The sequence below is a fragment of the Capricornis sumatraensis genome, chromosome 7 (assembly GCF_032405125.1).
Source record: "Capricornis sumatraensis isolate serow.1 chromosome 7, serow.2, whole genome shotgun sequence".
Classification (NCBI taxonomy): domain Eukaryota; kingdom Metazoa; phylum Chordata; class Mammalia; order Artiodactyla; family Bovidae; genus Capricornis; species Capricornis sumatraensis.
This window is the reverse complement of record NC_091075.1, coordinates 78,506,770-78,578,858: the sequence shown is the minus strand read 5'-3', so window position 1 is coordinate 78,578,858 and position 72,089 is coordinate 78,506,770.

The following is a 72,089-nucleotide window of genomic DNA, read 5'->3' as shown; positions in this document are numbered from 1 at the left end:
CTAGCTAAAAGGCTTATACTATGCTTAAATTCTGATGGTAATATTGTAACTGTAGGTAAAAATAACTAAGTAATGATTATTGATATAGATGATAAAATATGTTAGAAAAAATATATAATAAACAGGAACTAAGGCATTTTATATTTTGACAATATACTCAGAGATAAAACCAGAAAGCAAAATAATTCTAAATTAAGATTTCATGTTGGAGGGAAATGAAATAGCAAAATGAAAGCCTTCAAAACATTTCATTCTGATGGAAAAGCTGTTGGTAAATAAATCATATGGCTGAGAGCATAATTTGAGACTAAAGAAATATGGCTCTGTTTATTATTGATAAGAAGAAGGGTCAGGCAAAATTAAAAAGCTGAACTGAATTTAAGAACTAGGACAAGTGAAAAGATAAATGAACAAAAATGCATTCAGATAATAGGTATAAATGAGAGGAACACAATCAGATGTCAGTAGTTACAATACATGTGGATTGGCTGACTCTCTTAGCAAAGAAGAGATGTCAGATTGGGTGTCTTGGCAATGGTACTCTTGGCCCTGGGCAAAATTTTAAAGGGCTGCAGTGATGTAGGGCCTGAGAAGAATGCAGACAGGAGTTCCAAGGGAAGTCCCTAACTTTGTATAAGACAAGAGTCATCAAATTGTTCTCTAAATTATTTGAAGCTTAAATGCTTAATAGAAACTGGATATTGTAACTTGATTATCTTGCAATACATCAGCTTGAACTTAGTTTTCAATGCCCTTTTTGAAATGTAAGGGAGAACATAATTCCCTTGGAAATCTATGCAGTTAACTAAATTATCAGCATGGGTTTTAACCACCTGAAGGAAGAGAATATTTAACTCTACTCCATCTTTTGCTATAAAACTTCACCTTCCATTGTTTTATCATATTACATCTATAAATGTTTTCATAACTAGGTACATAGTTATTAATAAGCAATGATAACACTTTAATTAATATATCTAATTGTTTATAGAGATCATTTGATTATCCAGATTTATCATTTTATTTGTTGACTAAAGCATCTTAACTTAAATTCATAAATAGAAAAAGATAATGAAATGAAATGAAAAACCCTAAAATCATGAAAGAATATGACGTGCAATACATAGTACTTGATAAAATCTTGAGAAAATTGATTATTTTCCAGCAAAGTATAAGCTAACAATTTTACACAAGAGAAGTTAAAAAAAATTGAACTGGCAAATACTAATGAAGAGATCACAAGGGCAATTAAAACCTCACTTTTAAAAGAAATATATGGAGCATCAATGTTTTAATAGCTGATTTTTATTTGTCAATTAAAATTTTCTTTATATTATGTTATAAAAATTGCAACTTCACATAAACTTAATATTCTACCAAATATAATCCAAGTTTATAGTCACTTGTAAATATATATAGAAGATGCATAATTCTATATTAAATCAGCAGTTCATAAAAACAGCATAATATAATCACTCAGCTTTAAATCCAGAAAATTCAATGCAAGGGTAAAAAATAAAGAAGGAAAACAAATAATTTAACAATAGATTCTAGAAAACCAAGCCATGAAAAATCAGTCATTCATAGTAAAATTCTAAGTGAAATAGAAACCAGTTCAACAGGATAGAGTTAATTTTCAAGGCATGATAGAAAACGTCAGACAACATGGAGACAATTGAAGTATTTTCTATTAAATTAAGGACTAAAAGAGGAATGTTTTTTCTTTGTATTGGTCATGGTTGGAGGAAATTATACATATTTTGGAAAGAAATGCCAAGATAATGTATTTTTTTAATGATAGGATTATAAACTTGAGTGTCTATTTAAACACTGAAATAACAGAAAAAAAATTAAGATAGTTGGTAAAAAGGTAAACAAGAGTGTTCCTCTAACTCAAGAAAGAGCCATATACAGCTAGAAATAAGCACACATATATAAATATATATTAAAATAGTGGTCAAAATTATAAGAACCAGAGAATAGATATAATAAGGAATGTACAAAATTGATATTAATATGAGGGAAACAACAAAGTTTTTACGGACATTGAAACTGTAAGAAAAATTGAAAAGTTCCATTATGTTCTTAATGAGCAGATTTACTTTCAAGAAAGAAACAATCCTCCAAAAATAATGTATAATGAAATTCCATTGATAATCCCTGAGGATGGTTTTCTAAATTCTAATGCTAATAAAGAAGGCTACATTTCTATTAAATAAGAAAACATAAGGACTAAAAAAGAATTATGAAGGACAGAGTTAACAAGATATTGAATTTTTTTGTGAAACTACTGTAATTATAACATGATATTTTCACAGGAATAGTGAATTAGAACACTGTAATAGAATACATAGTCTATAAAGTTTAGTGTAGAAATGTTTGCATTTCAACTCTGTGGGGAAAGGAGGTTTATTTATGAATGATTTCATCTTAACTGATTACACACCTGAAAGGAAAAACACGTTTTCTAATTTTTCATTTCAGTACTTTAAATAGATAATTTAAACCCAACATATCATAGAGCTAACTTAAAAAAATTAAATGACACAATGAAAATTAGACAAAAGACTAGAAAAATGCTTGATAAAACTTGAAATATAGATCTTCCAAGCCAAAAAGAAAACCTATGTTAATAAAGGAAAGATGCACATATTATCAATATGAAAAAAAATTAAAATATGGTAAAATATGTAGCATCAAAATGCAAATGACTATTAAATATTTTTAAGATTTATGAAGTAATAATTCTGATTTTTAAAACAAAGAAGTATGGTAAGAAAAATCTGAAATTTGATATGAATAGAAAATTCACCATGAAAGTTAAAAGGTGCTAATCTTAATATCAATAAAGATACAAGTATGAAAAAAAATACAAATTTACAGAGCATATCAACCAACAAAGGGAATGCCTTCCATTGCTAAAGAGAATGTTGGCACTGTCATATATTGCTGAGCCATTCTTTACTGCCATGGTAGGGTGTCATATTAATTGGAAAAATATATCTACCAAAGTTTTAAAATATGCATAATTTTAAATTTCATTACACAAAAACTTGAAATAGCCTATAAACATAAATTTGCTTTGGTTAAAATACATGCATATATGTATATTTGTGCAAACATATGTGTATATATATATATATATATATATATATATATATATATATATACACACACATTTTAAAACTGGAAAAGACATTAAAACATATCTCTTTTGAATCTACTACATATGTATTGGAAAACTCAGCAATTGTCACAGGACTGGAAAAGGTCAACTTTCATTCCACTCCTAAAGAAAGGAAATGCCAAAGAATGTTCAAACTACCACACAATTGGACTCATCTCACATGCTAGCAGAATAATGCTCAAAATTCTCCAGGCCAGGCTTCCACATTATGTTAACTATGAACTTCCAGATGTTCAAGCTGGATTTAGAAAAGCCAGAGGAACCAGAAGTCAAATTTCCAATATCCACTGAATCTTCAAAGAAGCAAGAGAATTTCACAAAAACATCTATTTCTGTTTTACTGATTATGTCAAAGCCTTTGACTTTGTAGATCATAACTAACTGTGAAATTTTTTTCAAGAGATAGGAATACCAGACCACCTTACTTGCCTCCTGAGAAATCTGAACTCAGGTCAAGATTTTCTGAGATTCAAATTTTAGCTATATATTTTTTAAGGTGATTACTATGAATTTACCATATTAACTAGTTTAGTTGTTTGCTGTTGTTTTTCAGTTGCTAAGTCATGTCTGACTCTTTGCAACTGGATGGACTACAGCCAGCCAGGCTCCTCTGTCCATGGGATCTTCCTGACCCAGGGATCAAACTTTCATCTCCTGTGGCTTCTGCATTGGAAGGTGGATTCTTTACTACTGGAGCAACCTGGAAAGCCCTACTATCTCCCAGAGTTAACTTAAATTCATGTCCATTGAGTTGGTGATGCTATCTAGTCATTTCATCCTCTGCAGTTCCCTTCTTCTTTTGTCTTCAATCATTCCCAGGATCAGGGTCTTTTCCAATGAGCTGGCTTTTCACAGCAGGTGGCCAAAGTATTGGAGCTTCAGCTTCAGCGACAGTCCTTCCAATGAATATTCAGGGTTGATTTCCTTTATCCAGGTTGCCTCACAACTAACTTGGCAAAGTCAAATACATATATTTTAATTCCATTGATACTGCTATGCCATTCTGCTAAAACAAAATCTCACTCTGAGTGTGACTCATGTAATCATAGCTGTATTTCATTTGATTAGGTTAATAGAGTATCTGAAATTGTGTATATCAGAAAACTAGTGAGATAACCTCAATGTACTTAAACTTCTGCTAATGTATCTCTTTCATCTCAGCATTTTCTAATTAAGCTATGCCCCCACAAATCTCTTGAAAATAATGAAGACAAATAAACAAGCAAAAAAAATGGTAGCAGTTTTATGACATCAACATTTTAAAACAGGAAAATACATTGGAACATATATCTTTTGAATATATTACTTTACAAAACAAAATACTCAACTGTAGTACCAGGCAAAAAGTCCTCTCTAAATATAATAGACACATTAAAATTCTGCTAAGGTTAATTTAAAAAATGTTTATGTGTGAAGTCAAATAAAAATAGGAGAGCTCAGAATCTAAATTATATTTTTCTATTCTGAAGTCCAGTTTTTCTGTGTTCCTCAAAACTGAATGATTGCCTTGTGTGTTTGTTAAAATGCATAGTCCTGAACTCCTTTACTGGAGATCGCAAGTGTGTGTACCCGTCTATTAAATTAATCAAGGATATTTGGAAAGGGCTGTGCAATAGGTTTCCTGTCATTAGACTAGCATATTATCGAACCTTAAATTTAACATAATTATGTATAAAGGGGCTTCCCTGGTGGTTCAGTGGTAAAAAATCTTCCTGCCAATGCAGAAGACATGGGTTTGATCACTGGTTTGGGAAGATACCCTGGAGTAGAAAATGGCAACCCACTCCAGCATTCTTGCCTGGAAAATTCCATGGGCAGACTAGCTTGGTGGGCTACAATCCATGGGGGTGCAAAAAAGTTGGATAAGATTTAGCGTGTAAACAACAACAACACGCATGAAAATAATTTACATTGCTGACTCAATCTTTCCCACCATCAGGCATCACTGACTTGATGTACATGGGTTTGAGAAGGCTCTGGGAGTTGGTGATGGACAGGGAAGCCTGGTATGCTGCAGTCCATGGGGTCACAAAGAGTCAGATACAACTGAGAGACTGAACTGAACTGAATTGAACTGAATTGTAGTCTTTTATCCACCACTCATTCTTTCTCTGTAAAGAATATTGTAATAAGATATTCCTGATTCTTCCTTTCTGTTCCTTTCCTTTCCATTTCTTTTTCTTTCTTTTATTTTCTTAAAGAAGTCAGGGAACACTGTGAACAAGTTTTCCCTTCTGACTCTAGTCAAAGTTAATGTCCAAATCTCCTCCTTTAGGATTCTTAAAGCTCCAGTTAAACAAAAAACTTGCTTCTTCTGCTTAGTGGTTTGGATAATTAGGTAGTTACTTTAATAGCCTTGTATGAGCATTGTAGGGCTTCTCAGTAGGCACATTGGTAAAAATCTGCCTGCTGATGCAGAAGACAGAAGAGATGCAAGATTTGATCCCTTGGTGGAAGATTCCCTGGGATAGGAAATGGCAACCCACTCCAGTTTTCTTGCCTGGAAAATTCCAAGGACAGAGGAGCCTGACAGGCTCAGTCTACGGGATCTCAAAGAGCTGGACACTACTGAGTAAATGAACATGCATGCAGTGAACATTGCATCTGATATATAAGAAATCTTTATTGACCCACAGACATACTGAAACTTTGAGTCTATTAAAGTCATAAAACCTATCAACAAATAATTAAGAAAATATCCAATAAATATACATTAACTTATGCATAATTAATCTTTATATAGAAATTATAACTTTATTAACTTTTATTAGCCAGACTTTTATCATCCACCTACCAAAGCAGGGCAGTAACCCTATGCTGTTATTGATATTTATTTTCATTTTTTAGTACAATATCAATGTAGGATAAGAAAATGTTGCATCCAGAGTGAATTCAAATTTTGCAGCAATGGTAAATTGATTGAACTGAATAATCAAGACAGGCAAGAATCAGAGACAACTGAAGTCACCACACTAATGCATATTAGGATATATATTCATAAGGAATACTTACTGAATGTTTACATGAGCCACTGTTAGTAAGAGTGTTATATGAACCCACCTCTGCTGGGTGCAAGAGACAGAGAATACAGTAGTTAATACAGATAATTGCAATTCAGAGAGAAATTGGTATTAGCATTATAAACACTTAGGATCAATCTTCTTCTACTCATTATTTCTAAGAAATTTTGTTAAAGATAATTATTTTCTGCATGTTCCCACTGTCTAACTATAAGCAAGGTGAAAAGACATTTGTTTTGAAGATATTCTATGAAAATGAAACAAAATTTATCTTCTGAGCTAGAGGACCATAATTGAAGCTCAAGCTCCAAATGTCTACACAACTCAATATCAAGGTACAACTGTTCATACATTCTTTCAGAGTCTCAGATTCAACCATATCAAACTATTGAATCTATTATAATATTTTTAATAGAGTATCTGCCATAGCTATTAAAACTAATTATCAAAAAGATAGAATTATTACAAATAATAACAGACCACACAAAATGGGGGTGACTAATTAAATATGTTTAGGGACAGTTTCAAAGAGAAAATATACAAGTTTAACTACGACAATAGATAATTGTTAGGGATTGAGCAGAAACTAATTCTGGTAGGATAGAGGCAAATGGCAATACAAGCTTCCCCAATTATACTGAAGGTTTTCTGTGTCCTATTCTTGGTTGTATTTATAGATCTTATCATATTGACTAAAAGTTTTTTTTTTTTTTAATAATGTTATTCATGTCCATGTGTATGTGTATGAGAGAGACAGAGGGAGACAGAGAAAGATAGACACAGAGGAAACAATTTAACACTATTCCTCAATGAGTAGTCCCCAAATTATTGCTAATTTTTCCTCCTTTTCTTATTTCTCTTTTCAGTGTTTTTCATTCCCTAATTAATTTATTTCCTTATTTTGACATTCAATATCCCTCTTTTTTTCTTTTTAACCTCAGTAGCTTCCCTCTCCTTTTTTTTTTTTTAATGATTGCTTCCATAATTGTTTTTATTTTTATTTTTTTTTTTACAATACTGTATTGGCTTTGCCATACATTGACATGAATCTGCCATGGGTGTACATGAGTTCCCAAATATGAACTCCCCTCCCACCTCCCACCTCATATCATCTCTCTGGATCATCCCCATGCACCAGCCACAAACATCCTGTATCCTGCATCAGACATAGACTGGCGATTCGTTTCTTACATGATAGTATACATGTTTCAATGCCATTCTCCCAAATCATCCCAACCTCTCCCTCAGAGTCAAAAAGTCCGCTCTACACATCTGGGTCTTTTTTGCTGTCTCGCATACAGGGTTATCATTGCCATCTTTCTAAATTCCATATATATGTGTTAGTATACTGTATGGGTGTTTTTCTTTCTGGCTTACTTCACTCTGTATAATCAGCTCCAGTTTCATCCATCTCATTAGAACTGATTCAAATGTATTCTTTTTAATAGCTGAGTAATACTCCATTGTGTATATGTACCAAGGCTTTCTTATCCATTCATCTGCTGATGGACATCTAGGTTGTTTCCATGTCTTGGCTATTATAAACAATGCTGCGATGAACATTGGGGTACATGTGTCTCTTTCAATTCTGGTTTCCTCAGTGTGTATGCCCAGCAGTGGGATTGCTGGATCATAAGGCAGTTCTATTTGCAATTTCTTAAGGAATCTCCACACTGTTCTCCATAGTGGCTGTACTAGTTTGTATTCCCACCAACAATGTAAGAGGGCTCCCTTTTCTCCACACGCTCACCAGCATTTATTGCTTGCAGACTTTTGGATTGCAGCCATTCTGACTGGTGTGAAGTGGTACCTCATTGTGGTTTTAATTTGCATTTCTCTAATAATGAGTGATGTTGAGCATCTTTTCATGTGTTTGTTAGCCATCCATAAGTTTTCTTTAGAGAAATGTCTATTTAGTTCTTTGGCCCATTTTTGGATTGGGTTGTTTATTTTTCTGGAATTGAGCTGCAGGAGTTTCTTGTATATTTTTGAGATTAGTTGTTTGTTAGTTGCTTCATTTGCTATTATTTTCTCCCATTCTGAAGACTGTCTTTGCACCTTGCTTATATTTTCCTTTGTTGTGCAGAAGCTTTTAATTTTAATTAGATCCCATTTGTTTATTTTTGCTTTTATTTCCAGAATTCTGGGAGGTGGATCATAGAGGATCCTGCTGTGATTTATGTCGGAGAGTGTTTTGCCTATGTTCTCCTCTAGGAGTTTTATAGGTTCTGGTCTTACATTTATATCTTTAATCCATTTTGAGTGTATTTTTGTGTGTGGTGTTAGAAGTGATCTAGTTTCATTCTTTTACAAGTGGTTGACCAGTTTTCCCAGCACCACTTGTTAAAGAGATTGTCTTTACTCCATTGTATATTCTTGCCTCCTTTGTCAAAGATAAGGTATCCATATGTGTGTGGATTTATCTCTGGGCTTTCTATTTTGTTCCATTGATCTATATTTCTGTTTTTGTGCCAGTACCATACTGTCTTGATGACTGTGGCTTTGTAGTAGAGCCTGAAGTCAGGCAAGTTGATTCCTCTAGTTCCATTCTTCTTTCTCAAGATTGTTTTGGCTATTCGAGGTGTGTTGTATTTCCATACAAATCTTGAAATTATTTGTTCTTGTTCTGTGAAATATACCACTGGTGGCTTGATAGGGATTGCATTGAATCTATAGATTGCTTTGGGTATATACTCATTTTCACTATATTGATTCTTCCAACCCATGAACCTGGTATATTTCTCCATCTATTAGTGTCCTCTTTGATTTCTTTCATCAGTGTTTTATAGTTTTCTATATATAGGTCTTTAGTTTCTTTAGGTAGATATATTCCTAAGTATTTTATTCTTTTCGTTGCAATAGTGAATGGAATTGTTTCCTTAATTTCTTTTTCTACTTTCTCATTATTAGTGTATAGGAATGCAAGGGATTTCTGTGTGTTGATTTTATATCTTGCAACTTTACTATATGCATTGATTAGCTCTAGTAATTTTCTGGTGGAGTCTTTAGGGTTTTCTATGTAGAGGATCATGTCATCTGCAAACAGTGAGAGTTTTACTTCTTCTTTTCCAATTTGGATTCCTTTTATTTCTTTTTCTGCTCTGATTGTTGTGGCCAAAACTTCCAGAACTTTGTTGAATAGTAGCGGTGAAAGTGGGCACCCTTGTCTTGTTCCTGACTTTAGGGGAAATGCTTTCAATTTTTCACCATTGAGGATAATGTTTGCTGTGGGTTTGTCATATATAGCTTTTATTATGTTGAGGTATGTTCCTTCTATTCCTGCTTTCTGGAGAGTTTTTATCATAAAAGGATGTTGAGTTTTGTCAAAGGCCTTCTCTGCATCTTTTGAGATAATCATAGGCTTTTAGTTTTCAATTTGTTAATGTGGTGAATTACATTGATTGATTTGCGGATATTGAAGAATCCTTGCATCCCTGGGATAAAGCCCACTTGGTCATGGTGTATGATCTTTTTAATGTGTTGTTGGACTCTGATTTCTAGAACTTTGTTGAGGATTTTTGTATCTATGTTCATCAGTGATATTGGCCTGTAGTTTTTTTTGGTTTTTTTTTTTTTTTTTTGGTAGCATCTTTATCAGGTTTTGGTATTAGGTGATGGTGGCTTCATAGAATGAGTTTGGAATTTTACCTTCCTCTGCAATTTTCTGAAAGAGTTTGAGTAGGATAGGTGTTAGCTCTTCTTGAAATTTTTGGTAGAATTCAGCTGTGAAGCCATCTGGACCTGGGCTTTAGTTTGCTGGAAGGTTTCTGATTACAGTTTCAATTTCCGTGCTTGTGATGGGTCTGTTAAGATTTTCTACTTCTTCCTGGTTCAGTTTTGGAAAGTTGTACTTTTCTAGGAATTTGTCCATTTCTTCCACGTTGTCTGTTTTATTGGCATGTAATTGCTGATAGTAGTCTCTTATGATCCTTTGTATTTCTGTGTTGTCTGTTGTGATCTCTCCATTTTCATTTCTAATTTTATTGATTTGATTTTTCTCTCTTTGTTTCTTGATGAGTCTGGCTAATGGTTTGTCAATTTTATTTATCCTTTCAATGAACCAGCTTTTAGCTTTGTTGATTTTTGCTATGGTTTCTTCTTCTTCTTTTTTTTTTTTGCATTTATTTCTGCCCTAATTTTTAAGATTTCTTCCCTTCTACTAACTCTGGGGTTCTCCATTTCTCCCTTTTCTAGTTGCTTTAGGTGTAGAGTTAGGTTTTAAGTCACTCCTACAATCACTAGTGGATGTATGCCCTAGGAGTAACATGTTCATTTCAGTTCAGTTCAGTTAAGTTGGGTCCAACTCTTTGCGACCCCATGAATTGCAGCACTCCAGGCCTCCCTGTCCATCACCAACTCCAGGGGTTCACTCAAACTCACATCCATCGAGTAGGTGATGCCATCCAGCAATCTCATCCTCTGTTATTTTGTTCTTCTCCTGCCCCCAATCCCTCCCAGCATCAGAGCCTTTTCCAATGAGACAACTCTTTGCATGAGGTAGCAAAAGTATTGGAGTTTCAGCTTTAGCATCATTTCTTCTAAAGAACACCCAGGACTGGTCTCCTTTAGAATAGACTGGTTGGATCTCCTTGCAGTCCAAGGGACCCTCAAGAGTCTTCTCCAACACCACAGTTCAAAAGCATCAATTCTTTGGTGCTCAGCTTTCTTCACAGTCCAACTCTCGCACCATACATGACTACTGGAAAAACCATAGCCTTGACTAGACAGACCTTTGTTGGCAAAGTAATGTCTCTGTTTTTAATATGCTATCTAAGTTGATCATAACTTTCCTTCCAAGGAGTAAGCATCTTTTCATTTCATGGCTGCAATCACCATCTGCAGTGATTTGGGAGCCCCCAAAAATAAAATCTAACACTGTTTCCACTGTTTCCGCATCTATTTCCCAAATGCCATGATCTTGGTTTTCTGAATGTTGAGCTTTAAGCCAACTTTTTCACTCTCCTGTTTCACTTTCATGAAGAGCCTTTTTCGTTCCTCTTCACTTTCTGCCATAAATGTGGTGTCATGTGCATATCTGAGGTTATGGATATTTCTCCCAGCAATCTTGATTTCAGCTTTTGCTTCTTCCAGCCCAGTGTTTCTCATGGTATACTCTGCATGTTAGAGTATAAATTATGACTTCATATTGACTCTCCTGGAGGACATCCTATGTTAAATTCCCAAGGATCCGTTTTGAACAGAGAATGCCATTTAGATAAACGAAGTATTTATATATTGCAAAGTTATTTATCCATCTCTACACTTGATTGATTAATAGCCCATTTGTTGCATTATTCAAAGAAACATTTAATATGGCCCTAAACGCATGATTTAAATCAGTATTCTTACAGCAGTTCATGTCTACTATAAACATTGAGTTAAAATGAGATATTTCACAATATAGCACATGATCCTCTGAATTGAAAGTAAGAAAATACAAAATTAATAAACATATATACTTATAAATGCATGGGATTGATATTGACAAATTTTAAGGTGGCCTCCCCAAATTAAAAATATGTATGTCCTCGAAAGACAAATGATTGATTAATCTCATCATAATATTAGATTTTCCCTTTTTTTCCCTTAAATTAAAGATAAAAAGGGAATACAAGCTCTTAAATGTAAAGAAAACAGAGAATTTCGATCAGTAACAAGAAATACTTTATTTCATAAAGAGGGTTGAAAGGTGGTTGGGCTCTCAGGACTCCAGTTCAATCATGTGAGTAAATGTTAGCAGCTCAATTGTGTCCAACTCTTTGCAACTCCTTAGGAGAAGGCAATGGCAACCCACTCCAGTACTCTTGCCTGGAAAATCCCATGGATGGAGAAGCCTGGTAGGCTGCAGTCCATGGGTCGCTAAGAGTTGGGCAAAACTGAAGTGACTTAACAGGAGCAGCAGACAGTAGCACACTAGGCTCATCCATCCATGGAACTCTCCAGGTAGGAATACTGGAGTAGGTTGCCATTTCCTTGTCCAGGGAATTTTCCTCAGGACCTCCTTCATTGCAGGCAGATTTTTTACCAACTGAGCTACCAAGGGTTTGCTAATTCAAACATGCCTACTGTTAATTTCAGCTTAGAGACTCTGAAATATTATGGCTGATGGTATTGACATATATCTTCACCTATACGAGACAGCAAAAGAGACACAGATGTAAAGAACAGACTTTTGCACTCTGTGGGAGAGGGAGAGGGTGGGATGATCTGGGAGAATGACATTGAAACATGTATACTATCATGTAAGAAACGAATCGCTAGTCTAGGTTCAATACAGGATACAGGATGCTTGGGGCTGGTGCACTGGGATGACCCAGAGAGATGATATGGGGAGAGTGGTGGGAGGGGTGTTCAGGGTTAGGAACTCATGTACACCTGTGGTGGATTCATGTCAATGTATGGCAAAACCAATATAGTATTGTAAAGTAAAATAAAATAAAATAAAATAAAAAAGAAATAAAAGTGGTACCAAACAAACAAGAAAAGAATAGCTTATTCAAAATTGTATGTACCTCTTTTTCTGTATCTATATCCTCTATTTCTGAAAGTATGAAGGGACTGTTTGATCATACATAATTTTTACTGTTTTTTTTCTCTTTTCTTCTGGCTTATTCCAATTGTGAGCATCAGCTGACCTCGTCTAGATTGGACAGATGGTTCAGTCTAAGAAGATGTCCCCACAACCTGAGACAGCCTGTGAACATCCTTTGGAAGTCTTTTTTATGCCTTCCCAGTTTATTTATATAATGATTTATGTTACTTTTCTCATTTTATTTTCTGCAGTAAAACTTATATTGGTTCTTTTCACTCCGTCAATTTAGCTAAGCTGGAGCCAACTTTCATGGATTTTCTTCACTGCATGGTGTCAAGTTTGATTGACCAAAAATAAAGTAAAAATAAAAAATAAAATAAAAAAATAAAATGGTATATTTAAAAAAAGAAAAAAAAAAAAGAAAAGAAATCTGTGTGGGAGAAGTGGTCTTATATTTTAATGCTCTGAAGCATAGCGCAAGGCCAGGTCCTATTCCTGCTTCCACATATCCACACTCATATGTGGGCTCAATAGTTGTCTGGGGCAGTAGTCAGACCTGCTGTCTGTTCCATTCCCACTGGATCTTTTTCAAATTCGGATCTTGGGCCAGGGTGGGTGAAGATCCACAGTGAAGCACTATAGGCTGTCCTACATCTGGTCCTTATCACAAATGGTGGATGTAATAAGTGATTGATACAGCTGCCAGTTAGTCTCACTCTCCCCTCTATGAATATTTCCTTTGTAAACTGTAGACCTGAATTCAGTCGTAAAACTAGATGCAGAGGCAATAGCCACTAGACTACTAAACTGGCTCCAACAAACACACATGGTCTAATTCTTGTAATGTATTTCTGTTTAAATATCAGTGAGTGCTTCTTCTCTTATCAAATCTTAGCTAAAAACTTTTCTATCAGGCTGTTTGGCTACCAGTCACAAAAGACATTTGTTTTTTCTCTTGTCCATATTAAAATATAGAATATTTCATGATCCAGCTTTATGTTACATTACAGCTAGATGCATAAACAAACTGACAGTTGAGGCAGATACTGACAGGATGTGAATTTGTGTGTGTGCTGAGGGATACAGTCTCAAAACTGTATAAACAGGATTATCCTTTCTTGGAGAAGCAATCCAGATACACAGCAGGATCACACCTTTGGAAAAGCTTAGCAAGAAACATTCTCCACAGAACAAGGCAGGGTATTGCTTTGTTTTTGCAGAAGGTAAATCTCATCAGATCATAGTGCTCTATATTATTAAAGTGACCATTTTTACTTTCATGGGAGAAAATGTAGTTATTCAGGGTCTCAGAGTCTTTTGACAGCAAAAGGGACAGAACATTGGGCTGACATTTTGTCAGCACTTTGGTTGTTGGTTATCCTAGGCTGAGTCATGAAACTGCTATTCTCTAGATGACTCTCTCTTCCCTTACTCCACTGACAGATCCATCAAGTAGCTCAAAGATTTGTCACTTACACAGAGCAGCTGCTAATTCATGAGTACTGTTGCAAGAATTAGGAATGACATCCCTCCAGGCCAGACAACACCTACATGATGGCTTTGCACCTCTATTTGTTTAAGGTTTAGTGATACTCTTCCTTGAAGCTTATCTTCCACGTCAAGGAAGATCTTTGTTGGGCTTCAGAGTGTCCATCATTTGGAAACATTTTCTTATATTAGTGTACCTTGCTTCTCTAAATCTCGCTTATAGTTATTACATGTTTCTATAATTATTTATCCAAAATAGTGACAAAGTTTAATGTTGGCCTATCCTACTATCTTCATATTTATTATTTTTTCTCATTTATAAAATATGTCAAAGTGGTCATTGTCACAGAAATAGAAGGCTATCAGCCTCAAATACAGGTTCAGTATTTAAAACAAAATTTACTGACAGAAGTCCAATAGAATAGTAATTGCTTCCTCCCTCTTTTCCTTCCTACTTCCTCTTCTTCATTTCTTCCCTCCCTCCTTCATTCGTGTCCTTTCCTGCCTATTTCCTTCCCTCTTTCCTTCTCTCTCTTCCTCTCTTTATTCCTTCTGTCTGCTTGTAACTGATTTTGTCCCTCTTCATGAATAAAAAGAAGGTTAGCCACGATGGATTCTTAAAAATTCATTTGGCTGCACTGGGTCTTAGTTGCTTTTAGTTTTAGCATGTGGGCTTTTGTGTATGGCATGTGGGTTCTAATTCTTTGGGATCAAACCTAGGTCCCCTGCACTGGGAGCATAGAGTTTTAACCACTGGACAACCAAAGAAGTCCCCTAGCCATGAGGGATTTTTTTAATTTGTATTTTTTAATGAAAAATTCCTGTTATTTCTAATTCTACACTCAGAGTCTCCTGTTTAAACTTTCCATATTGGTAATTTCCTGGTTCCATCCAAATTCCTTACATATGCAATTGGATTCCTATTGAAAAAGAAGATTGTTTAAATCCTCAAGATAAAGAAATATAGGTGTTATAGATCTAATAGAGAATATGAGTTTATAATTTATATGACAATTAATATCTTTCTTATCAGCAAACTTGTTTATTAGTTTCCTCACTTACACAATGGAGATAAAATTTGAAGATGCATTTAAAAAGATACCCAGGAAATTGTCATTACATAGCTTGTGAATTGAAAAGATACAGTGTAATTATATTATGGCCTAAAGATAACAGCTTAACTTCAAATTTATTTTAGGAATTTATTGATATGGTGTATATTGGTAATCTAGTGAAACAAATGAGTTACTTAAATTAGAAATAACAGATTTTTCAGGATCTCCAAATCTAATTCTCAGTTTATAATAGTGGAAAAAATATATGAAAAATTTTACAAATAAATTTTGGAAGTAATTCTAATTTGCCTTTGTAACTAAAATCTACTGGAAATCAGCAATCTACTCTGATACTGAATTAATCTTTCTATTATTGTAAAACTCATTTAATTAATATAGAAAGGAAATATATCCTGACTCTACTTTCTATTTAGATAGGGTAATGTAATGATGATATCATTCTGAGAAAGATATACTTTCTTTACTTTCCATCATTTTTTTCTTTAAGCAACTAAAATTCAGCCTATAAGCAGAGAGACTGAACTGATTTTTCTCATAGTTAACCCAGGAATATCATATTCTCTTAACTCCACTGTCAGTAGTTCTCATTCATTACTGTTTAAAAAGGCATTGACTCAGAAACCAATTATTTTATTGGAGAAACATTTTTCCACAGAAAGTAATTTCTCATTTGAGATTTATTCTTCATGTCATGATCATTATCAAAACACTGGTATTCCTTAAAACTGCTGTGTTAATTTGGTTATATAAAGATTTACCATGTTTTGGAGTGATGAATTTTTCTTCTTTGCATGCTTTTATCCCCCCAAATTAAATGATCTTTTTCTATACTTTTATTTTCTAGATATTTCACTCATATTTATGAATTTTGTTTAGATTAACATTTATGTAATAGAATATCTTTAGAATGTGTCTTACCCTGAATAAATTAGTTTATACATATCAAAATAAACAATTTTCTTTTACCACTTAGCTTCTGGAGAAAGCAGACTTTTTCACTATCATTTCTGACTTGTATTTATGAAAAGTATGTATGCTGAGCTTTCTGTTTATTCATATATAAGCCCAAAACTGTTGCCAACATTTCCAGCTCTATGCTTTTGATATGCTATTTTTGCCTCTTGTGTTACCCAAAAGCATGTAAGGTATTGAAGAATTCATTGATCATAAGTTTCACATCATAAATAATTAGACCTATAAATAGCTAAAAGGGTGATAAGAATAATATCAAGAATCATGTACCCATTTTGTCCCAAAAAGAGTAGTATCAAAACAGTATGAAAAGTGTGGCAGTGAATTTTTTTACTTTTAGTATCTTCACTGAGTTTGAAATAAGAAGTAGCTACAGATGACAGGATGATATGTGAGGTGCAAGAAGACATTCTGTCCTAAATCAGTATCTTCTTACACATGATATAATACTAGCTACAGTTACTCGACTTTACAGTTCTCATTTTCATGTTAGCGACATTTCTGAAAAAACCACTCAGTTTACTTTTGTCTTTGTAATGGTCCTTTTACTTTTGTAATGGTCCTTTGTGAATTACTTTTACTTCATTTTCCTTAAAACCCTACCAATCTCCAGCACCAATGATAATGATAAAAACATTTGGATGAGTACATTTTGTGATGTCTGTTTTTTTTTTTTAATCATCAGATTCTGGAAGAAAACAGAAATTTTCTTCCCTGGAATCTTTTTTATTAAGAAATAGGCTCGCAGAAGTAGATTGTCTTGCCCAGAGCTATGCAGGGTTGATCAACAGAGGTAGGTTCAGAACACAACTGGTCCTCTTTCAATTACAACACTGCTACTCAATTTCCCATAATTACTAGAGGGTGCTCCTCTCCCCTGCCAGAATTCTCTTTGGCATGGTGCTTTGCCTGATTAGCTTTCAGTTAACTGTCAGGGTTCAGCAACCATCTCAAAATGTATTTGTCTCATCATTTTTGTGCTTGTCAGCAGCTACATTTTCCCTTTTACTCTGTCATCATTTTTCAGGTCCTTTTACAGTATTCTATCAAGGGTGACACACAGAGATAGCCTCATACTGTGTGAGAGATCCTGAGAGGAAAAGTTCATGGTTTAGTATTGACCCAAAGAGAGATTTGTCCCAAACAGTCAAACAAACAGCCTTACTTGGATCTAAGGCACAGGGACTAAAAGTGAGCTTAGTTGAATAGGTAAGTAACTTGGCTTTCTAGAAAAGAGTTGTGACACTCCAGGCTGGAGATATTTGTGGAAAGGTATGAGCCTTTGTCAGGAAACTATTTTTTGTTTGCTCTGAACCGTACTAATCACCTCTGATGTGGGCCGCCCATTGACTTCAAAGCATCTTCAGCCTGCGTAGATAGGAAGGGTGCTGAGAAAAAGGTAAAAGAAATCCATGGTGGTTCAAAGTCACATTAATCCTCCTTGATGATTCAGGTAGCCAGGAAAAAGGACAAAAAACAAGTAGAGATGCTTTAAAATAAATGTGGGAATAAAAGAGAGACATGAAAAGAAAGTCTCTTTGGTCAGTGGTTTCTATTTTGTAAATTCTTGTCCTATTTTCAGTGTGTCTCATTTCTAAAACTTAGTAAGAGGCCTTTATTTGAGCTTCACATAATATGGAAAGAGCAAAAAGGTTTGCCCAGTATAATACCCATGTGTATTAACTGTCACCTACTCTAATTAGTTATATGATATTGGAAAAAAGTGTTATTTTGTTCTTCAATAATTTGATTAAACAATTCTCCCTATGTAGTTAATTTTAGCTCACTTTCCTTATGAATGCCTTAGGTTAATTACAGTAATAGATACTAACTGCATAAATCTACTGAAAGCACAAATAATGTTATACCTTTTATTTTCATTACTCTACTCTAGATTCTATTTTCAAATTTCTAAAAGAAATTTCCTTTGTCAATAAAATGATTCGCATGTTTGGTACATAGGAGATAGAATTTATATACACAGAATTGTGCTTTGGCAGGTGGGTTCTTTACCACTAGTGCCACCTGGGAAGCCTGGATTCTATACTATAATTTGTCTTTAATATTATGGGCTTTCCTGGTGGCTCAGATGGTAAAGCGTCTGTCTGCAATGCAGGAGACCCGGGTTTGATCCCTGGGTTGGGAAGATCCCCTAGAGAAGGAAATGGTAGCCCACTCCAGTATTCTTGCCTGGAAAATTCCATGGATGGCAGAGTCTCTGAGCGACTTCACTTTCAGGCTTCTTTCATACTGCCTTTAGCATTGTGTGTAATATGTATTTTGAATTTAGATTGTAAGGAATCAGTATCCTATGATACATGGTAAATTACTTAATCATACCGTAATTTTCCTGAGCAAAAATTTCCATTATCTTCCCATGTGTCTCTCCCATTAAACTTTTCTAAACAAACTATTTCAGTAAAGACCCATTCCGAAAAAAAGAAAGATGGTACAATATTAATTACCATTTCTTCCCAATTTAGTTACCATGTTATCAATATAAGCTTAGTGGTCAGAGTACATAAAAATAAATTTAAAAACTGTTTGATATAAGACAAAATATATGTGATGAAATGTGTATTGCTGTTCTTCAAAACTATGCTATTGTAAGAAAAATCATCAGCACTTGATTACAATCTTCAATTTGCTAAAGCCTCCCTCTTTATTTCTTTATTAAAATTATCCTGCAGCAAAATATTAATTTTTGTTTTTATCAATGAAGTAAAAAGATAATCTTTTATTTTTCCCCAAATTATTAAGATATTGTATTATGTAATTATAAAGTATATGTGTGACTTGGTGCATATATATATATATATATATATATATATATATAGCAAAACAATTACCACACCAAGGTTAGTTATTATTTCCATCACCTTACATAATTACTGCCCATGTGCATAGTGAGAATATTTAAAATCTAATTTATTAGGAACTTTTATATATAAAATAAAGTATTATTAACCATAGTCACCATGCTGTACATTAGATCCTCTGAACTTATTCATCTTATAACTGAAAGTTTACCCTTTGATAACATCTCCCCATCTCCCCAAACCTCAACCTCTGTCAAAAACCATTCTTTTCTGTTTCCGTGACGTAAGCTATTTTAGACTCCACATATAAGTGAGATTATAGAGTATTTTTCTTTATTTGGCTTATTTCACTTAGCATAATGCCCTAAAGGTCCATTTGAGTTATCATAAGTGGAAAATTTTCATCAGTTCTCAAGCTGAAAATATTCCATTGTATATATTTTATACTGCACATTTTCTTTATCCATTCATCTGTAAATAGATACTTATATTGTTATATCTTAGATACTGTGACTAAGGCTGCGATGAATATGGAGTAAAGATATCTTTTTGTGATAGTGCTTTCATTTCCTTTAAATATTTACACAAAAGTGGGATTGCTGAATCATATGGTAGCTCTATTTTTCAATTTTTAGGAACTTCCATATTGCTTTGCAGAGTGACTATATTAATTTAGATTATCACCAGTAGTACACAAATGTTTCTTCCTCTCTAGATCCTTCAATATTTATTTATTGTCTTTTTGATAATAGCTGTTCTAACAGGTATAAAGTGATATCTAATTTTGATTTTAATTTATATTTACATGATGATTAGTGATGTAAAGCACCTTTTCATGTACTTTCTGTTGTTTGTGTGTCTTCCTGGGAAAAAATGTCTATTCAGATCCTCTGCCCATTGTTAGTTGGAATTTTTGGTTTTTACTGAGTTTTGTGAATTTCTTATATATTTCAGGCATTAACCTTGATCAGAAAGATGTTTTGCAAGAAAAATTTTCCCATTTGTTGGTTTCCTTGTTTTCTTTTTATATTGTTGATTATTACTTTATTTCTTGTGCAGAAGCTTTTTAGTTTGATGTTGTCTCACTTGTTTATTTTTGATGTGTTTCTTTGGTGTCATATAAAAAATGTATAATTATCAAGACTAAAGTCAAAGCTCAAGATCTCTTGAAAACACTAATCTTATTTCTGCAATTTTGTCATTTCAAGGATGCTACATAAATTTTGCATTAGTAACCTGGGATTTTTCATTTAGCAAATTATCTGGAGATTCATCCATATAAACACATATAAATAGTTTATCCCTCTCACTGACATTATTAAAGACTCCACCTGCAATGCATGAGACCCCAGTTGGATTCCTGGGTTGGGAAGATCCGCTGGAGAAGGGATAGGTTACCCATTCCAGCATTCTTGGGCTTCCCTGGTGGCTCAGTGGTTAAGAATCCGACTGCAATGTATGAGACCTGAGTTTGATCCCTAAGTTGGGAATATCCAATGGAGAAGGGAATGGCTACCCACTCCAGTACTCTTGCCTAGAAAATCACCATGGACAAAGGTGGGGTCACAGAAAGTCAGACATGACTGAGCAACTAAGTACACAGCACATTGTTGTGCCATAGTTTGCTCAACCATTCATATTTAATTTTTAAAAATTGCAAACATTTCTAATTTCAGTGTCCACATCTGCATTGCTGGTATATAAAACTACAATATATTTTTGAATGTTTACCTTTTACCCTGTGACCTTTCTGAACTGATTTAGTTCTAGGATTTTTTTTTTTTTCTGGGTGTGTACTATTTGAAATGGCCTAAGTAAAAGTTTTACTTCTTTTTCCAATGTCTATATCTTTTATTTTCCTATCTTAACTTATTGCACTGGCTAGAACTTCCAGCAACATGTTGAGAAAGAGTAGAGATAATGAAGATCCTTGCCTTGTTCTTGGCATTCAGTTCAGTTCAGTCGCTCAGTCATGTCCAACTCTTGCGACCCCATGAACAGCAGCACGCCAGGCCTCCCTGTTCATCATCAACTCCCGGAGTACACTCAGACTCGACGTCCATCGAGTCAGTGATGCCATCCAGCGATCTCATCCTCGCTCGCCACTTCTCCTCCTGCCCCCAATCCCTCCCAGCATCAGAGTCTTTTCCAATGAGTCAACTGTTTGCATGAGGTGGCCAAAGTACTGGAGTTTCAGCTTTAGCATCATTCCTTCCAAAGAAATACCAGGGTTGATCTCCTTCAGAATGGACTGGTAAGAAGTCCTTGCAGTCCAAGGGACTCCCAAGAGTCTTCTCCAACAACACAGTTCAAAAGCATCAATTCTTCGGCGCTCAGCCTTCTTCACAGTCCAAATCTCACATCCATACATGACCACAGGAAAAACCATAGCCTTGACTAAACGGACCTTAGTTGGCAAAGTAATGTGTCTGCTTTTGAATATACTATCCTGGTTAGTCATAACTTTTCTTCCAAGGAGTAAGCATCTTTTAATTTCATGGCTGCAATCACCATCTGCAGTGATTTTGGAGCCCACAAAAATAAAGTCAGCCACTGTTTCTACTGTTTCCCCATCTATTTCCCATGAAGTGATGGGACCGGATGCCATGATCTTCGTTTTTGGACGTTGAGCTTTAAGCCAACTTTTTCACTCTCCTCTTTCACTTTCATCAAGAGGCTTTTTACCTCCTCTTCACTTTCTGCCATAAAGATGGTGTCATCTGCATATCTGAGGTTATTGATATTTCTCCCGGCAATCTTGACTCCATCTTGTGCTTCTTCCAGTCCAGCATTTCTCATGATGTACTCTGCATATAAGTTAAATAATCAGGGTGACAATATACAGCCTTGACCTACTCCTTTTCCTATTTGGAACCAGTCTGTTGTTCCATGTGCAGTTCTAACTGTTGCTTCCTGACCTGCATTTATTCACCATTAACAGTAATGTTTTTATTTTCTTCCTTCTGCTTGTTTTGGACTTACTTTACTGATCTTTTGCTAATTTCTCAAGGAGTTACCGAAGATTATTGACTTTTATTTTTCCTATTTTCCAATGTATGTGTTTTCATTCCAATCTGAAAGAAAGGCAATGCCAAAGAATGCTCAAACTACTGTACAATTGCACTCATCTCACATGCTAGTAAAGAAATGCTCAAAATTCTTCAAGCCAGGCTTCAGCAATACGTGAACTGTGAACTTCCTGATGTTCAAGCTGGTTTTAGAAAAGGCACAGGAACCAGAGATCAAATGGCCCACATCCACTGGATCATCAAAAAAGCAAGAGAGTTCCAGAAAAACATCTATTTCTGCTTTACTGACTATGCCAAAGCCTTTGACTGTGTGGATCACAATCAACTGTGGAAAATTCTGAAAGAGATGGGAATACCAGACCACCTGACCTGCCTCTTGAGAAATCTGTATGAAGGTCAGGAAGCAACAATTAGAACTGGACATGGAACAACAGACTGGTTCCAAATAGGAAAAGGAGTAGGTCAAGGCTGTATATTGTCACTCTCTTATTTAACTTATATGCAGAGTACATCATGAGAAATGCTGGACTGGAAGAAACACAAGCTGGAATCAAGATTGCCGGGAGAAATATCAATAACCTCAGATATGCAGATGACACCACCCTTATGGCAGAAAGTGAAGAGGAACTAAAAAGCCTGTTGATGAAAGTGAAAGAGGAGAGTGGAAAAGTTGGCTTAAAGCTCAACATTCAGAAAACGAAGATCATGGCATCTGGTCCCATCACTTCATGGGATATAGGTGAGGAAACAGTGGAAACAGTGTCAGATTTTATTTCTTTGGGGCTCCCAAATCACTGCAGATGATGATTGCAGCCATGAAATTAAAAGACACTTACTCCTTGGAAGAAAAGTTATGACCAACCTAGATAGTATATTCAAAAGCAGAGACATTACTTTGCCGACTAAGGTCCGTTTAGTCAAGGCTATGGTTTTTCCAGTAGCCATGTATGAATGTAAGAGTTGGACTGTGAAGAAGGCAGAGCACCGAAAATTGATGCTTTTGAACTGTGTTGTTGGAGAAGACTCCTGAGAGTCCCTTCGACTGCAAGGAGATCTAACCAGTCCTTTCTGAGGGTGATCAACCCTGGGGTTTCTTTGGAAGGAATGATGCTAGAGCTGAAACTCCAGTACTTTGGCCACCTCATGCAAAGAGTTGATTCATTGGAAAAGACTCTGATGCTGGGAGGGATTGGGGGCAGGAGGAGAAGGGGACGACAGAGGATGAGATGGCTGGATGGCATCACTGACTCGATGGACGTGAGTCTGAGTGAACTCTGGGAGTTGATGATGGACAGGGAAGCCTGAAGTGCTGCAATTCATGGGGTCATAAAGAGTCGGACACCACTGAGCGACTGAACTGAACTGAATGTATGTGCTAGTATTCTAATTTCTCAGTACTGATTAACTGTGTTCTACAATTTTTAATTGTACTATTTTCATTTTAATTCAGTATGTGTATGTTTAAAAATTTATCTTGATACTTCCTCTCTTACCAATGAATTATTTATAATCTAAGTTTGCTGAATTATATATAATCCATATGTGATATTTAATTTCAGAGTGTTTGGAAATGTTCTTGTTAGTAATAATGTGGTTGATTTCTAGTTTGATTACAAAGTGGTCAGAAAGCATCTTATGTTTGATTTTGTTTGAAATTTTATGACTCATGTTATTGTCCCTTTCAGTATATTTTTCATAGACACTGGAAAAGTATGTGTATTTGCTCTTATTAAAGTGGAGTGTTCTATAAATGTCAATTATGCTGACTGATATTGCTTTAAAATGTATTTCTTTGATATTTCCCAGCTTATCAATTGTTGAGAAAAGGTTGTTAAATAGTTTTTGATTAATCTTTGCTTACATGTTTTCAGTGCTGTTGTTTTATGTATACACATGTAAGATTGCTGTATCTTCCCTGTGGATTTATACTTTTATGTTTATATACTATTTCACTCTCTCTGATAATTTTTTTCTTTGTATTCTACTGTTTATTATAGTATGGCCATTCTTGGTTTATTTTAATTCATGATTAATAGCATGCTGTTCTCTCTCTTTCGACCTTCAATATGCTAATAATATTACATTTGAGTTAAGTTTTTTATAGACAGCATATTGTTGAGTGATATTTTTTTTAATCTACATGGTCAATCTCTGTATCTAAATGGCATATTTTTTAAAAGTTCATTTACTCTAATTAAATGATATATTTGGGATTCCCAGGTGGTGCTAGTGGTAAAGAACCCACCTGCCAATGCAGGTTATATCACTGGGTCAGAAACACCCCATGGAAGAGGGCATGGAAACCCGCTCCAGTATATTTGCCTGGGGAATTCCATAGACAGAGGAGCCTGGCGGGCTACAGTCCATAGGGTCACAAAGAGTCAGACACAACTGAAGTGACTCAGCACACATGCATAGTACAAGTAATATAATTCTTGCTATGTTAGAGATTATGTCTGCCATTTTGTTTGTTCTCTGATTTTTGATTATTTGTTTATTTTTTCCTGCCTTTCTGTAGAGTACTGGAACACTTTTTAGAGTTCTATTTTGATTTATCTGTAGTGATTCCACTATAAGATATAGTGTATCTGTCAATATAACTTGCTTAGTCGTTACTCCAACTACTATATTGTATAAAGATAACATCACTGTCTAGTGGGATCATTATTTTTCCAGTTCAAGTCAGGTGTACAACACTTACCTTCTTTTATGTCTCCTTAAATTATGTTTATTATACATGTGATTTAATTTTTTAACATACATTTAAAATGAAATCAGATAATGTCATAATTTTTGCTTCAACCATTAGACATAATTTAGAAGATTCAATATAAGGAAAGCCTACTGCATTTACCCATAGTTTTGCTTATTGTATTCTTCCTTTCTTCTTGATATTTCCAAGTTTCTTCTTTGTTTTGTTTCTGTTTAGGGAACTTTCTTTAGCCATTCTATTAGGGCAGGTCTGTTGGCAACATATTCTCTTAGTTTTAGTTCATCTGAGAATCTTTGATTTCCATTTTATTCTTGAAGAAACTTTATGCTAAATATTGGATACTGGTTAGTAGTTCTTTCTCTTTTGCACAGCAAACATCATTTGTCACTTCCTGTTGACCTTCGTGGTTTCTGATAAAAATCCATTTTCGTTTGAAAAAAAATTTTTTTTTAATATAGGTAAAGTGATTCTCTTTTTTTCTTGATTCTTTCTTTCAACATTTTTTCCTTAGTCTGTAGTTTTCAGAAATTTGACCATGGCTATGATACTGTCTTGATTTAGATTTCTTCTAGTTATTGTGTGGTCTTCACTCTGCTTCTTGCTTCTACAGGTTAATGTCACTTGTCAATTAAGTTCTTTGTCAACCTCACCTTCTTTCTTCTCTTCCAAGATTCTAATAACATGAAGTTTTGATATTTTATTACAGTTCCACAAGTTCCAGAGGCTCTGTTCATTTATTTTTGTCTTTTATCTTTCCATTCACAAGATAGTATAATTTTTATCAATCTTCATCCAATTTCATTGCTCCTTTCTTGTTTCCTTTATTATGTTCTTGAGCCATGCACTGAGTGTTTTTAATCTCAAATATTATACTTTTCTGTTCTAACATTTCCATTTTATTCTTTATGTTTTTTATATATTTGTGAAGCTTTTTAAAATTTTTAAAGATGTTCTGTATTTCTTTTGTCTCAGGTATGTTTAAAATTGCTCTTTGAAGCTTTTTTAAATGTCAAGTGCTTTAAAATCTTTATCAGGTAACTCTAGCAATTTTGTCATCTTGGTTTTGACATCTATTCACTGTTTCTTTCATTCAGTTTTAGATCTTGCTGGTTCATGATAAGACAAGTGATTTTTTGTTGAAACTTGGACACTTTAAATACCATATTATGAGGCTAGAGCTCTTACTTACGCCTTTGTTTTACTTTGACAACACTCTGACACAAGAAGGAGAGAGCACTGCCTCATTACTGCCAGAAAGATGTGGAAGTCTTGGTTCCTCTATCAAGATCCACTGTCACCCAAAGAGAAGGTTTCTCATTACTACTGTTTGGGAGTTAACTGGCTCTCACTAGGCCTACAGTACTATCTCTCTGGCTAGGGTGGACCTCTTCCCAGACCCCCATGTAGTTGTCACTGACACCACAGTATGTTAGTGGCCTTGTTACTGAGTGGTAGTGGAAGTCCTGACTTTCCATGAGACTTTCTCTGACAGTACCTCAGAGTAGAGCAGAAGGTGAAGCTTGCTATTACCAAGTAGCAGTGGGGTCCAGGCTTTCCTTGCCATCTGCACTGACACCATAAGAGAGGGGCTGCTTAATACCTTGTGGGGATGAAAGTCCTGGCTCCCTCAGTGACCTTTTCTGCAACCTCCCTGGAACAGGAAGGAGGGCTTGGGGTGCACGTTAGTCAGGAATCTCCAGAGAAGAATAACTACTAGGCTATGTGTGTATTTTTATGTATGTAGATATCTATATAGCTGTATGTGTTAGTTGCTCAGTCTGTCCAACTCTACGTAGTAGCCCACCAGGCTCCTCTCTCCATGGAATTCTCCAGGCAAAAATGCTGGAGAAGGTAGACATTCCTTTCTCCAGAAGATCTTCCTAACCTAGGAATTAAAACCAGGTCTCCCACACTGCAGGTGATTTCTTTACCATCTGAGACATCAGGGAAGCCCATTATATATATATATATATATATATATATATATATATATATATATATATATATATATATATATATATATATATATATATATATATATATGTGTGTGTGTGTGTGTGTGTGTGTGTTTATATACATGTATATGTCCTTGAGAAATATCTATCTATATATATAAAGAGATCTATTATAAGGTGTTGGTTAACATAATGGTGGAGATTTAAATGTTTCAAGATTTATAGTCAGCAATCTGGAGAACCAGGAGATCCAGTGGTGCAGTTCCAATCAGCCTGAGAATGTGAGGATCAACAGTTAACAGAATAAGCCTATGTTAAAGTTTAAGTCTGAAGGCATGAGAAAACTGATGCACCTGTTCAAATTCAGACAATCAGAAGATGTTCCCTCTTACTCAAGTGGCAGTAAACCTATTTGTTCTATGCATGTTTTCAACTGACAGTATGAGGCCCATTCACATTGGGGAGGGCAATATGCTTTACACAGTCTACCAAGGCAAATGTTAACATCATCCAAAACACCCTCACAGACCAGACACACCCAGAAAATGTTGAACTAAGTATCTAAGCATTTCATGTCCCAGTTCAAGTTGACAAATAAAATTAGCTTTCAAAGGTGCCTTGTTATAATCCAAAGGGTTTTAAGCTTAGATTCCCACTTCACCTTTGATAACATGAAAAAAAGAAAAAATGTAGTATTTGGCTATAGAAAAGCAGTTATTATCTAAAACGTTTTCGTCCTTCTAGGCTAACCACTTCCATTGTTTTGTCCAGAGAGAAAAGGCTTTTCTTGGGCTTTTATTGTCTGTGCCTGTTAGTGTTTCTGGGGTGAACGTCTTCAGGTCTACATCTGAGATGTAGGAACAAAACAGAAACCTGAGGGAATGTACTACTGCATCGTTTTGGGGGTGTAGAGTTTCCTATCCAGTCTGCCTTTTTTTCCTTTACCTTTGAAAATCTATGTTTGCCTTGTACTTAATGCTGAGGTTTTAAAGTTTACTTAGTTAAAAGAAATAAGGAAAAGGAAATCTGCTCCATCTTCCTGAAAGCAGAACCCATGAGAAATAAAATTTTAAATGCCTTGGTCTGTGATCTGATCTATATATCACAAGGTCAAGAAACAGCTTGGCAGTCATCACACACAAGCTTCTGAGTTGATCTTATAGCCTAAATTGTGACTTTACTTTTGATTATGTTAACTAGACAGTTGCCAACTTATTAATTCATGCTGTACTTTGTAGACACATTCCTTGAAATAACTTTTAATACCTAAATGCAAGTCTCCAGTATTCACAGCCTATTGCAATTTTTTTCCTCATCTTTGTTCCTATGAAGCATACAGAAAGATATTTGAAGTCAATTGCAGAAGGTTGTTCTGCTTACATGTAAAAGCCATTCAAGAAATAGACCTTATGGGAATTGAATGATCCAGGCTATGCCATTTAAATAAAGCCTTAGGGGGGATGTGTTTCTATGCTTTCATTTAAAAACCTTAAAATAAATGAAAGTGTTTCAAGCATGATTTTTTCTAGATATATTCACTTCTTTGGGGATGTTTCTGTGCTTTTCAGTGCATTGTCTCTTAGCTACAATTTTCTCTGTGCCAGCACCAACTATATTTTTTAAAAGGGTAGAAGAATATAGTTATCAAATGAATAGTTTAACTTAGCCTGGAGATTTAGAACTCCATTCACAAATATTTAACTTTTATATCCAGTTGTAGTTTAAATTAGGATGCACTTTATGTCCACGTTATGTTTCAGTATACTTCAAAAGGGTGAATTCAGAATAAATTACTTTAAATAAAGCACTTTACAATGTAATACATAGGACTTTTATAATATATTATGAGAGGGTGATTTTAAAATATATACATGCTCTATCATTTTATTTTAATGTTCATATTTCATTGAACTATATAATCAAGATCTTGTAAAATGCTAAATTAAATTTTAATAAATAAGAAAGTATCAGAAGATTAACTTACTGTTCTGGATATGTCCAGATATTACTTCCTCTTAAATGCCTACTGCTAGTGATATGAATCATGGAATATAAACTTCTGATTAAATTTATCACTGAGACATGCCTAAAATACCATTTGGTAAATATCATTAAAAGCCATTTGGATTTTAGAAATTTCTTTCTAGCATTTGGGAAGGGAATCAGTTTTATAATTCCTTTGAGTTTGTAATTTCCCTTCATTTCAGTTCAGTCCAGTTCAGTTCAGTTGCTCAGTCGTGTCTGACTCTTTGTGACCCCGTGAACCACAGCACGCCAGGCCTCCCTGTCCATCACCAACTCCTGGAGTTTACCCAAACTCATGTCCATTGAGTCGGTGATGCTATCCAACCATCTCATCCTCCATTGTCCCCTTCTCCTCCTGCCTTCAATCTTTCCCAACATCAGGGTCTTTTCAAATGAGTCAGCTTTTTGCATCAAGTGGCCAAAGTATTGGAGTTTCATTGAGAATTTACTCAGTTATATATATTATGCCATTTTATACTTATAATGCCCAAATAAATGTATGATTTGTATATAAACTTTGAATTAAGACTTTTTCCTTTTGAAAATCTCCCATGTCATGGCTCATAGTCATGTTGATTAGCTTTTATTAGCATTTTACTGTGAATTTTTTATTCTAAATATTTTCTTAAATTGTCTGAGTTGAAATAACTAAAACTCTTTTGAACACAAAGCTTCACTTCTCTTTTTATATTGCAAATATTCTTATGTTAGTTTCATTTTTAAAAATCCTTACTAGTTTTCATGTATTCAATTTATTCTTTCCTCCTCAATTCTCATAAAATAGTACATGACTAGTTTATGAATTTTCCACATTGTAGAGAAGTATTTGTATAACTATATTAGCTATATTATAGTTAAATAATTGTAAACTATAGTTATACAGTTGATTGTATATATTAATATATGCAAACACATTACATTTTTAAACAGTAGGATAGAAAATAAAGAATTTGTTTTAGAAAATCTTTAGAGGTATTATGTGGAGAATTTATTGTAATAGCAGTGGCTGATATCAGACGAGAAAATCTCATTCTGAATTCAGATTAGGTATTATTAATCTGGAACGCAGGGAGAATCACAGACTCTTACTATATGAAAATAGCTAAGTGTTTATTTATGTCGTTCATTCCCTTCAAGCTTGATTTTGAATTAATCTTCCTACGTTTCTTGATTTGTCTGAAGTGTAGAAATACTTCTCATTTTCTTTGTAAGAAGACTTAGTAAGTGAGTAACTTTTCTCAGATGGGACAAATACATTTCTTTCATTTGCCTACAATGTCTTTATTTACTTTGCCCTTTGCAATTAATGACTTCCTTGTTGGCTCAGATAGTAAAGCGTCTGCCTACAATGTGGGAGCCTTGGGTTCGATCCCCAGGTTGGGAAGAGCCTCTGGAGAAAGAAATGGCAACCCACTCCAGTACTCTTGCCTGGAAAATCCCATGGATAGAGGAGCCTGGTGGGCTACAGTCCATGGGGTCGCAAAGAGTCAGACACGACTGAGCAACTATACTAAAAAACTTGCAATTTATGGCTATGTTTAGATTGTCAGACTTTTAAATTATATAAATTATTAATAAGCACATAGGGCTTTATAATTCATCCAATGAACTTCTTTCTCATCATTAAAGTCAGGTGGTTTCCATAGATTTTGTTCTTCAATCCATTTTATTTTCATTTTATTTTGACAGGATGTAAATCAACACCATGACTTTCTGTGATAGAGATTTTCTGACTTTATATCACTGCTTATGTTTTTCCTTTGTGAAAGGATAGCATCTGGAGATTCTAATATTACTGGACATTCCATTTCAATTGTATTAAAAACTTCCTTAAAAAAAAAAAAAATTGGTTTTCCCGCATAGAGTGTATACTTAGAAGCCATTGAGCAGTAATTTCTTGGCAAGTTTTTAAAATAGAGAGGACATTGGGGATTATATTTTTTTCTCTAGTGTTTTTATATTTTTTATTTTCCCATTTGATACTCTAATCTTTCTTCTTTTGTATTTAATTATAATAAAGCTATAGGTTTTAATTCTTTTGATTCACAGCTGCCTACAAGATAAAGTGCAAGTAATTTTATACTTGTTTTAGAGTAATAATCCTTAATAATTTTCCACAACTTGATATTGAAACTATAACTACAAAGTAACAACACTGTGATATTACGAATATCCAAATATTTTCTAAAATCCAAAAAAATTGAAAAATGAAAAAATTTGTTATCAGAGAAGAGCAATCTTAGGGCTTACTGTCAAGAAATGGTACTGGAGGGAAACTGGGAAATGTATAATACTTTCTATTTACTTCTAAACTTCTATATCAAGTAAGAAATGAGACAGTGGCCAAGCTTATAATGGTAAATAATTGGAAAAAATGGCATAGATATGCAGTAAGATATTCCCTAATATAAATCACCCTCACCTTTTGCTCTCTTGTATTACATTATTCCACCTAGTGAGAGAGGCATCCTCAGAGGAACGGAAAACTTAGAGGAACAATAGGAAGTAAATGAGTGTATCCTGAGCACACATGCTTCTGAAAGATTTAGAGAGAAAGCTCAGGAGGGTTGATACACATATGTGCAATTATTTCCCCATGTTTAATTATTTGCCTCGGTTCTTGAACAGGGATCAGTGAAGCTCCAAAAGCATTCTTTCCATGCTTTCCTTCTAGGGAACTTTAGCCACTGTTTTTCCCTTCTGTGAGAATGGAGGCATAAGCAATGATATATTCTAGTAAATAGCATTTTACGAATGAAATTAAAGTTTAAAGGGACATTGATTCTGTATAACTTCAGACATATGTGTTATCTCTTCCTAGCTAATGTAATTTGCATTTTAAGACAGCGTTTTTGACAATGACTTCTTAACCGTAGGCAGCAGGGTGCTATGGTACTGCTGTATATTTACTTGCACAGTACAAAGGCATCTAGCCAAGAGGACAATAAAGAGGCAAAATCTCGCACTTCCCATGCTTGTCAAACCCTTTGCTCTCTTTTGATCTGGGCTAGCCTGTTGAGAGGGCTGTCTTGTATTAATATGCCCCAAAGTGCTGCTTGCTTTGCAGTTTTCACAAAGACTCTTTGTAGAAAGTAGTAGAGGCCCTTTTTGACAAAAAGGGTTTAGATTTAGATGACCATCTAAGAAACTGTTTTAAATATATGGCTTTCATTTTGAAGCAGATGGGACTTTTAAAGACCTGTAAATCATATCTCACAGGGCACTATGTTACTACTTAATGGTGGCCTTGACTTAAAGAATGGTGCAGCATTTTAAGATCAAACTTTTTTTTTTTTTTTTTTTCCCTATTTGAGGCCTTGGGTTGTAAACAATCTTGAATGCAGTTGCTATATGTTTTAATATTGGAACATTTTATGAATACATGTGTTGTGATAGGTATAGAAGAGACAGCTTCCTACTAGTAAAGCATGTTTCTTTCTGAGACATCTCTACTTGGTCCATGTGGCATAATGATACAGATTAGAAAGAAACTCAGAAAGAAAATAACAGATATCAGCTATCACTTTTCTGTAACTATCCAGGTAGTCTTATGTATAACATTAAAAATTGGCTTTCTTTATTGTAGACTTCTGTTTCTTTTTTAATTGCTTCAATTCTTCTTGAGTTCATTAATATTCAAAAATTCAGTCATTGTACTTCATTTCCTTTTGGAGATCCTTAGATGAAAGACTTCATAAAGCTATAAAATATAAAGAATTATTTCTATATTGGAATAGATTTTAAAGCAGGATTCTGAAGTCTTGCTTTACAAGGAATAAGCCTGGACTCTTTTGATATCTAACAGCTAAGAAATTACTTTTGAGAAAATGTTCTTAAGTTCAAGGACTTTTGTCTTCTCTGATAATTGCTCAAATGCCCATATTTTACTTCATGTTTTGTTCTCTGGAAATTTTTCTTTTATTATAATCACATGCAAAACTCTGAATACAGAAAATATGTTTTAAATTTGGAAATTTATTTCAGAAACACTGGCCTTTCTTTCTTTAGAGGGCAGTGTTGGAAGTGCTATTTTGCATTTGTCAGTTTTTATATATTTTGCTATTTTGCTCTGTGAGCCACTGCAATTTAAAATACTTCAGTTTCATCTTTACAATAATAGGGATTCACTTATTTACAAGTTCTGGGAATAAAGGTATTGTTGGAGATATTTTAAAATTTAAACACTTATGTTAGAATGAATAATATGTTTTTCCAACATTTTTGAGTTATATCTAGAATAGCGGTTATGCAAATCCAGGTCAGTAAATTTTTCCAAAGTTATATATTACCATAAATTTAAACATTTCCCTCTACCCCTTTTTCTTTAAACAAAATCTAGGTAATGTATTAAGAATATCATTACTCTCATTTCTACTTATTTTCTCATCATTAATATTGTCAAATATTGTTAAATCTTCAAAATTAATACTGGAGTGGATTACCATTCCCTTTTCCAGGGGATCTTTCCAACCCAGTGACTCCAAATCCAGGTCTCATATCTCCTGCGTTGGTAAGCAGATTCTTTAACACTAGAGCCACCTGGTAAGTGCCGGTTGGCAGGTTATCAGGAATTAATGATTGCATCTGCCTTAATGATTTTGCATTCTTAAATTTCTTCACAGCTACTATAAAGAAAGGTCTATGTCTTACAGAGAATCTGTACACATGTATTTACTGCAGCAATTGCCGTTTATTTAATCCCTACCACATGGAAGGTGTGCACCAGATGTTACTTCAAGTCCTTACAGCAACTATATAAACTGCTACTATTTTCAGCAGTATTAAAATGCAGATGAGGAAATAGGGTGAGATTGGTGAGTGACAGCACAGGCAGAAGCCTGCAGAATGGGATTCAAAGCAGAGGATGCTGCGTTCCCCTCCCTCATTCCAGGGGAATTTCTTTGTATTTAGGACAGTCGCATGGTCACATTGGAGAAGGAAATGGCAACCCACTCCAGTATTCTTGCCTGGAAAGTTCCATTGACAGAGAAGCCAGGTGTGCTATGGTCCGTGGGGTTGCAAGGAGTCAGCCACAACTGAGCGACTGAGCACATGTCTTACTCTAACAAACCAATAAAACATTCTGTAAATTTATTATAATTATTTACATATCAACATAATGAAAAAAATAACATTTCAATGATAAGATTGAAAAGGAGGCCAAATTAACAGTGGACAATGAAAGTGAGTGGCAGTTTTACATTTTCCCCAAAGTCAGGAACAAGACAAGGGTGCCCACTTTCACCACTACTATTCAATATAGTTTTGTAAATTTTGGCCACAGCAACCAGAGCAGAAAAAGAAATAAAAAGGAATCCAAATTGGAAAAGAAGAAGTAAAACTCTTACTGTTTGCAGAAGACATGATCCTCTACATAGAAAACCCTAAAGACTCCACCAGAAAATTACTAAGGCTAATCAATGAATATAGTAAAGTTGCTGAATATAAAATCAAAACACAGAAATCCCTTGCATTCCTACACACTAATAATGAAAAAAAGGGGAAGAGAAACTAAGGAAACAATGCCATTCACCATTGCAACAAAAAGAATAAAATACTTAGGAATATATCTACCTAAAGAAACTAAAGACCTATATATAGAAAACTATAAAACACTGGTGAAAGAAATCAAAGAGGACACTAAGAGATGGAGAAATATACCATGTTCATGGATCAGAAGAATCATTATAGTGAAAATGAGTATACTGCCTAAAGCAATCTATAGATTCAATGCAATCCCTATCAAGCTACCAACGGTATTATTCACAGAGGTAGAACAAATAATTTCAAAATTTGTATGGAAACACAAAAAACCTTGAGAGCCAAAGCAATCTTGAGAAAGAAGAATGGAACTGGAGGAATCAACCTGCCTGACTTCAGGCTCTACTACAAAGCCACAGTCATCAAGACAGTATGGTACTGGCACAAAGACAGAAATATAGATCAATGGAAAAAAAGAGAAAGCCCAGAGATAAATCCACACACCTATAGAGAAGGAAATGGCAACCCACTCCAGTGTTCTTGCCTGGAGAATCCCAGGGATGGGGAGCCTGGTGGGCTGCTGTCTATGGGGTCGCACAGAGTCGGACACGACTGAAGCAAATTAGTGGTGGTAGTAGTAGTAGTAGTAGTAGTAGTAGTAGTAGTAGTAGTATGGACACCTTATCTTTGATAAAGGAGGCAAGAACATACAATGGATTAAAGACAATCTCTTTAACAAGTGGTGCTGGGAAAACTGGTCAACCACTTGTAAAAGAATGAAACTAAAATACTTTCCAACAAAATACACAAAAATAAACTCAAAATGGATTAAAGATCTAAATGTAAAACAAGAAACTATAAAACTCCTAGAGGAAAACATAGGCAAAACACGCTCCAACATAAATCACAGCAGGATCCTCTATGACTCACCTCCCAGAATACTGGAAATAAAAGCAAAAATAAACAAATGGGACCTAATTAAAATTAAAAGCTTCTGCACAGCAAAGGAAACTATAAGCAAGGTGAAAAGACACCTTCGGAATGGGAGAAAATAATAGCAAATGAAGCAAATGACAAAGAACTAATCTCAAAAATATACAAGCAACTTATGCAGCTCAATGCCAGAAAAATAAATGACCCAATCAAAAAATGGACCAAAGAACTAAATAGACGTTTCTCAAAAGAAGACATACAGATGTCGAACAAACACATGTAAAGATGCTCAACAGCACTCATTATCAGAGAAATGCAAATCAAAATCACAATGAGGTACCATTTCCCTCCAGTCAGAATGGCTGCAATCCCAAAGCCTACAAGCAATAAATGCTGGAGAGGGTGTGGACAAAAAGGAATCCTCTTACACTGTTGGTGGGAATGCAAACTAGAACAGCCACTATGGAGAACAGTGTGGAGATTCCTTAAAAAAACTGGAAATAGAACTGCCTTATGACCCAGCAATCCCACTGCTGGGCATACACACCGAGGAAACCAGAAAAGAAAGAGACATGTGTACCCCAATGTTCATCCGAGCACTGTTTATAATAGCCAGGACATGGAAGCAACCTAGATGTTCATCAGCAGGTGAATGGATAAGAAAGCTGTGGTACATATACACAATGGAGTATTATTCAGCCATTAAAAAGAATACATTTGAATCAGTTCTAATGAGGTGGATGAAACTGGAGCCTATTATACAGAGTAAAGTAAGCCAGAAAGAAAAACACCAATACAGTATACTAATGCATATATATGGAATTTAGAAAGATGGTAATGATAACCCTGTATGCGAGACAGAAAAAAGACACAGATGTATAGAACAGTCTTTTGGACTCTGTGGGAGAGGGCAATGGTGGGATGATTTGGGAGAATGGCATTGAAACATGTATAACATCAAATATGAAACTAATCACCACTCCAGGTTCTATGAAGGATACAGGATGCTTGGGGCTGGTGCACTGGGATGACCCAGAGGGATGGTACGGAGAGGGAGATGGGAGGGAGGTTCAGATGGGGAGCACATGTACACCCATGGTAGATTCATGTTGATGTATGGCAAAACCAATATAATATTGTAAAGTAATTAGCCTCTATTAAAATAAATACATTTAAATTTTAAAAAGAGTTTATTCACTTAATCTCCAGTATAGTGGTCTGCTTTCTATAAGGTACACTTTTATACAAGTGTAAATCTCTATTAGAATCTCAATCTTCTCAAGTCACAATAACAAAAATGTCACAGGTTGTCTGACTTCGTTTTGTTGTTCAGTTGTTCAGTTCAGTTCAGTCGCTCAGTCGTGTCCAACTCTGCAACCCAATGGACTGCAGCACGCCAGGCCTCCCTGTTCATCACCTGCTCCCAGAGCCTACTCAAACTCATGTCCATTGAGTCAATGATGCCACCCAACCATCTCATCCTGTGTTGTCCCCTTCTCCTCCTGCCTTCAATATTTCTCAGCATCAATGTCTTCTCCAATGAGTCAGTTCTTCACATCAAGTGGCCGAAGTATTGGAATTTCAGCTTCAACATGAGTTCCTCCAATGAATATTCAGGACTGATCTCCTTTAGAATGGACTGGTTGAATCTCCTTGCAGTCCAAGGGACTCTTAAGAGTCTTCTCCAACACCACAGTTCAAAACCATCAATTATTCGGCACTCAGCTATCTTTGTAGTCCAAATCTCACATTTGTACATGACTACTGGAAAAATCATAGCTTTGACTAAATGGAACTTTGTTGGTAAAGTAATGTCTCTGCTTTTTAGTATGCTGTCTAGGTTGGCCATAACTTTTCTTCAAAGGAGCAAGTGTCTTTTAATTTCATTGCTACAGTCGCCATCTGCAGTGATTTTGGAGCCCCCCAAAATATAGTCTCTCACTGTTTTCATTTTTTCTCCATCTATTTGTCATGAAGTGATGGGACCAGATGCCATGTATTCATTTTCTGAATGTTGAGCTTTAAGCCAACTTTTTCATTCTCCTCTTTCACTTTCATCAAGTGGTTCTTTAGTTCTTCACTTTCTGCCATAAAGGTGGTGTCATCTGTATATCTGAGGTTATGGATATTTCTCCCGGCAGTCTTGACTCCAGCTTGTGCTTCTTTCAGACCAGTGTTTCTCATGAGGTACTCTGCATAGATGTTAAATAAGCAGGGTGACAATATACAGCTTTGCTGTACTCCTTTTCCTATTTGGAACCAGTTGGTTGTCCCATGTCCAGTTCTAACTGTTGCTTCCTGACCTGCATATAGGTTTCTCAAGAGGCAGGTCAGGTGGTCTGCTATTCCCATCTCTTTCAGAATTTTCCACAGTTGATTATGATCTACACAGTCAAAGGCTTTGTCATAGTCAATAAAGCAAAAGTAGATGTTTTTCTGGAACTCTCTCACTTTTTCCATGATCCAGTGGATGTTGGCAATTTGATCTCTGGTTCCTCTGCCTTTTCTAAAACCAGCTTGAACATCCGGAAGTTCACAGTTCATGTACTGTTGAAGCCTGGCTTAGAGAATTTTGTTCAGTTGCTCAATCATCTCATACTCTCTTTGATCCCATGAACAGCAGCATGCCAGGCTTTCCTGTCCTTCACTATCTCCTGGAGTTTGTTCAAACTCATGACCATGGAGCCAGTGATTCACAACAGAAATTTGTTTTCTCACAGTACTGGATGCTGGAGATTTCAAGATCAATCTCCAGCAGGGTTCAGCTTCTGGTGAGGGCTCTCTTCCTGGCTTGCAGATTGTCACATTCTTTGTTTTCACATGGCTTTTCCTCAGTGAAAGAGAGTGAGAACACAAGAGTGAACTCTCTGGTGTCTTTTCTTATAAATACACCAATGCAAGTCAAAGAACGTAATTACCTTCTTAAAGCCCTATTTCCAAATACAGTCATATTGGGAGTTAGAAATTTAACAACACTTGGGGGGAATTCAGTTCATAGCTAGCAAGTGCTACTATTGTTGACTTGAGAATGGGCTAAATATTTCAGTCACATTTCTAAATTTAGGGGTTATCTATATCCAATTAGATAAATCAAATCCTTTATCATATACAGTGGAAGTGAGAAATAGATTTAAGGGACTAGATCTGATAGATAGAGTGCCTGATGAACTATGGACTGAGGTTCGTGACATTGTACAGGAGACAGGGATCAAGACCATTCCCATGGAAAAGAAATGCAAAAAAGCAAAATGGCTGTCCTGGGAGGCCTTACAAATAGCTGTGAAAAGAAGAGAAGCAAAAAGCAAAGGAGAGGAGGAAAGTTATAAGCATCTGAATGCAGAGTTCCAGAGAATAGCAAGAAGAGATAAGAAAGCCTTCTTCAGTGATCAATGCAAACAAATAGAGGAAAACAACAGAATGGGAGAGACTAGAGATGTCTTCAAGAAAATTAGAGATACCAAGGGAACATTTCATGCAAAGGTGGGCTTGATAAAGGACAGAAATGTTATGGACCTAACAGAAGCAGAAGATATTAAGAAGAGGTGGCAGGAATACACAGAAAAACTGTACAAAAAATATCTTCACAATCCAGATAATCACAATGGTGTGATCACTCACCTAGAGCAAGACACCCTGGAATGTGAAGTCAAGTGGGCCTTAGAAAGCATCACTACGAACAAAGATAGTGGAGGTGATGGAATTCCAGTAGAGCTATTTCAAATCCTGAAAGATGATGCTGTGAAAGTGCTGCACTCAAAATGTATGCAAATTTGGAAAACTCAGCAGTGGCCACAAGACTGGAAAATGTCAGTTTTCATTCCAATTCAAAAGAAAGGCAATGCCAAAAAATGTTCAAACTAGTGCACAATTGGACTCATCTCACATGCTAGTATAGTAATGCTCAAAATTCTCCAAAACTGGCTTCACCAATACATGAACCATGAACTTCCTGATGTTCAAGCTAGTTTTAGAAAAGGCAGAGGAACCAGAGATCAAATTGCCAACATCTGCTGGATCATGGACAAAGCAAGAGAGTTACAGAAAAACATCTATGTCTGCTTTATTGACTATGCTAAAGTCTTTGACTCTGTGAATCACAATCAACTGTGGAAAATTCTGAAAGAAGTGGGAATACCAGACCACCTGACCTGCCTCTTGAGAAACCAATATGCAGGACAGGAAGCAACAGTTCAAAATGGGCATGGAACAACAGACTAGTTCCAAATGGGAAAAGGAGTATGCCAAGCTGTATATTGTCACCCTGCTCATTTAGCTTCTATGCAGAGTACATCATGAGAAATGCTGGGCTGGAAGAAGCAAAAGCTGGAGTTAAGATTTTGGGGAGAAATATGCATAACCTCAGATATGCAGATGATATCACCCTTATGGCAGAAAATGAAGAGGAACTAAAAAACCTCTTGATGAAAGTAAAAGAGGAGAGTGAAAAAGTTGGCTTAAAGTTCAATATTCAGAAAGCAAAGATCATGGCATCTGGTCCCATCACTTCATGGGAAATAGATGGGGAAACAGTGAAAACAGTGTTAGACTTTATTTTGAAGGGTGCCAAAACCACTGCAGATGGTGATTGCAGCCATGAAATTAAAAGACACTTACTCCTTGGAAGAAAGGTTATGCCCAACCTAGATAGCATATTCAAAAGCAGAGATATTACTTTGCCAACAAAGGTCCATCTAGTCAAGGCTATGGGTTTTCCAGTGGTCATGTATGGATGTGAGAGTTGGACTGTGAAGAAAGCTGAGACCTGAAGAATTGATGCTTTTGAACTGTGTTGTTGGAGAAGACTCTTGAGAGTCCCTTGGACTGCAAGGAGATCCAACCAGTCCATTCTGAAGGAGATCAGCCCTGGGATTTCTTTGGAAGGAATGATGCTGAAGCTGAAACTCCAGTACTTTGGCCACCTCATGCAAAGAGTTGACTCATTGGAGAAGACTCTGATGCTGGGAGGGATCTGGGGCAGGAGGAGAAGGGTGAGGATGAGATGGCTGGATGGCATCACTGATTCGATGGAGGTGAGTTTGAGTGAACTCCAGGAGTTGGTGATGGACAGGGAGGCCTGGCGTGCTGTGATTCATGGGGTAGCAAAGAGTCAGATAGGACTGAGTGACTGAACTGAACGGAACTGATATCCAATTAGCTCCGGAAATCATTCTGAATTTTACCTCACACATTTTTCTTCCCGTTTTTGTCAGACTTTTCCTCTAAGGTCCATTCTATTTGTTTATACATGGATATCATCTTTTTGCCTCCTAATCCCATAATTTCTGGAATTCTAATTATTTAATTAAATAATTAAATTATCTAATTATTCTAGCAGTGCATTTGACTGTTTCCCTGATTTTTTTTTTTTAATTTTGAAACTAGATAATGCATTTTGGGATACCTATTTAATGATGGTGTACTGCAAGTCATTAATAAAATCTAGATTATCCCCATAATCAACCAATGATTCTAGGCCCCCTTACTTAAGTCTCGATCAAATACTAGGGAAAGTTTCAAATCTGCAAAGGAGAATAATAAAAGAAAATGTTAGTTGTTTATGTAACCTCTCTATAGGTTTCTTAACTACTTTCTATTTGCCCTTTTGAACTTACTTTTACACTACTTCATATTTCCCCATCTCCTAACCAGATTACTGTTCTCTTTCTCACCTCATAGTCCACATTAAAAATAAAATTATCTCTATTCTTTTTTTCACTCTCTCACTTTCTATGGGCATCTCAAATCATTGCTAATTCATCCGATGAAACTGCTCCTTCCATGTTTAATTCTTGCTATTATACACAACTAATAAATATTTTTGCCTTTTTCTTGTAAGAACTTACTTTTGATTGATTTTCAAATTCATTTATTTATATTATTATTATCACTATTACTATTACTTGACATTTATCTGCTTTCCTCTTACTTTCTGGCCCTTTTCAGAATTCTTGACTGAATTGTTATCTCAACTATTGTCATTTCTTCACATTCTGATTTTCAGTTCAGTTCAGTTCAGTTCAGTTCAGTTCAGGGTCTTTTCCAATGAATCAACTGTTCGCATGAGGTGGCCAATGCATTTGAGTTTCAGCTTCACCATCAGCCCCTCCAATGAACACCGAGGACTGATCTCCTTTAGGATGGCCTGGTTGGATCTCCTTGCAGTCCAAGGGGCTCTCAAGAGTCTTCTCCAACACCACAGTTCAACAGCATCAATTCTTCGGTGCTCAGATTTCTTCACATTTCAACTCTCACATCCATACATGACTACATAGCCTTGACAAGACGGACCTTTGTTGGCAAAGTAATATTTTGGGTTTTCAATATCCTATATAGTTTGGTCATAACTTTTCTTCCAAAGTGTAAGCGTCTTTTAATTTCACAGCTGCAATCACCATCTGCAGTTGTTTTGGAGCCCCCCCAAATAAAGTCTGACACTGTTTCCACTGTTTCTCCATCTACTTCCCATGAAGTGATGGGACCAGATGCCATGATCTTCGTTTTCTGAATGTTGAGCTTTAAGCCAACTTTTTCACTCTCCACTTTCACTTTCATCAAGAGGCTTTTGAGTTCTTCACTTTCTGCCATAAGGGTGATATCATCTGCACATCTGAGATTATGCATATTTCTCCCCGCAATCTTGACTCCAACTTGTGCTTCTTCCAGCCCAGCGTTTTTCATGATGTACTCTGCATATAAGTTAAATAAGCAGGGTGACAATATACAGCCTTGACATACTCCTTTTCCTATTTGAAATCAATCTGTTGTTCTATGTCCATTTTGAACTGTTGCTTCCTGACCTGCATATAGGTTTCTCAAGGAGCAGGTCAGGTGGTCTGGTATTCACATCTCTTTCAGAATTTTCCACAGATTATTGTGATCTACAGTGAAAGGCTTTGGCATAATCAATAAAGCAGCAATAGATTGTATTCCTGTGCTATTCTCAAGCCGCTTACTCTTCCCAGAAAACTTCATTACATCCACTTTTTTAATCTGTCATGTATAAACTGATAGAAACTAATCCCTAAAATAAGCCACTTGTACCATATTCACAAATGACTAAGCTTGTCACAAGACCCCAATCCTTCCATCTACTCTATTTATCATTTTACACAAAAGGAACAGCACTGGCCTGGTATTCAGTCAAAAATCCAAAAATGCTAGTCATGAGCATTGATCTGCTACATTTTGAACGTTTGCCTCACTTCATAAGTCATGTTGAAATCCTACCTTCCAATGGTGATGATATACATAGATGTGGTCTTTGGGAGGTACTTTAGCCATGAGGGTGGCATCCTCACATATTGGATATATTTATAAAAGAGGTTCCAGAGAGATCCCTAGCCACTTCCACCATGTGGAGATACAATGAAAAGTCTCTGACTCAGAAGACAGCCCTCACCTAGCTGTGTGAACACTCTTGTCTTGCACCCCAGAACACTGAACAACGACTTTATGTTGTTTAAAAGCTACATAGTTTGTGGTATTTTGCTTCGAAGGCCCCCCAAAATAAATACGCTCTCCCTTAGTTCCCAAGTCCAATAAACCACTTTGTTATAACAATTCTACTTCCCACATAAACTGGTCCATTCATCTTTCTGTTTCTTTTCTTGCCTCCCTTCATTGCATTCTCTACTGTGTTATTCAGCTGATCTTATAAATCTGACTCCTCTGATTACAAGCCATCTCATGATTCCAATCTGCCTCACGGAAAGTTTCCTTATTATAGCACCCAGAGTGCTTTATGGTATGGTCTTCCAGTCTTAATTCCTATTATTATATTCTCATATTCTAAGCTCCTGCCATTCTGAACTAGTTGTCATCTCCCAACTGGATCATATTGTCAGGTTTTCATAATTTTTGACCTATACTTCTTCTGGGTGAAACATTTTCTAACCTGTTCTTCTTATTTCTTAGCACATTTCTATTAATCATTTAAGATTTCTCATCATCTTCCCCATACCTAACATCTTCCTGTATATTCAACTATTTTGATTTGTATATATCTTCAACTAGTAATTACTGTAATTGCTTATTTACTCATTCATAAGAATGAAGGTGTATGCTGCTTGTCTTTAAATTTCAACTTCCAGTACAATGCTAGGGCAATATGGGTTGTGTATGCTCAGTTTACTCAAATTCATGTCCATTGAATCGATGATGCTATCTAAGTATCTCATCCTCTGCCACTCCTTTCTCCTTTGACCTTCAGTCTCCCAGCATCAGGGTCTTTTCCAATGAGTTGGCTCTTTGCATCAGGTGGCCAAAGTATTTGTCTGACTCTCTGTGACCCTGTGGACTGTATCCTGCTAGGCTCCTCTGCAAATAAGATTGTACAGCAAAGATACTGAAGTGGGTTTCCATTTCCTCCTCCAGTGGGTCTTCCCAACCCATGGATTGAAACTGCGTCTTATGCGTCTCCTGCATTGACAGGCAGATTATTTACCACTAAGCCACCTGGGAACACCTGCCAGATACACGTCTGTTAGCAAAACAGAGAGTTAGCTACAAAAATCCAAGTGGATTCAAAAGCTGAATGTCAGGTTTTATTTTCCCAAAGTTAGTTACAACAATATCTCCCATTCCACACACTGTTCTAAAATGTGACTGTGGAATTTCTCCTATCAAGAACTGTGGTCTCTGTTCCCTCACTGTACAGCCTCAGCTTTGCTTCCTGGAATGCTCATGCTTGGAGGATTGAACTGATATATGTGACATATGCACTTATACTATGGCCACAACAATCTGAAAGCCATATGGAGGAGCCAGATCCACAGACTTCTAGTTCTGCCTGCTAGAGAAGTGAATGAGTGATTCTTTAGATGATTTTTACTGCTAGACATCATTATTTTCAGTATGTGAGTTTTCCTAGCTAAGGAATCAGACTTTGTTGACCACAGGCAAGTAGTTCCTGGCTGTACCCTATCTGAATTTCTGACACACAGAAACTGTGAGCATAATAAACAGTTGTTGCACACCACTTATTTGGGAGTGGAATGTTATACATGAATGTAAAATGGAACAAGAAATATCACCAGTAAAAAGAAATAGGTCAAGATTAAAAAATATACCAGCTTATTAGGTTAGACCCAAAGGGTGAGTAAAAGTGAGCATAACTTTCTTCATATCTTGGGGAATTAGAGATTATGTAAGAAAGTACTGCTTCATCTTTCATATTTCCTGCTATTTTCAAGGAGTTTTATTTTTTTAGGTTTTGCCTTCCAAAGAAATGTTATATTAAAACTAATAGAAATTTGGATTACTAGATAATCTTATATATATGTATGTATATGTCTATATGTAAAATAACCTAACATGTTCACAGAGCAGCTTATACTTTTACGGACTCTAGCCAAAAATCATTCTGCTAAACTGGAGAAACTTTGTGTTTTATTCCCCCTTTTTTCCTTCTCCTTTTTGGTGTCATCAAAACTTCTAAATTTGTTTCCTAGAAACATTTCAAATATATCCTTCTATAGGAATGGCAATCACGTTGAATTTTCTTTTAATTTTTTTCAGTTCATATTCCCAGAAATGTATGGAGCCATTTTACTATTAACAGAAGATGAATTCAGTCAACACTTACTTATGTTGAATTTTGGGGCTGAAGTCAGAATTTATTTTGTTTATAAACAGGGAGAAAAAATTGTCAAACTATTTCAGTTTTTCAAGTATTTGGCAAAGAAAAAGAAAAAATATTATATCTTATTTGACCTGCAGTCCTTACAAAGATATTTTTACTTTAGAAATTCAACTATATACCATTATATAGCAAATATAATTGTGCATATTATAATAAGAATCCTTAAATCAAAAAATGATTTGGAAATTATTGTGCTAAAAAATATGGATTAGCCATCATACTTTCAAGTACGTATATTAAGATATGCTTCTGCCCTTTAGATGAAAAAAAAAAATTCTTTGAAAATGTTAAGCTTTTAAACATAACTTTAAGAAAATGTTTATTTATTTGAAACAAAAGTGAGAGAAAAATTGACTCATTATCCTTCTAGTCCAACAAATGAAATGTTTTTATTTTTATATACATTTCCAGTAATTGCCTATAAATATTCATCAATTATAAGCAACTGAAATTCTGAGTTAATTTTAATTACATATATTTATTGCATGATATTCTTATGTTACATATATTTATTTATTTATATAATTATATTTTTAATTATTTAAAATTATACCATTTTCCAGACAGATTAATGAAAATTAATAACAATTCACATAATACTATTGGATATTTAGGGCATTTTCATTATTTTGAAAATAATACTAAAACATCTTTACACATATGCTTTTTGACTATTCCTTGTTATTTTCTTAAAGTTGTTTCTGGAAGTCACCTTGTAGTGTGTCATAAATGTAAAAACTCTTCATAACTCTTATATATTATGTTTTATAGGATGACTGAACTTTTGCAATCTTAAGAACGCATTTTTAAGAAACATTGCTATTTTAATATAAGTGAAATTATATTTATTCTCATTTAGTTGAAAACACTGTTCATAATTTTTAAATCTTAGTACTCTTTTAAAAGTTGACTTTTTATAGTATTCATGTGGAATCTCAATGGTTCCATGAATCATATAGTTAAAAGTTCTAGTTGTGTAATCAATGAGAACATTATTTGAATCCTAGCTTTTCCTGCAATAGCTATGTAACATTGGGCAAATAACTAGATCTCATTAAATTTAATATCATTATCTGTAATGGGAATAAAAATGTTAACCTTTCTCTTAGTGTCAAGATTGTTGTTGTTCATTTGCTATGTGTGTCCAACTCTGAGACCTCATGGACTGCAACGTGCCAGGCTTCTCTGTCCTCCACTATCTCCTGGAGTTTGCTCAGATTCATGTCCATTGAGTCGGCGATGCTGTCTAATCACCTCATCCTCTGCTTCCCCATAATTGTTTTGCCTTTCAATCTTTCCTAGCATCAGGGTCTTTACCAGTGAGTTTGGTCTTTACATCAGGTGCCCAAAGTGTTTGTCCAACTCTTTGTGACTCCATGAACTATAGCCCACCAGACTTCTATCCATGGAATTTTCCAGGCAAGAATACTGCCTAGAACAGAACAATTCCTGAGTAGACTGCACTCAGTAAATACTATTTATTGTTTTTATTAGTATCAGTATTGTAATATGTTTGCTTGTCAAACAATCTGAATTAAAATATATTAACAAATGAACAATATAGCATGTGTCACTGTAACCTTGGTGGCTAACACTGTACTTGGCATGTAGTAAACTCTCTGTACATAATTCTCTGTTAAATAATTAAAAAGTGAATGCATATATATAAGCTAGACTTCACCTATACCTATTAAAGTATATTTTAATCAAACATTTTTCAGAACTAACTGTTTAATTTACTAGAGGTAAAATTGATATTTATATTAGAAAACAGTTTTATGGAAATTATATAATTCTCATTTTAATCTACAAAATCAATCTATGCTTATTAGGGATAAAACTATTATGGAGGCTTTATTAACACAGGTTGTATACATCTCTGAATATTAACTCTGTATAAAAACTCTATATATGGTATTTTTGAACATCATTTTCCAACCTGAAAATTAAATTTCTGCAAAAACTATACTAAAACAAAAATTGGAAGTTATAAAATTCCACAATTTCTGAGGAGAACTTGTATAATTTTTATGTTAGCTTTTTTATGGAAGATAGTTTAGCATTTATGGTTATCAAAAACATAATGGTGATAGCTGCTTTATTTGGAATAGATTTTGGACTCAGTCCAGTCTATCTACAATTTCTATAAAAGCAGTTAAAATTGCTACCATTGCAATCACTTGACTATAGTCCCATTATAATGAGATTAACATAAAATGTCTTGAGAAACATTTCAAAGTAATACATTTTACAGAGTAATACTATTTGTAGCTGTCAGTCACTAAAGAAATACTATGCCAACCAGCAGCATTAGAATTGGGTTTTCTCCATTAAAGCTAAAGGAGTTGTTAATTAAATATGCTAGTTTTATCTCATTTAATGTGTAAATGCAAACCTGAAACTTATTTGACAATATCAATAATTCAGAAAACAATGCAGTAATATATTTAGAAGATGTGTTACTTTAGATTTAAGTTTTTTTTTTATTTTCAAGTAAAAATATTTAGATATAGAATATGTTAGATTAAAACTGTACGATTTTAAATGCAAAGCCATTCATGTGGAGGGGAAGAGGCAAACAAGAGAGATGAGAAGATTAGAAAAAAGAAAATAAGACTACTGGAAACAGAAGGCTAGTCATAGGCTTTGGAAGGGAAATAGCAGAAATCAGACCAAGAAGAGTTAGTTGCCTTGTTATCCTTGCCTAATATTTTATGTGGAAGAAGGAAAAAAAAAAAAAGTCAAGAGATAAACTAAGGGTCGATGAATATAAACATAGATTGGAAAAGGCTTTGCTACAATTTGAAGACTGTTTCAGATAAACAGGTAGAAAAAAAAGACTAACGAAAGATTAGGTGATAAGGTGGAGTGAGAAAAACCAAAGGCCTGTTCAAAATACACATAACAGTGCCAAAGTACTGTCTCTTCTATTAAGTGGAACTTAATTAACTGGGAAAGAAACATGAAGTTGGCTGTTGCTAAATATCTTAGAAAATAAAGGGAATTCTTTAAAACTATAGCTAGTGTTATATAATTGCAAAAGAAGAATCTGTGTATTTTGAAAAATATTCATATTTATTAAGATTTTATTTCCCAAAGACTAGAGATCTCATCAAGAAAATTAAAGATACCAAGTGAACATTTCATGCAAAGATGGGCTCGATAAAGGACAGAAATGGTATGGACCTAAAAGAAGTAGAAGATATTAAGAAGAGGTGGCAAGAATACAGAGAAGAACTGTACAAAAAAAGATCTTCACGACCCAGATAATCATGATGGTGTGATCACTAATCTAGAGCCAGACATCTTGGAATGTGAAGTCAAGTGGGCCTTAGAAAGCATCATTACAAACAAAGCTAGTGGAGGTGATCAAATTCCAGTTGAGCTGTTTCAAATCCTGAAAAATAATGCTGTGAAAGTACTCCACTCAATATGCCAGCAAATTTGGAAAAATCAGCAGTGGCCACAGGAATGGAAAATGTCAGTTTTCATTCCAATTCCAAAGAAAGGCAATGCCAAAGAATGCTCAAAATATCAGACAATTGCACTCATCTCACATGCTAGTAAAGTAATGCTCAAAATTCTCCAAGCCAGGCTTCAGCAATACATGAACCGCGAACTCCCTGATGTTCAAGCTGGCTTTAGAAAAGGCAGAGGAACCAGAGATCAAATTACCAACATCCACTGGATCATCGAAAAAGCAAGAGACATCCAGAAAAACATCTTTTTCTGCTTTATTGACTATGCCAAAGCCTTTGACTGTGTGGATCACAATCAACTGTGGAAAATTCTGAAAGAGATGGGAATACCAGACCACCAAATCTGCCTCTTGAGAAATCTGTATACAGGTCAGGAAGCAACAGTTCGAACTGGACATGGAACAACAGACTGGTTCCAAATAGGAAAAGGAGTAGGTCAAGGCTGTATATTGTCACCCTGCTTATTTAACTTCTATGCAGAGTACATCCTGAGAAACGCTGGACTGGAAGAAACACAAGCTGGAATCAAGATTGCCGGGAGAAATATCAATAGCCTCAGATATGCAGATGACACCACCTTTATGGCAGAAAGTGAAGAGGAGCTAAAAAGCCTCTTGATGAAAGTGAAAGTGGAGAGTGAAAAAGTTGGCTTAAAGCTGAACATTCAGAAAACGAAGATCATGGCATCCAGTCCCATCACTTCATGGGAAATAGATGGGGAAAAAGTGGAAACAGTGTCAGACTTTATTTTTTTGGGCTCCAAAATCACTTCAGATGGTGATTGCAGCCATGAAATTAAAAGATGCTTACTCCTTGGAAGAAAAGTTATGACCAACCTAGATAGTATATTCAAAAGCAGAGACATTACTTTGCCGACTAAGGTCCTTCTAGTAAAGGCTATGGTTTTTCCTGTGGTCATGTATGGATGTGAGAGTTAGACTGTGAAGAAGGCTGAGTGCCAAAGAATTGATGCTTTTTAACTGTGTTGTTGGAGAAAACTCTTGAGAGTCCCTTGGACTGCAAGGAGATCTAACCAGTCCATTCTGAAGGAGATCAGCCCTGGGATTTCTTTGGAATGAATGATGCTAAAGCTGAAACTCCAGTACTTTGGCCATCTTATGCAAAGAGTTGACCCATTGGAAAAGACTCTGATGCTGGGAGGGATTGGGGGCAGGAGAAGAAGGGGAGGACAGAGGATGAGATGGCTGGATGCCATCACTGACTCGATGGACGTGAGTCTGAGTGAACTCCAGGAGTTGGTGATGGACAGGGCGGCCTGGCATGCTGCGATTCATGGGGTCGCACAGAGTCGGACATGACTGAGCAACTGAACTGAACTAAACTGAACTAAGATTTGATTAAGCCTGGGAGTATGAGTGGTTCAATTGAAAATGATTTTAATAATTGAAAAATTATAAGGAATTCTTATTTTAAAATATTATTAACAGTAGATAACTTGAAAAAAAAAGAGCAAGTTAGAACATTACTTACAGCATGCTGTGCTCAGTATCTTCATTTATGTCTTGACTCTTTGTGACCCCATGGACTGTACCCTGCCAAGCTCCTCTGTCCATGGGATTTTTCCAGGCAAGAATACTGGAGTGAGTAGCCATTCCTTCCTCCAGGGGATCTTCCTGACCCAGGGATCAAACCCGAGTCTCCTGTGCCTCCTGCATTACAGGTGGATTATTTACCACTGAGCCACCAGGGAAGCCCTCTTCACTGGGGAAGCCATCTACTTACAGTAGAAATTAAAGTAATTTTGTACTTAAAAAATATTAGCAACAAATATAGATGAATATTTATCCAGGTTGGAACGGAATTTTCTGAGCACAAAAACTCTGGTAAATACTGAAAGGAAATTTTGGTAAATATATACTAAAAAATTCTAATGATACATATTTCTCAATGACTGAACTGATACTGATTTTATTGAACATTAAACACTTTTCTTGTGGTTTAGCTGCTATGTCGTATCCAACTCTTGGCTCTTTTGTCCACAGGATTCTCCAGGCAAGAATACTGGAGTGAGTTGCCATTTCCTTCTCCAGGGGATATTCCTGAACCAGGGATTGAACCTATGTCTCTTGTGTCTCCTGCACTGCAGGCAGATTCTGTACTGCTGAGTCACTGGAGAAGCCCAGATATTTTTATTTCATATTTTATAAAGAGTTGGAACATCATGTAAATTGTTGGAATGTGTTGAGGATAACTGACCAATTTTGAAATCACCCTGGGCAAATTATAGCCTGTTTTCTTTATCAATAATAATATTATGAGAATACCTCAAAAATGATTTCCAGACAAAAATTAAAGAGGAAATAAAAATCTAAAAAAGGAAGAAATTTCTTTGTTGATGTTGTCGTTGAGTCACTAAGTCATGTCTGATGCTGAAACCCTATGAACTGCATCATGCTGTTCATGGGGCCAGGTTCCTCTGTCCTCCATTATCTTGCAAAGTTTGCTCAGATTCATGTCCATTGTGTCGGTGATGCCATCCAACTATCTCATCCTCTGCCACCCCCTTCTCCTTTTGCCTTTCCCAGCATCAAGGACTGATCTTTCCCAGCCTCAAGGGCTTTTGCAATGAGTCAGGTCTTCACAACAGATGGCCAAATATTGGAACTTCACCTTCAGCATCAGTCCTTCCAATGAATATTTAGGATTGAATTTCATTAGGATTGACTAGTCTGATCTGCATGGGACCCTCAAGAGTCGTTTTCAGCACCACAATTCAAAAGCATCAGTTCTTCATCCCTCAGTCTTCTTCATCTCAGTCAAATATGTCAATGTTAAATGTGATAGACGGAAATTGTCAGCACCCATATGTAACCTTATGGCCTTCAATTTTAGTGCGCTCTAGGTAATTTCTAACTGTGCATATTTGTATCTTTGTGGATGATGTTCTCTGTTTCTAAAGAGGTTTCTCTTCTTACACATGAAGCAGACCAGAAGTACAATGGAATTAACAACTAACAGTCTTCAAAATATGAAATATGAAAATTAATGTTAATGGTCCAGGTCCCTTGACCCTTAAGAGGAATAACACAATTTTATACCATGCTCTCAACTGTTTTCTGTAGGACATAGTTTCAGTTGCCCATGGCAGTAATGGGCTTAATGATACATTGTTGTTTATTTTCCTTTTTATACATTAATTTCCATTCCCTTGCTGGGTTCACCTTGGATATTATCTCTGCCTCTGAATCTATGGAAAATCACATGAAAAGAGTTTGTGCCAGAACTTCTCCTAAAAGTAAATTTTCAGGATAGAAATTTGAGTTGGATTCTGGGCTGGCCAGATGGGAAAGCCATTTAAGTTATTGGTAAGTGAAGTGATGATACTGTACTTGCCCTGGCATATTTTAGCAGCACAATTACTGAGACCTCCATCTGTAGAGATTTGGCATATGATACATGTAGGAGAGGAGAAGGCAATGCCACCCCACTCCAGTACTCTTGCCTGGAAAATCCCATGGATGGAAGAGCCTGGTAGGCTGCAGTCCATGGGGTCGTTAAGAGTCAGACACGACTGAGCAACTTCACTTTCACTTTTCACTTTCATGCGTTAGAGAAGGAAATGGCAACCCACTCCAGTGTTCTTGCCTGGAGAACCCCAGGGACGGGGGAGCCTGGTGGGCTGCCATCTATGGGGCCACACAGAGTCGGACATGGATTGAAGTGATTTAGCAGCAGTAGCAGCAGCAACATGTAGGAGATACACTGGTTTACTTAATGTTTCTAGAATTTAAGAGATTAGGTGGCAATAGTAATGATAAGGTCTGAAGAGTTGGTTCGTTGCCTGCTGTTGACACTATAAATGTGCTGAATGAAGGAAATTCCAGGCTTCTGTTACTCATTCTTCAGTTGGACATCATGGTGAGAACATTCTAAAAGACCTTTATTTGCAAAAGTAGAGATCAGATTGGCCGGAAAACAAAATCCAATATACGAACTATGACAGTATCAAGAAACTGCTTAATTCACAGTTTCAGCATGCCTTTAAAACTAAAATCAGAGCATTATCAGGGAAAAAGCAGGGTCTAGAATTTGAGGTGGGGACATTTAGGTGCATGCACTTGAAGACTTTAAATGCTGAGGCCTCCTCGATATATTGGCCTCTCAGAAGTGGCTCTCTCTTTGCTTGAAGAGATAGTCTCCTCTAGCCTGCAGATTATGCAAACTCTTACTTGAAGAAGATTTCCTAAAAAGTATCCATACTTTCTCTCATGGCTTCTAGGTCTACAAAGCAGCGAGGAGTAAACAAAAGCAAGTTGTAGAAGTACTCCTTCTGCTTTGGTAGAAAATATATTCATGGAAAGAACTGAAAGACCTAAGGCATATATGGCAGGAGCACAGGCGGCTGCAAGCTGGCTCACTAAGCACAGCGGTGAGGAGCTTCCCCACGTCCGAGGTCAGGGGCAGCAGCCTAGAGTGCCAGGCTGCGTCCGCGCAGGAACGGCAAGAGGAGCTACCCTGCGTCCGAGGTCAGTGGCGGTCGGGAGGAGATACCCCGCGTCCGAGGCCAGTGGTGGCCAGGAAAAGACCCCCCGCGTCCTAGGTCAGGGGCAGCCAGGAGAAGTCACCTTGCACCCGAGGCCAGGGGCGTTGACCTTGAGGAGCCACCCCGAGCCCGAGGCAGCTGGGAAGAGCAACCCATGGAGTGGTGGCTGCACAGGCATAGGAGGGCCTATAGGAGCTATTCCATGTTGAAGGTCAGGAATTGTGGTGGTAAGGAGATATCCCTTGTCCAAGGTAAGGAACAGTGGCTGTGAGTTGCTGGAGAAACCATGAAGAGATACCCCACGCCCAAGGTAAGAGAAACCCAAGTAAGATGATAGGTGTTGCAAGAGGGTATCAGAGGGAAGACACACTGAAGCCATACTCACAGAAAACTAGTCAAATCTGATCATACTAGGACCACAGCCTTGTCTAACTCAATGAAACCAAGCCATGCCCACAGGGCAACCCAAGATGGGCGGGTCATGGTGGACAGGTCTGACAGAATGTGGTCCACTGGAGAAGGGAATGACAAACCACTTCAGTATTCTTGCCCTGAGAACCCCATGAACAGTATGAAAAGGCAAAATGATAGGATACTGAAAGTGGAACTCCCCAGGTCAGTAGGTGCCCAATATGCTACTGGAGATCAAATGAGAAATAACTCCAGAAAGAATGAAGGGATGGAGCCAAAGCAAAAACAATACCCAGTTGTGGATGTGACTGGTGATAGAAGCAAGATCCGATGCTGTAAAGAGCAATATTGCATAGGAACCTGGAATGTCAGATCCATGAATCAAGGAAAATTGGAAGTGGTCAAACAAGAGATGGCAAGGGTGAATGTCAACATTCTAGGAATCAGCGAGCTAAAATGGACTGAAATGGGTGAATTTGCCTCAGATGACCATTATATCTACTATTGTGGGCAGGAATCCCTCAGAAGAAATGGAGTAGTCATCATGGTCAACAAAAGAGTCCAAAATGCAGTACTTGGATGCAATCTCAAAAACGACAGAATGATCTCTGTTCGTCTCCAAGGCAAACCATTCAAGATCACAGTTATCCAAGTCTATGCCCCAACCAGTAATGCTGAAGAAACTGAAGTTGAACGGTTTTATGAAGACCTACAAGATCTTTTAGAAGTAACACCCCAAAAAGATGTCCTTTTCATTACAGGGGGCTGGAATGCAAAAGTAGGAAGTCAAGAAACACCTGCAGTAATAGGCAAATGTGGCCTTGGAATGCGGAATGAAGCAGGGCAAAGACTAATAGAATTTTGTCAAGAAAATGCACTGGTCATAGCAAACACCCTTTAACAAAAACACAAGAGAAGACTCTACACATGGACATCACCAGATGGTCAACACCGAAATCAGATTGAATATAATCTTTGCAGCCAAACATGGAGAAGCTCTATACAGTCAACAACAACAAGACTGGGAGCTGACTGTGGCTCAGATCATGAACTCCTTATTGCCAAATTCAGACTTAAATTCAAGAAAGTAGGGAAAACCGCTAGACCATTTAGGTATGACCTAAATCAAATCCCTTATGATTATACAGTGGAAGCAAGAAATAGATTTAAGGGTCTAGATCTGATAGATAGAGTGCCTGATGAACTATGGACGGAGGTTCGTGACATTGTACAGGAGACAGGGATCAAGACCATCCCCATGGAAAAGAAATGCAAATAAGCAAAATGTCTGTCTGGGGAGGGCTTACAAATAACTGTGAAAAGAAGAGAGGTGAAAAGCAAAGGAGAAAAGGAAAGATATAAGCATCTGAATGCAGAGTTCCAAAGAATAGCAAGAAGAGACAAGAAAGTCTTCTTCAGCGATCAATGCAAAGAAATAGAGGAAAAGAGCAGAATGGGAAAGACTAGAGATCTCTTCAAGAAAATTAGAGATACCAAGGGAACATTTCATGCAAAGATGGGCTTGATAAAGGACAGAAATAGTATGGACCTAACAGAAGCACAAGATATTAAGAAGAGGTGGCAAGAATACACAGAAGAACTGTACAAAAAAGATCTTCACGACCAAGATAATAATGATGATGTGATCACTAATCTAGAGCCAGACATCTTGGAATGTGAAGTCAAGTGGGCCTTAGAAAGCATCATTATGAACAAAGCTAGTGGAGGTGATGGAATTCCAGTTGAGCTGTTTCAAATCCTGAAAGATGATGCTGTGAAAGTGCTCCACTCAATAAGCCAGCAAATTTGGAAAACTCAACAGTGGCCACGGGACTGGAAAATGTCAGTTTTCATTCCAATTCCAAAGAAAGGCAATGCCAAAGAATGCTCAAAATACCAGACAATTGCACTCATCTCACATGCTAGTAAAGTAATGCTCAAAATTCTCCAATCAGGCTTCAGCAATATGTGAACCGCGAACTCCCTGATGTTCAAGCTGGTTTTAGAAAAGGCAGAGGAACCAGAGATCAAATTGCCAATATCCACTGGATCATCAAAAAAGCAAGAGACGTCCAGAGAAACATTTTTTTCTGCTTTATTGACTATGCCAAAGCCTTTGACTGTGTGGATCACAATCAACTGTGGAAAATTCTGAAAGAGATGGGAATACCAGACCACCAAATCTGCCTCTTGAGAAATCCGTATGCAGGTCAGGAAGCAACAGTTCAAACTGGACATGGAACAACAGACTGGTTCCAAATAGGAAAAGGAGTAGGTCAAGGCTGTATATTGTCACCCTGCTTATTTAACTTCTATGCAGAGTACATCCTGAGAAACGCTGGACTGGAAGAAACACAAACTGGAATCAAGATTGCCGGGAGAAATATCAATAACCTCAGATATGCAGATGACACCACTCTTATGGCAGAAAGTGAAGAGGAGCTAAAAAGCCTTTTGATGAAAGTGAAAGAGGAGAGTGAAAAAGTTGGCTTAAAGCTAAACATTCAGAAAATGAAGATCATGGCATCTGGTCCCATCACTTCATGGGAAATAGATGGGGAAACAGTAGAAACAGTGTCAGACTTTATTTATTTGGGCTCCAAAATCACTTCAGATGGTGACTGCAGCAGTGAAATTAAAAGACGCTTACCCCTTGGAAGAAAAGTTATGACCAACCTAGATAGTATATTCAAAAGCAGAGACATTACTTTGACGACTAAGTCCATCTAGTCGAGGCTATGGTTTTTCCTGTGGTCACGTATGAATGTGAGAGTTGCACTGTGAAGAAAGCTGAGCACCGAAGAATTGATGCTTTTGAACTGTGGTGTTGGAGAAGACTCTTGAGAGTCCTTTGGACTGTAAGGAGATCCAACCAGTCCATTCTGAAGGAGATCAGTGCTGGGATTTCTTTGGAAGGAATGATGCTAAAGCTGAAGCTCCAGTACTTTAGCCACCTCATGCAAAGGGTTGACTCTATGGGAAAGACTCTGATGCTGGGAGGTATTGGGGGCAGGAAAAGGGGACAACCGAGGATGAGATGGCTGGATGGCATCACTGACTCGATGGACGTGAGTCTGAGTGAACTCCGGGAGATTGTGATGGACAGGGAGGCCTGGCGTGCTGCGATTCATTGGGTTGCACAGACTCGGACACGACTGAGCAACTGAACTGAACTGAACTGAACTTGAGAAAATATCCTGGAATGGATCTTGAGGTTGCTGACCTGGGCTGAGATTTTTATGGTAGATAAGGAGAACTTCCCTGATAATGGTGTAATTCATGTGTGTGTCAGGATTGGTTTCCTGGTGAAGATACTTGGAGACAATCATAATGTAATCTGTGATGCCTACCTAAAATTTAGAAAGAATGATGACCTACAGCAAATGAGGTTTTGAAGAATTGTCTTGACAAAATGAAGAAGCAGTCATCAGATTCAGCAAAGTGTGCAGACTTAAATGGATTTATTTATCAAGTTAGAGAATCCAGCGTCTGTGTTTCCTGTTGTTGCTGCTGTTCAGTTGTAAATTCTCTGATTCTTTGTCTCCCCATGGACTGCAGCATCCCAGGCTTCCTGTCCTTCACTGTCTCCTGGAGTTTGCTCAAACTCATATCCATTGAGTCAGTGATGTTATCCAACCATCTAATCCTCTGCTGCCCTCTTCTCCTCTTGCCCTCAATCTTCCCCAACATCAGGGTCTTTTCCAATGATTCTCTTTACATCAGCTCTTTACATCAGGTGGTCAAAGTATTGGAACTTCTATTTCTTTCAGCAATAGTCCTTCCAATGACTATTGAGTGTTGATTTCCTGTAGAATTGGCTGGTTTAGTCTCCTTGAAGTCCAGGCACTCTAAAGTCTTCTTGAGCATCAAATTTCAAAAGCATCAATTCTTAAGATCTCTGCCTTCTTTATGGTCCAACTCTCACATCAACACATGGCTACTGGAAAAACAATAGCTTTGACTATACAGACCTTTGTCAGCAAAGTGACAGCTCTGCTTTTTAAGAAAAGCTATGACCAATATAGACAGCATATTAAATAGCAGAGACATTACTAACAAAGGTCCATCTAGTCAAAGCTATGGTTTTTCCAGTAGTCATGTATGGATATGAGATTTGGACTGTAAAGAAAGCTGAACACTGAAGAATTGATGTTTTTGAACTACAGTGTTGGAGAAGACTTGAGAGTCCCTTGGTCTGCAAGAAGATCCAACTAGTCAATCCTAAAGGAAATCAGTCCTGAATATTCACTGAAAGATCTGAAGATAAAGCTGAAACTCTAGGACTTTGGCCACCTGATGTGAAGAACCAACTCATTGGAAAAGACCCTGATGCTGGAAAAGATTGAAGGCAGGAGGAAGAGGATGACAGAAGATGAGATGGTTGGATGCATCACCAACGCTATGGACATGAGTTTGAGTACAATCCAGGAGTTGGTGATGGACAGGGAAGCCTGACATGTTTCAGTCCATAGCGTCACAAAGAGTAAGACAGGACTGAGCAACTGAACTGACTGATAAGTTTGTCATAGCTTTCCTTCCAAGGAGCAAGCATCTTTTAATTTCATGGCTTCAGTCCTTGTCTGCAGTGATTTTGGAGCCCATGAAAATAAAATGTGTCACTATTTCCACTTTATCCTCTTCTATTTGCAATATAGTGATGGGACCAAATGCCATGATCTTAGTTTTTTGAATGTTGAGTTTTAAACCAGCTTTTTCATTCTCCTCTTTAAATATCATCAAGGGGCTCTTTACTTTTTGCGTTAGGCCATTAGAACAATGGACTGGTCAAAATTAGGAAAGGAATATGTCAAAGCTATATATTGTTAGCCTGCATATTTAAATTACATGCACAGTACATCTCATGAAATGCCAGGCTGAATGAATCACAAGCTGAAATCAAGATTACTGGGAGAAATATCAATAACCTCAGATATGCAGATGGTACCACTCTAATGTGTTCCCTGAGAGTTTCCAAAGAAATCTTCATTCACTAAATAAAATTAAAAGTTTCAGTGATATGGTCACTGTCATTATGGAGAGTCAGTGGTGTCTGACTTCTGTATATAAGGTTGATATCTCCTCACCTCCAGAGGAAAAATGGACATAATTACCACAATCTTCACAGTAGTGAATGAGATGGTTGGATGGCATCACTGACTCAATGGACATGAATTTGAGTAAACTCCAGGAGTTAGTGATAGACAGGGAGGCCTAGCATGCTGCAGTACATGGAATCACAAAGAGTCGAACACGATTGAGTGACTGAACTGAACTGAACTCACAGTAGTAGCTGGGGCTACTGACCTCCAGAAATCCAAGGTGATGGCTATAGTTTTCATGCCCAAGTAAGTTCTCAGACATAACCCACTGCTGGAAGGAGTGTTCGGGACTCCTAAGGAAAGCCTCTGCAATACTAAAGTCTGTATATATAGTAGCAGTTCTCTCATAGGGGATACAAAATGACATCATACCTTCCTCACATAGTGGGGGTGGGAATGTGTGGAGTCTGAGAAATACTGCAAGGTCTATCTCAGTGGCTTAATGAAGTCGATGGCACCATCCTATGTTTATCTACTTAATTCTTATGGTAAAAATGAAATAAAATATACATAACAGCTTTCAAAACCCTGAAATTAGTTATCTATGTTGTCTAGGAAGATTTATAATGGTAGAAAAGTGAAAGATAATATTCTTGAAACTAGACTTTGGCCAAGACAGAAAATCAGAAGCAATAGCATAACTTAAGTGGAATAGCAGATGCCAGTGCCACAATTAAAGACTTAAAGAATGTAGCATGATTAACAGAGAAGCCTGGCAGGCTACAGTGCATGAGATCACAAAAAGTTGGATTTGATTGAGCACACATGCACACACACACATGAGAGAAACTCCCACTGCATGGCTAAGCATTGATTATTATTATATTTTTAATCATATACATGGGAGTTATTTAGTTGTTAATAAGATCTCATACTTCTGTAGATGTGAAATAAAAATCTCAATGTCTCACTCTATATGTGTTACAAGTTACTGAGTAATAATAAGGTTTCTAATCAAAGGCATTATTTTTAACTGCTGTTGAAGTAAAGTACAAAATGTGTGGATTCAAGAGTTAAGTTCCATTTTGAAGACATAAAATATTTTTCCATTTGTTGTATTTGAATATAAAAAAATATTGTACATGAATTTGAAAGTGTTTCTGTAAGGAGTTATACTAGAATAGAATGTAAAAATGATCAGTCTTTTCTTCTGAAGACCCCAAAATTTCTTATCTGTAGGTGACCTAAAAGCCAACTATTTTATATGCAAGAACGAGTACAAGTGACTAATAGAGGACCATTGTATTGGGATGTACTTTTACAGCTGCTTTTTACCTTCTTGCAGAGTTCTTAAAGAAAGTACTATAATGAGCATTGCCCACATACAGGAAAAATGCATACTTCTATTCTTAGATGAGTGTTTCATAAAAGCTCTTTATTTTTTTCGTTCTTGGAATAACTTGTGGTGTCTGCACTCCAGATCAATTATGGGTTTAGTGGTCAACTAGGCTAAAATATGTCATATGCCATTTTCAAAAGTTTCTCTTTGTTTCTTAAGGTGATATGTTAAAAACAGTGTCTATTATACATGCAAAACTTATATGAGCAACAGTGGATCAGATAAAGAACATTTTACAGACGTGATTTGTTGCTCAGTACTTCCCTTCCTCTTTTCCGACAGAGCCCTCCTTTGTGTTAGGTGACTATCTTTCCATCACAGCACTTCACTCATCAGAGGAAGCTGAACCTCCACCAGCTCCACATGAGAGCCCAATATTTTTAAAGTAAGCTCATCCATCTTGTTAGTGTTTAGATGTAATTAAATCCTGGTCAGTAAAACATAAGGACAGTTCTGCTTAGAGCAGCTGGGGATAGTTTTCTTGTCTCTAGAGAAAACCACAGGAAGCAAAGTTTTCCTACCTTACCCAACCCTGGGTGTTAAAACCTGGAAGAATTTTAGCTATTTTGGAACACTCTTAAAGATTTAGTCACTACAGAGGATGGCAGATAGGATAATGAAAAAGTCAATAAACTGTGAACCCTACCATACTTTCTATTCTTCTCTCTCTCTCTCTCTCTTTTTTTTTTTTTTACTGTAAGTATCTACATTAGGAATTTTTTTTTTAAAAGGACAAATTTAATAGAATCAGAAAGTAGAAAGAAGGGTTGCCATGAGCATAAATGTAAGAGAAATTAGATATTTGTCAAAGGGTATAATCTTCAAGTTATAAAACAACCAAGTTTTAGGGATCTAATATACATCAAGGAGATTACAATTTATAATAATACCCTACACACTTGGAAATTTCTTCATATATATATATTCTTCATATATATATATATTCTTCATATATATATATATATCTATATATATATCTCCTTCATATATATATATATATCCTCCCTTTGAACCTCCCTCCAATCTCCCTCCCCATGACACCCCTCTATATTGATAGAGAGCAACTGTTTTGAGTTTCCTTAGACATACAGCAAATTCAGGTTGGCTATCAATTTTATGCGTGGTAATGCAAGTTTCCTTGACTAGACAGACCTTAGTCGGCAAAGTAATGTCTCTGCTTTTGAATATATTATCTAGGTTGGTCATAACTTTTCTTCCAAGGAGTAAGCATCTTTTAATTTCATGGCTACAGTCACCATCTGCAGTGATTTTGGAGCCCAAAAAATAAAGTCTGACACTGTTTCCACTTTTTCCCCATCTATTTCCCATGAAGTGATGGGACCAGATGCCATGATCTTCATTTTCTGAATGTTGAGCTTTAAGCCAACTTTTTCACTCTCCACTTTCACTTTCATCAAGAGGCTTTTTAGTTCCTCTTCACTTTCTGCCATAAGAGTGGTGTCATCTGCATATCTAAGGTTATGTATATTTCTCCTGGCAATCTTGATTCCAGCTTGTGTTTCTTCCAGTCCAGCGTTTCTCATGATGTACTCTGCATAGTAGTTAAATAAGCAGGGTGGCAATATACAGCCTTGACCTACTCCTTTTCCTATTTGAAACCAGTCTGTTGTTCCATGTCCATTTCGAACTGTTGCTTCCTGACCTGCATACAGATTTCTCAAGAGGCGGGTCAGGTGGTCTGGTATTCCCATCTCTTTCAGAATTTTCCACAGTTGATTGTGATCCACACAGTCAAAGGCTTTGGCATAGTCAATAAAGCAGAAAAAGATGTTTTTCTGGACATCTCTTGCTTTTTCGATGATCCAGCAGATGTTGGCAATTTGATCTCTGGTTCCTCTGCCTTTTCTAAAACCAGCTTGAACATCAGGAAGTTCACAGTTCACATATTGCTGAAGCCTGATTGGAGAATTTTTAGCATTATTTTACTAGCATGTGAGATGAGTGCAATTGTCCAGTATTTTGAGCATTCTTTGGCATTGCCTTTCTTTGGAATTGGATCGCAAACAATTGGACACAACTGAGAGACTGAACTGAACTGAATGCAAGTTTCCATGTTCCTGTTTTTATACATCTCATCCACTCCTTCCCTTTCCTCAGGTCCATAAGTCCATTTCTTTTGTCTGTTTCCCCTTTTATTTCAATTCAGTTCATTTCAGTCACTCAGTTGTTTCCAATTCTTTGTGACCCCATGAACCACAGCAGGCCAGGCCTTCAAGTCCATCACCAACTCCTGGAGTTCACCCAAACCCATGTCCCTTGGGTCGATGATGTGATCCAACCATATTATCCTCTTTCGTCCCTTTCTCCTCCTGCCCTCAATCTTTCCCAGCACCAAAGTCTTTTCCAGTGAGACAGCTCTTCACATCAGGTGGCCATATTATTGGAGTTTCACCTTCAACATCAGTCCTTCTAAGGAACACCCAGGACTGATCTCCTTTTGGATGGACTAGTTGGATCTCCTTGTAGTCCAAGGAACTCTCAAGAGTCTTCTCCAACACCACAGATAAAAAGCATCAATTCTTCATCACTCAGCTCTCTTTATAGCCGCACTCTCACATCCATACATTATCACTGGAAAAACCATTGCCTTGACTAGACGGATCATTTTTGGCAAAGTAATGTCTCTGTTTTTTAATATGCTATCTAGGTTGGTCATAACTTTCCTTCCAAGGAGAAAGCACCTTTTAATTTCATGGCTGCAATCACCATCTGCAGTGATTTGGAGCCCCCAAAAATAAAGTTTGCCACTGTTTCCATTGTTTCCCCATCTATTTGCCATGAAGTGATAGGACCAGATACCAAAAGGCAGGTCAGGTGATCTGGTATTCCCAACTTCTTCAGAATTTTCCACAGTTTATTGTGATCCACACAGTCAAAGTCTTTGGCATAGTCAATAAAGCAGAAATAGATATTTTTCTGGAACTCTCTTGCATTTTTGATGATCTAATCTCTGGTTCCTCTGCCTTTTCTAAAATCAGCTTGAACATCAGGAAGTTCATAGTTCATGTATTGCTGAAGCCTGGCTTGGAGAATTTTGATCATTACCCTACTAGCATGTGAGATGAGTGCAATTGTGTGGTAGTTTGAGCATTCTTTGGCACTGTCTTTCTTTGGGATTGGAATGAAAACTGACATTTTCCAGTCCTGTGGCCACTGCTGAGTTTTCCAGATTTGTTGGCTTATTGAGTGGAGGACTTTCACAGAATCATCTTTCAGGATTTGAAATAGCTCAATTGAAATTCCATCACCTCCCCTATCTTTCTTCGTAGTGACGTTTCCTAAGGCTCATTTGACTTCACATTCCAGGATGTGAAATATACGCCCACGTGAGTGATGTGGTGAGTGATCACACCATTGTGAGTGTCTGGGTCATGAAGATCTTTTTTGTACAGTTCTTCTGTGTATTCCTGCCACCTCTTGTTAATATCTTCTGCTTCTGTTAGGTCCCTACCATTTCTGTGCTTTGTTGAGCCATTGTTGCCCTGTAAATAAATTCTTCAGAACTATTTTTTTGAGATTCTGTATATGTGCATTAGAATATGATATTTATCTTTTTCTTCTAACTCACTCCACTCTGTATAATAGGTTCCAGGTTCATCCATCTCATCAGAACTGACTCACATGTGTACCTTTTTATGGATGGGTAATATTCCATTTTGTAATGTCCCACACTTCTTTATCCTTTCATCTATTGATGGGCATCTTGGTTGTTTCCATGTTCTGGCTATTATAAATAGTGTTGCAATGAACAATGGGATTCATGTGCCCTCAGGGTATATGCCTAGGAGTGGAATTTCTGGGTCATATGACGTTTTTCTTCCTAGTTTTTTAAGGACTCTCCATACCGTCTTCCATAGTGGTTGCATCAATTTACATTCCCACCAACAGTGCAATAGCATTCCCTTTTCTGCATACCCTCTCCAGTATTTATTGCTTGTAGACTTTTTGATGATTGCCGTTCTGACGTGTGTGAGGTGATATTTCATTGTGGTTTTGATTTACATTTATCTACTAATGGGCGATGCTGAGCATCTTTTCATGTTTGTTAACCATCTGTATGTCTTTTTTGGAGAAATATCTGTTTATGTCTTTTTCCTATTTTTTGATTGGGTTGTTTGTTTTCCTGGTATTGAGTTGTATGTGCCACTTGTATATTTTGCAAATTAATCCTTTGTCAGTTGTTTCATTTGCTATTATTTTCTCCCATTCTGAGGGTTGTTTTCTCACTTTGCTTATAGTATCCTTTCCTGTGCAAAACCTTTTAATAATGTCCCACTTGTTTACTTTTGTTTTTATTTCCATTACTCTAGGAAGTGAGTCATAGAGGACCTTGCTTTGATTTATGTCATCAAGTGTTCTATGTTTTCCTCTGAGTTTTATAGTTTCTGGTCTTACATTTAGGTCTTTAATTAATTTTGATTTTTTCTTTGTGTATGGCATTAGGAAGTGTTATAATTTCATTCTTTTACGTGTAGTTGTCCAGTTTTCCCAGCATCATTTATTGAAGAGGCTGTCTTTTCCCCATTGCATATTCTTGCCTCCTTTGTCAAAAATAATATACCCATAGATGCATGGGTTTATTTCTGGGCTTTCTATCTTGTTTCATTGCTCTATATTTCTGTTTCTGTGCCAGTACCATAATGTATTGAAGATTGTAGTTTTGCAGTACAATCTGAAGTCAGGAAGTTTGATTCCTCCAGCTCCATTCTTCTTTCTCAAGACTGCTTTGGCTATTCGGGGTCTTTTGTTTTTCCATATAAATTATGAATTTTTTCCTTCTAGTTCTGTGAAAAATGCCATTTGTAATTTTATAGGGATTGCATTGAATCTGTAGATTACATTTGGTAGTATAATCATTTTCACAATATTGATTTTTCCTACCATGGAACATGGAATATCTCTCCATCTCTTTATGTCATCTTTGATTTCTTTCATTAGTGTCTTATAATTTTCTGTGCACAGTTCTTCTGTCTCCAAATGTAAATTTATTTCTAGATATTTAATTCTTTTTGTTGCAATGATGAATATTGTTGATTCCTTAATTGTTCCTTCTGATTTTTCATTGTTAGTATATAGAAATGCAAGTGATTTCTGTGTATTGTTTTGCATCCTGAAACTTTGCTAAATTCACAGATTAACTCAAGTAATTTTCTGATACTATTTTCATGGTTTTCTATGTACAGTATCATGTCATCTGCAAACAGGGAGAACTTTACTTCTTTTCTGGTATTGATTTCCTTTTATTTCTTTCTCTTCTCTGATTTCTGTAGCTAGGACTGCCAGAACTATGTTGAATAATAGTGGTGAAAGTGGACACCCTTGTCTTTTTCCTGATCTTAGGGAGAATGCTTTCAGTTTCTCACCATTAAGAATAATGTTTGCTGTTAAGCTTATCATATATGGCCTTTACTATGTTGAAGCAGGTTCCTTCTATGTCCATTTTTTGAAGAGTTTTATATCATAAATGGGTGCTGAATTTTGTCAAAGTTTTTTTCTGCTTCTATTGAGATGATCATATGGTTTTTATCTTTCAAATTGTTAATATGGTGTATCACATTGATTGATTTACATATATTGAAGAATCCTTGCATCCCTGGAATAAACCTAACTTGCTCAAGGTGTATGAGCTTTTTGATGTGTTGCTGATTTCTGTTTGCTAAAGTTTTGTTGATGATTTTTTGCATTTATGTTCATCAGTGATATTGACCTTTAGTTTTCTTTTATTGTGTTGTCTTTGTCTGGGTTTGGTATCAGGGTGATGTTGGCCTCGTAGGGTGAGTTTGGAAGTGTTCCTTCCTCTGCAATTTTTTGAAAGAGTTTTAGAAGGATAGGCATTAACTCTTCTCTAAATATTTGATGGAATTCTCTTGTGAAACCATCTGGTCCTGTGCTTCTGATATTTTGGGAGATTTTTGATCACAGCTTCAAATTCAGTGCTTGTAATTGGGTTTTTCTTAATTTCTATCTCTTCCTGGTTCGGTCTTGGAAGATTGAACTTTTCTAAGAATCTGTCCACTCATTAAACTTTTCTAAGAATGTATTGTTTATTAATTGATTAATTGAATTGGAGTATAATTGCTTTTCAATACTGTTAGTTTCTGCTGTACAACAACATAAATCAATTATATGTATACATATATCTGGAAAATAAAATGGCAACTCATTCCATTATTCTTGCCTGGAGAACCCCATAGATAGAGAAGCCTGGCAAGCTAGAGTCTATGGAGTCACAACAGAGTTGAACACAACTGAGTGGCTAAACAACAACAACAATACATCAGTACATATATCACCTCATTCTTGATCCTCCTTTCCCCTCTATCCCATCCCTCCAGGTCATCACAGAGCACTGAACTGAGCTCCCTGTGCTAAAGAGCAGTTTCCCGCCATCTATCTATTTTACACATGATAGTGTATATAAGTTAATGCTACTTTCTCAATTTGTTCCACCCCCTCCTTACCCCACTGTATCCACAAGTCCATTCTCTGCATCTGCATCTCTATTCCTGCCCTGTAAACAAGCTCATCAGTACCATTTTTCTAGCTTCTGTATATATATATATATATATGTATATATATATATATATATATATATATATATATATATACATGTTAACATGATATTTGTTTTTCTCTTTTTGACTTACTTCGCTGTCTATAACAGACTTTAGGTACATCCACATCATTAAAATCACCCAATTTTGTTCCTTTTCTTCACTGGGTAATATTCCATTGTGTATACATACCACATCCTCTTTATATATTCATTTTGTTCATGGACATACAGATTGTGAAGCTTACCATATTTTCAATGTTTGCGAGGTAATATATTTCCTTATAATAAAGTTAGTTTGATTTTAGTTGTTTGCTTCTACTTGTAGCTTAAAAAGTCTTACATGTAACATACAATATTCTTTTTTGGCCCTTTCTTCCTTTCTTTTGTTTCATGTCTTCCATGTGCTTATGCTTCACTTCTAAAATCAACAGTCTCTTAATGGTATTACATATAGATTAAGGAATTAAGATTCATATCAGGAATCTTAGAGCCAGATATTATCCATAACTTTTTTTCCTCTTTGAAAAACAGTGAGATACAGCACATTAGTAACTATAACTACTAATTATTGACCTTGTGCTAAGTCACTTCAGTTGTTTCTGACTCTTTGTGACCTTGTGGACTGTAGCCCTCCAGGCTCCCCTGTCCATGGGATTCTCCAGGCAAGAATACTGGACTGGGTTGCCATGGTCTCCTTGAGGGAATATTATGGTACATGGATCTCTTTTACTATAAAATGTGCTAGATTTTTTTCACATGTTACTTCTATTTGAAGCTTGAAATTTATGATTTGTGTTATTTACTTTATGCAAACTAAGAAACCAAAATTCATAGAAGAAGCAACTTGTTCAAAGTTAACCAGAGTTAATTGAATGGAAGAACCAGGGTTTAAAAACTGCCTCTTTCACTCTGAAGCACTTATCATGTCCTCAATGTGATCAATTGAGCCAAAGAGAGAATCCAGCACAAATTATTTGTCATCTGGAATTCTCATTATTTATTTTGGTAGTTAGAAAAATATTCTATTACCCATTTCAGGGGAAAGTAAAGCATACTCCCCTTCTGTGGCAAACATGATAGTGTGATTATATTATTTATGTTTTACTGCAATAATGTTGTAAAACAAATAAACCTTAATATTTTGGCAACTTATATCAACAATTACTTCTTGCTCACACTAGCTTTTTATAAATTTCAAAGAAGGGTGTAATTTGGCTGAGGCAACTCTGTTTTCAGCTGTTGGTGGGATATAGACATAATTTCTTCTATCACTCTCTGAGACTAGCAACCACATGGATCATGCACACTCTTCCTCAGGCAGGTGGAAGAGGCATAAAGCTTTCAAGGAATCCATCATGCCTTTCTGAGCCTCCAGTGAGAAAAGCCACACTGATGCATTCATTTGCCCAAAACTAATCACATGGAAGCTACCATCAGTGGGTTGGTCCCTGTACTACTTTTGTGGTGGTAGTGGAAGAGAAGGGAAGGGTATTTGCAGAACACCAACATAATCTGCCCTAAATACCAGCATCTTTTATATATTAGCTACTATCGCTGAAAACTGATGACTCTTCTGAATATAAGTGCAATGGTTTCTTACATTATTATTACTGCTGAAATACATATGCTTGGATTTTTTTTTTTTTAACAATACATGAAAAAAATCCTCATAGGGTATAAAATGATACTCACAGCCCCATTTTGCTAAAGAAAGCACTCTATTTTGTTCTTATTTACTTATTCTTTTGAATTTAACTTATTCACTTATATAACTATCTAGTCTATTAAAAATTTGATGTAGTATAATATTAATTCCCAGTTATGAAAAGCAAGACATGTGGACTCTTACACAACCTTATTTCTCCTTTTCTTTGTCTTTTAATTTGAGCAATAACAACCAGAGAAAACCAATTATATATTTTACACACATAGTTATCTGAGCTCAGAAACTTGCAGTTGTTCTATTTAAGTATAAGTTTTGGTCCGAGCTTCCCAGGTGGTGTTAGTAGTAAAGAACTGGCTTGCCAATACAGGAGATGGAGGAGGTGCAAGTTTGATCCCTGGGTCGGGAAGATCCCCTGAAGGAGAGCATGACAACACACTCCAGTATTTTTGCCTGGAGAATCCCACGGACAAAGGAGCTCTCTATAGGTTTACAAAGAGTCAGACATGACTGAAGTGACTTAGCTTGCATGCACAAGTATAGGTTTAACTCACAGTCAGCTCTTCTTTTTTATTTATTTATTTATTTTAATTTAATTTAATTTTTTTCCATTACAATACTGTATTGGTTTTGCCATACATCAACATAAAGTAATAGTCCTCTGTTCAGAAAGGCCAGTTCCAATGTCTGGGTGCCTTATTCTCCTCTTTTATTATTCCATATTCAGGACTCTCTCTTGTTATTTACTGTAGTAGAGCAAAGTCTGAGGGTTTGATCATTCTGAAGACTCTTCCACTTGTCTTGGAATCCTTATCAGGTTGGCACTTTGGTGACAGAGGAGGACCAAGTGTCCCCTTCTAAAATAAGCGTAAGCATGATAGTGATTTCCCTCAGTAAAGCCTCCCAGTAAACAATAATAAAATAATTCTGAAGCATAGTAGAAAAAGAATCATTTTTTTAGGAAAAATTCTGTTTACATTAGCTACCATGATCATAAAAGAATCTGTATACCCAGAGGGGGAAGAAATCAACAGAAGTTGTATTAACATTTTCATGTTACCTGTTCAGTTCAGTTCAGTTTCTCAGTCGTATCCGACTCTTTGCTACCCCATGAAACGCAGAACGCCAGGCCTCCTTGTCCATCACCAACTTCCGGAATTCACTCAGACTCACGTCCATCGAGTCCGTGATGCCATTCAGCCATCTCATCCTCTATCGTCCCCTTCTCCTCCTGCCTCCAATCCATCCCAGTATCAGAGTCTTTTCCAATGAGTCAACTCTTCATATGAGGCGGCCAAAGTACTGGAGTTTCAGCTTTAGGATCATTACTTCCAAAGAAATCTCAGGACTGATCTCTTTCAAAATGGACTGGTTGGATCTCCTTGCAGTCCAAGGGACTCTCAAGAGTCTTCTCCAACACCAGATTCAAAAGCATCAATTCTTCAGTGTTCAGCTTTCTTCACAGTCCAACTCTCACATTCATACATGACTACTGGAAACACCATAGCCTTGACTAGACGGACCTTAGTCGGCAAAGTAATGTCTCTGATTTTGAATATGCTATCTAGATTGGTCATAACTTTCCTTCCAAGGAGTAAGCATCTTTTGATTTCATGGCTACAGTCACCATCTGAAGTGATTTTGGAGCCCAAAAAAATAAAGTCTGACACTGTTTCCACTGTTTCCCCATCTATTTCCCATGAAGTGATGCAACCGGATGCCATGATCTTCATCTTCTGAATGTTGAGCTTTAAGCCAACTTTTTTACACTCCACTTTCACTTTCATCAAGAGGCTTTTTAGTCCTCTTCAATTTCTGCCATAAGGGTGGTGTCATCTACATATCTGAGGTTATGAATATTTCTCCCGGCAATCTTGATTCCAGCTTGTGTTTCTTCCAGTCCAGCGTTCATCATGATGTACTCTGCATATAAGTTAAATAACCAGGGTGACAATATACAGCCTTGGCATACTCCTTTTCCTATTTGAAATCAGTCTGTTGTTCCATGTCCTAACTGTTGCTTTCATACAGATTTCTCAAGAGGCGGGTCAGATGGTCTGGTATTCCCATCTGTTTCAGAATTTTCCACAGTTTATTGTGATTCACAGAGTCAAAGGCTTTGACATAGTCAATAAATCAGAAATAGATGTTTTTCTGGACGTCTCTTGCTTTTTTGATGATACAGTAGATGTTGGCAATTTGATCTCTGGTTCCTCTGCCTTTTCTAAAACCAGCTTGAACATCAGGAAGTTCACAATTCACGTATTGCTGAAGCCTTGCCTGGAGAATTTTGAGCATTACCTTACTAGCATGTGAGATGAGTGCAATTGTGTGGTAGTCTGAGCATTCTTTGGCATTGCCTTTCTTTGGAATTGGAATGAAAACTGACCTTGTCCAGTCCTGTGGCCACTGCTGGGTTTTGCAAATTTACTGGCATATTGAATGCAGCACTTTCACAGCATCATCTTTCAGGATTTGAAACAGCTCAACTGGAATTCCATCACCTCCACTAGCTTTGTTCATAATGATGCTTTCTAAGGCCCACTTGACTTCACATTCCAATATGTCTGGCTCTAGATTAGTGATCACAGCATCATGATTATCTGGGTCATGAGGATCTTTTTTGTACAGTTCTTCTGTGTATTCTTGCCACCTCTTCTTAATATCTTCTGCTTCTGTTAGGTCCATACCATTTCTGTCTTTTATTGAGCCCATCTTTGCATGAAATGTTCCCTTGGTATCTCTAATTTTCTTGAAGAGATCTCTAGTCTTTCTCATTCTCTTCTTATCCTTTATTTCTTTGCACTGATCGCTGAAGAGGGCTTTCTCATCTCTTCTTTCTATTCTTTGGAACTCTGCATTCAGATGCTTATATCTTTCCTTTTCTCCTTTGCTTTTTGTTTCTCTTCCTTTCACAGCTGTTTGTAAGGCTTCCCCAAACAGCCACTTCACTTTTTTGCATTTCTTTTCCATGGGGATGGTCTTAATCCCTGTCTTCTCTACAATGTCACGAACCTCAGTCCATAGTTCATCAGGCACTCTATCTATCAGATCTAGGCCCTTAAATCTATTTCTCACTTCTACTCTATAATCATAAGGGATTTGATTTAGGTCATACCTAAATGGTCTAGCGGTTTTCCCTACTTTCTTGAATTTAAGTCTGAATTTGGCAATAAGGAGTTCATGATCTGAGCCACAGTCAGCTCCTGGTCTTGTTTTTGTTGACTGTATATAGAGCTTCTCCATCTTTGGCTGCAGAGGATATAATGAATCTGATTTCGGTGTTGACCATCTGGTGATGTCCATGTGTAGAATCTTCTCTTGTGTTGTTGGAAGAGGGTGTTTGCTATGACCAGTGCATTTTCTTGGCAAAACTCTATTAGTCTTTGCCCTGCTTCATTTTGCATTCCAAGGCCACATTTGCCTGTTACTGCAGGTGTTTCTTGACTTCCTACTTTTGTATTCTAGTCCCCTGGAACGAAAAGGACATCTTTTTGGGGTGTTAGTTTTAAAAGGTCTTGTAGGTATTCATAGAACCCTCAACTTCATCTTTTTCAGTGTTACTGGTTGGGGCATGGACTTGGATTACTGTGATCTTGAATGATTTGCCTTGGAGACGAACAGAGATCATTCTGTCGTTTTTGAGATTGCATCCAATTACTGCATTTTGGACTCTTTTGTTGACCATCATGGCTACTCCATTTCTTCTAAGGGATTCCTGCTCGCAGTAGTAGGTATAATGGTCATCTGAGTTAAATTTACCCATTCCAGTCCATTTTAGTTCTTTGATTCCTAGAATGTTGCCGTTCACTTTTGCCATCCGTTTGACCACTTCCAATTTGCCTTGATTCATGGATCTGACATTCCAGGTTCCTATGCAATATTGCTCTTTACAGAATTGAACCTTTCTTCTATCACCAGTTACATCCACAGCTGTGTATTGTTTTTGCTTTGAATCTATCCCTTCATTCTTTCTGGAGTTATTTCTCCACTGATCTCCAGTAGTGTGTTGGGCACCTACCGACCTGGGGAGTTCCTCTTTCAGTATCCTATCATTTTGCCTTTTCATACTGTTCATGGGGTTCTCAAGACAAGAATACTGAAGTGGTTTGTGATTCGCTTCTCCAGTGGACCACATTCTGTCAGA